Source organism: Myotis myotis, unplaced genomic scaffold (assembly GCF_014108235.1).
Source record: "Myotis myotis isolate mMyoMyo1 unplaced genomic scaffold, mMyoMyo1.p scaffold_m19_p_4, whole genome shotgun sequence".
In the NCBI taxonomy this organism is placed as follows: domain Eukaryota; kingdom Metazoa; phylum Chordata; class Mammalia; order Chiroptera; family Vespertilionidae; genus Myotis; species Myotis myotis.
Window position 1 is genome coordinate 40,535,706 of NW_023416346.1, and position 60,948 is coordinate 40,596,653.

Here is a 60,948-nt window from a genome sequence, read left to right on the forward strand (position 1 = left end):
TAGATTAGATATGTACCCATCATTATAGTATCATACAGAGTAGTTTCATGCTCTAATAATTCTTTTTCTTTTTCTCCTCATTCTCTTCTTTCTTCTGCCAACTCACCACAGGGGGTAAGGGTAAGGAGATCTTTTGTATGAAAGAGAAAAAAATAATAGCTACATATATTGAGCACTAACAACAGCCCTATAGATACAATTTTACAAATGAGGAAGCTAAAGCTCAGAGAGGTCAAGAAACAGGTTCTGAGTCAGAAGCAGAGCCAACATTCAAACCCAGACAGTCTGATTTTTAGAGCCTGTTCCCTTAGCCACTATTGTTAAGAATAGTAAAAAAGGAAGACAGGGAAAGACAAGAGGAAAGGACTATCAAGGCTCAAGACAAGACCCTTTCTCTGGCCTAGAGCAGGTCAGGAGTGAAAGAGAAACTAAATTTCTGGGGAATTGGCCTTCTCTTGTCCAGCCCCTAAACTGCCCCAAGAAAGCAGAATTGCCATGAAGAACAGGCCTCAGGGGCAGGCTTGTGGTTCCTTCTTCAGGGATCAGGACCTACCTTCCAGGCTTCACTCTTTATAAAAACAAACAAACAAACAAACAAAAAAACAAACAAAAACAAAAACAAAACTTTTTATTTGGAAAAAATTTCAAACTTAAAAGTGGTAAGAATAAAAAATACCCAGATTCATCTAATATTAATCAGTCAATATTAATCAATCAATCATTTTCTCTCTATTTTCTGAACTATTTGAAAATGCATTACATACATCATAGTCCTTTCCCTCTAAATACTTCAATGTGTATTTCCCAAAAATAAGTATATTCTCTTACATGACCATAAAAATCAACTTCAGTAAATTTAACATTTACACAATATCTTATATAATCTACCACCTGTATTCAAAATTGTTGGTTGAATTCTGAATTCAGAATTACTTGGTACTTAATGAAATTAACTTTAAAAAATATATAGTGCCTTCATATTTTTAATTTATTTATTTTATTTTTTTATTATTTGGGGGGGTGATGACAGAAATGTTCTTTTTATTTGTTTACTTATTTATCTAGATACAAATTAATTAGCCATTTACTCACAATAAACATTAATATTTCAAGAAAAACGATTTTAGATATAATAATGTTACATGCAACAAACATTAATATTTCAAGAAAAAAGGATTTTAAATATATTACTAAAACTGTAATAACATAGTATAATACCACACAAGTTGTAGAAAATATTAAAAATCTGCAAATAATAGTATTACTTGTATTATATTCTAAAATATGTTTTCCTCTGGCTCTATTTTTGTTCATCAGTTTATGTTCATTATATTCCACAAATGAGTGAGATCATGTGATATTTATCTTTCACCAACTGGCTTATTTCGCTTAGCATAATGCTCTCCAGTCCATCCATGCTGTTGTGAATGCTAAGAGTTCTTTCTTTTTTACAGCAGCGTAGTAGTCCGTTGTGTAGCTGTGCCACTGTTGTTGTTGTTTTTTATTGTCTAAAGTTTTACATGTCTCCTTTTTCCCCACTTGACATCCCCCCACCCAGGCATTCCCACCCTGGGCAAGCCCCCACTACCCCAGTGTCTGTGTCCATTGGTTATGCTAATATGCAAGTCCTTTGGTTGCTCTCTAACTGCCCCCCACCCCGCCCCTGCCATTTGTCTCTGGATCTATTCTTGTTCATCAAATTATGTTGATCATTATATACTACATGTGAGTGAGATCATGTGATATTTATCTTGCTCCAACTGACTTATTTTGCTTAGCATAATGCTCTCCAGTTCCATCCACGCTGTTGCAAATGGTAAAAGTTCTTTTTTATAACAGTACTAGGGGCCCGGTGCACGAAATTCGTGCACTGGGTGGGGGGGGGAGTGTCCCTCAGCCCAGCCTGCCCCCTCTCACATACTGGGAGCCCTCAGGGGATGTCCTATTGACAGCTTAGGCTCGCTCCCTGCTCCCCTTGGGGAGCGGGCCTAAGCCGCAGTCTGGCCTCCCTTTGTGGGATGTGACTGGGCTGATCAGGGGAAGGAACCAGCCCCATCACCCCGCTGCTGCAGCTACTGCCAGTCACTGCAGCCAGAAAGGTTTTTTCATCAACACGGACTCCAGTCCCATCACCATGAAAAAATGACAACTTTTTTTAAACATTTTCTTTTTTTTTTTTTTTTTTTTAATATATTTTATTGATTTTCTACAGAGAGGAAGGGAGAGAGATAGAGAGTTAGAAACATCGATGAGAGAGAAACATCGATCAGCTGCCTCCTGCACATCTCCTACTGGGGATGTGCCCGCAACCCAGGTACATGCCCTTGACCGGAATCGAACCCAGGACCTCTCAGTCTGCAGGCCGACGCTCTATCCACTGAGCCAAACCGGTTTCGGCTAGGCATTTTCAAGATGTGTCTTTCATATAATAATAATTTCTTTATTATTTTTTTATCCTCACCTGAGGATATGTTTCCATTGATATTTAGAGAATGTGAAAGAGAAAGGGAAAGACAGAGAGAAACATCAAAATGAGAGGAACACTTTGATTGGTTGCCACCTGCATGAGCCCTGACCTGGGCCCTGGCCAGGGAGTAGCCTGCAACCTAGGTACATGCCCTTGGTCAGAATTGAACCCAGACCCTGCCATCGGCAGGCCAAGGCATTATCCACTGAGCCAAAGTGGCTAGGGCAGGATATGACATTTCGTAGCCCTCCAGCAGCGGACCTTCGTTTTTTTCACCAGGAGTGTGGTGAAAAACCCTACATCGCCGTTTTGGATTCTTATTACCCAAGTTACTAAGAATATTACCAGTGGCATACAGGGAGCTTAACCAATGAGCGGTCAGAAAAGGTGCTTCCTCTGTAGTTCACACCAATCTGCGGCTTGGCACCCCACCCACCCCCACCCCAGGCTTGACGCCTCTGGCCCAGGCTTCAGGCCTGGGCAGGGGAACCCCATCTCCCTCCCATAGCTGGCTCCGCCCCCCGCCCAGGCCTGACGCCTCTGGCCCAGGTATCAGGCCTGAGCAGGGGACCCGCACACCCCTCCGATTGACGGCTCCATCCCCCGCCCAGGCCTGACGCCTTGGCCAAAGGCATTGACCCCCATCACCCTCCAATTGCCGGCTCCGCCCCTGGCCCAGGACTGATGCCTCTGGCCCAGGATTCAGGCCTGGGCAGGGAACCCCGCTCTCCCCCCATAACCGGTTCCACCCTCGCCCAGGCCTGATGCCTCGCCAGAGGCGTCGACCCCCATCACACTCCGATCGCCTGATCGGCCCCTTGCCCAGGCCTGACGCCTCCGCCAGAGGTGTCAGGCTTGGACAGGAGACCCCCATATCCCCCCATCACTGGCTCTGACCCCCGCTCAGGCCTGATGCCTCTGGCCCAGGCATCAGGCCTGGGCAGGGGACCCCCATCTCCCTCTGATCACTTGCTCCACCCCCCGCCCAAGCTTGATGCCTCTGACCCAGGCTTCAGGCTTGGGCAGGGGACCCCCAGCCCCCTCCGATTGCTGGCTCCACCCCCCACCGAGGCCTGATGCCTCGGCCAGAGAAGTTGACCCTCATCACCCTCCAATCACCGGATCGGCCCCTTGCCCAGGCCTGAGGCCTCCGGCAGAGGTGTCAGGCCGGGGCAGGGGACCCCCAGCTCCCACCATTTCCAGCTCCGTCCCTGCTACTCAGGATCTCTGGCACCGCCCCTGCCAAGACCTAAGGCCTCTGGTGGAGGCATTAGTCCTGAGCAGGAGACCCCCAGCTCCCCGATCTCCTGCTCTGCCCCTGCCTAGACCTAATGCCTCTGACCAAGGGTTAGGCCTGGGCAGGGGACCCCCAGCTCCCTGCGATTGCAGGCTCTGCCCCTGTCCAGGCCTAATGCCTCTGGCCAAGGCATTAGGCCTGGGCAGGGGACCCCCAGCTGCCCAGGATCGCTGACTCCGCCCCTGCTCCCTGCGATGGCTGGTTCCACCCCTGCCCAGGCCTAACGTCTTTGGCCAAGGCATTAGGCCTAGGCAAGGGACCCCTAGCTCCCTGACTGCCGGCTCTGCCCCTGCCCAGCTCCCATTTCCGGGTCCACTCCTGCTGCCCGCTATCACTGGCTGGGCGGCAAAGGTGCCGGGTTCTCTGATCACGGCTGGGGGGCAGGGCAAAGGTGGCCCCCAGGGCCGTCTTTGCCCTGCCCCCGGCTCTTAGCTCCCCCCTGGGTTTCCAATCACCGTCAGTGGCAGGGGGCTTCTTCTGTCCTTTCCCTTTCGCCTTCCAGCATTGTGCCTACATATGCAAATTAACCACCATCTTTGTTGGCGGTTAACCGCCATCTTAGTTGGCAGTTAATTTGCATATCTTGCTGATTAGTCAATGGGAAGGGTAGCAGTCGTAAGCTAATTACCATGTTTCTCCTTTATTAGATAGGATAGTATTCCATTATGTAAATGTACCAGTTTTTTTAATCCACTCATCTGCTATGGGCACTTAGGTTGTTTCCAAATCTTAGCTATTGTAAATTGTGCTGCTATGAACATAGGGGTGCATATGTCTTTTCTTATTGGTGTTTCTGATTTCTTGGGATATATTCCTAGAAGTGGGTTACTGGGTCAAATGGGAGTTCAATTTTTTATTTTTTGAGGAAACGCAATACTGTTTTCCACAGTGGCTGCACCAGTCTGAATTCCCACCAGCAGTGCATGAGGATTCCTTTTTCTCCACATCCTCGCCAGCACTTGTCATTTGTTGATTTGTTGATGATAGCCATTCTGACAGGTGTGATATGGTACCGCATTGTCATTTTGATTTGCATCTCTCGGATGATTAGTGACTTTGAGCATGTTTTCCTATGTCTCTAGGCCGTCTGTATGTCCTCTTTTGAAAAGTGTCTATTTAGGTCCTTTGCCCATTTTTTTTTTAATTCTTTATTAGTTAAGGTATTACAAATGTGTCCTCATCCCCCCCCTTTAAACCCCCATCCTCCCTCCCCCCCACTCATGCTCTCATCCCCCTGTTGTCCATGTCCATTGGTTTGGCTTATATGCATGCATAAAAGTCCTTTGGTTGATCTCTTCCCCTTGCCCCCTCCCTCCCCTACTTTCCCTCTGGGGAATAATAGTCTGATTGCTGTTTCTCTGTCTTTGGATCTGTCCCTGTTCATCAGTCTATGTTGTTCTCTATATTCCACAAATGAGTGAAATAATGAGGTATTTATCTTTCTCTGACTGGCTTATTTCACTTAGCATAATGCTCTTCAGTTCCATCCATGCTGTTGCAAAAGGCAAGAGTTCCTTCTTTTTTACAGCAGCATAGTATTCCATTGTGTAGATGTACCACTGTTTTTTAATCCATTCATCTGTTGATGGGCACTTAGGCTGTTTCCAAATTTTAGCTATGGTGAATTGTGCTGCTATGAACATAGGAGTGCATATATCTTTTCTGATTGGTGTTTCTGGCTTCTTGGGATATATTCCTAGAAGTGGGATCACTGGATCAAATGGGAGTTCCATTTTTAGTTTTTTGAGGAAACTCCACACTGTCTTCCACAGTGGCTGCACCAGTCTGCATTCCCACCAGCAGTGCAGAAGGGTTCCTTTTTCTCCACATCCTCTCCAGCACTTGTTGTTTGTTGATTTGTTGATGATAGCCATTCTGACAGGTGTGAGATGATGCCGCATTGTCGTTTTGATTTGCATCTTTTGTATAATTAGTGACTTTGAGCATGTTTTCATATGTCTTTCGGCCTTCTGTATGTCCTCTTTCGAAAAGTGTCTATCTAGGTCTGTTGCCCATTTTTTGATTGGATTGTTTATCTTCCTTTTGTTAAGTTGTATGAGTTCCCTATAAATTTTGCAGATTAAACCCTAATCAGAAGTAACATTCGCAGATATGTTCTCCCATGAAGTGGGCTCTCTTGTTGTTTTGGTGGTTTCTTTCACTGTTCACAAGCTTTTTATTTTTGATGTAGTCCCATTTATTTTCTCCTTAGTTTCCATTGTCTTAGGAGCTGAATTGGTAAAGATACTGCTACAACATATGTCTGATATTTTGCTGCCTATGGATTCTTCTAAGATTTTTATGGTTTCCCATCTTACATTTAAGTCCTTTATCCATTTTGAGCTTATTTTTGTGTATGGTGTAAGTTGGTGGTCTAGTTTGTTTTGTTTTGTTTTTTACATGTATCTGTCCAATTTTCCCAACACCATTTACTGAAGAGAATATCTTGACTCCATTGTATGCTCTTGCCTCCTTTGTCGAATATTAACTGAACATAATGGCTTGGGTCAATTTCTGGGTTCTCTGTTTTGTTCCATTGGTCTATATGTCTGTTCTTGTGTCAGTACCAGACAGTTTTGAGAATAGTGTTTTTGTAGTATAGCTTGATATCTGGGATTGTGATTCCTCCAACTTGTTCTTCTTTCTCAAGATTGCTGCAGCTATTGCTGCAGTTGTTCCAGATGAATTTTTGGAGAGTTTGTTCTAGGTCTTTGAAGTATGCCATTGGTATTTTAATGGGGATTCCACTGAATCTATAGATTGCTTTGGGTAGTATAGACATTTAATGATGTTTATTCTACCAATCCATGAACGTGGTCTGTTCTTCCATTTGTTTATATCTTCCTCTATCTCTTTTTTCAACATCCTGTAGTTTTCTGAATACACGTCTTTTACCTCCTCAGTTAAGTTTATTTCTAGGTATCTTAATTTTTTGTTGTTGTAATGGTAAATGGGATTTTTTTCATTTCTCTTTCTGTGAGTTCGCTATTGGTGTATAAAAAAGCCATAGATTTCTGGGTGTTAATTTTGTATCCTGCTACATTGCCAAATTCATTTATTAAATCTAGTAGTTTTGATGGAGTCTTTGGGGTTTTCTATGTATAATATCATGTCATCAGGGAATAATGACAGTTTTACTTCTTTTCCAATTTGGATGCCTTTTATTTCTTCTTCTTGTCTGATCACTATGGCTAGCACTTCCAGTACTACGTTGAACAGGAGTGGTGAAAGTGGGCATCCCTGTCTTCTTCGTTCTTAGGGGAAATGGTTTTAGTTTTTGCCCATTGAGTATGATGTTGGATATAGGTTTTTCATATAAGGCTTTTATTATGTTGAGGTATGATCCCTCTATTCCCACATTGCTGAGAGTTTTTATCAAGAATGGGTGTTGGATTTTGTCGAATGCTTTTTCTGCATCAATTGATATGATTATGTGATTTTTGTCTTTCAATTTGTTTATGTGATGTATCACATTTATGGATTTGTGAATATTGTACCATCCTTGCATCCCTGGAATAAATTCCAATTGATCATGGTGTATGATCTTTCTAATGTAATGCTGGATCTGATTTGCTAGAATTTTGTTGAGAATTTTAGCATCTATGTTCATCAGGGATATTGGCCTGTAATTCTCTTTTTTTGTGGTGTCTTTATCTGGTTTTGGTATTAGGGTAATGCTGGCTTCATAGAAAGAGATTGAAATTGTTCCTTCCTCTTGATTTTTTTTTAATAGTCTGAGGAGGATAGGTTTTAGTTCTTCTTTGAATGTTTAGTAAAACTCCCCCTGTGAAGCCGTCCAGACCAGGGCTTTCGTTTGCTTGAAGGTTTTTTTATTACTGCTTCAATTTCATAGGTAGGTATTGGCCTATTCAAGTTTTTTTTTATTTTTCCTGATTGAGTTTTGGGAGATTGTATTTTTCTAGGAATATGTTCATTTTGTCGAGGTTGTCCAGTTTGTTGGAGTAGTGTTGTTCATAGTATTTTTTTACAATCCTTTTTATGTCTGCAGGTCGGATGTTACTTCACCTCTTTCATTTCTAATTTTGTTTATTTGGGTCATGTACCACATCTTTATCCATCCATCTGTTGATGGACACTACGGTTGCTCCCATATCTAGGCTATTTATAATAATAAAATCATAATATGCTAATTATACCAGACCGCTGAACAATCTTCTGGACATCCTTCCAGACAACCTTCCAGATGAACCCAGGGCAGCGAGGGCCAAGGCAGGCCACCGCGGCTGCGAAGGCCGAGCCCCTTGCATAAATTTGGTGCATCAGGCCTCTAGTTGTAAACAAGCTGCAATGAACTTATGGGTGCATATGGCTTTTCTAGTTAGTGATTTGGGTTCTTTAAATAAATAGCCAGGAGTGCAATTGCTAGGTTTTTCTTTGTCCTTTGTGATAGCATTTGTTTTAGTCTATTTTGTCTGGGATAAGTATTGATACCCCGGGGTCTTCTAGTATTTCCATTTTCATTAAATATCTTTTTCCATCCCTTTACTTTCAGTTTGTGTTTATCTTTATATCTAAATGAGACTCCTATAGATGGCATATGTAAGGATCTTGTTTTGTTATCTAGTCAGTCACCACATATCTTTATTGGAGCATTTAATCCATTTTCATTTCAAATAATTGTTGATAGATATGTATTTATTGACATTTTATTATTATTCATATTTTTACCTTTTTCCTTATTCTTATAGAAGACCCTTTAAGATTTCTTTTAATATTGGTTTGGTGATGATGAATTCCTTTAGCTTTTTCTTATCTGGGGAACTCTTTATTAGTCATTTGATTATAAATTATAGCTTTGCTGGGTAGAGTAATCTTGATTGTAGGCCATTATATCACTTTGAATATTTTGTGCCAATATCTTTTGTCCTGCCTAGTTTCTGTTAAGAAATCAGCTGACAGTCTTATGGGCTCTCCCTTGTAGGCAACTAATTGCTTTTCTCTTGCTAACTTTTAAGATTTTTTTTCTTTGTCTTTAACCTTTGGTATTATAATTACATGTCTTGGTGTGGGACTTTTTGGGTTCATCTTATTTGGGACTCTCTCTAGTTCCTGGACTTGTATGTCTATTTCTTTGCCAGGTCGTGAAAATTTTCCATTATTATTTCTGCAAATAGGTTTTCAATTCCTTGTTCTCTCTCTCTTCTTCTTGTGGTATCCCTATGATATGAATGTTGGTACCCTTGATGTTGTCCCAGAGATCCCTTAAACTATCCTCATGGGGGGGGGGGTATTTTTGCTGCTCTGATTGGGTATTTTCTACTTCCTTATCTTCCAAATCACTGATTTGATCCTCTGCTTCATCTAATCTTCTGTTGATTCCCTCTGAGTTTTCATTTCAGTTATTATAGTCTTCATTTCTCACTAGTTCTTTCTATGGTTTTTATCTTCATTTTTATGTTTCCTATCTCTTTGTTGAAGTTCTTACTGAGATCATTAAATATCCTTATAACCAGTGTTTTGAGCTCTGCATCTGGTAGATTGCTGGTCTTCATTTTGTTTAGTTCTTTTTCTGGGGTTTTGTTCTGTTCTTTCATTGGGACATGTTTCTTTGTCTCATAATTTTGTCTGCCTCCCTGTGTCCTCCCTGTGTTTGTTTCTATGTATTAGGTAGAGCTCCTACATCTCCCAGTCTTGGTAGAGCAGCTTTTTGTACTGGGTGTCTGTGGGGCCCAACGACATAGTCTTCCTGGTCACCTGAGCTTGGTGCTCCAGGTGTGTCCCCTGTGTGGGTTGTGTGTGTGTCCCTTTTGTAGTTTGGCTTTGATTGCTGTTGGAGCATCAATATAAGGGACTGACCCTCAGCTTATTTGTTGTGAGGAATGGCCATGACTATAGTGGAGGAGCTATTGTGCAGGGACTCACCCTACAGAGCAGGAGTGACTTTAGCAGGGCTCTAGTGCCTGCCAAGTCTACCCTTGGGGCATATAACTTTTGGAAATGGCTGGTTGGTGCTCTGGTGTGCTCTGAAGCTGGCCACCAGGTATGTTGACTCTAGGGCCTCTTGGGCGGGCCTATAAAGTGATCTGCAGATGGTTGCCACTTGTGTTGGTCTTGGAGGTGCCTTGGAGAGCTAAACTGCAAACTGATACTGGATGCCACTAGTGCCAGGTTTGGGGCTGCTTAGCAAGAGGTATGGGGCATTCTGAGGCCTGATTCTGTTTGTTTGTGATTTTTAAAACTTTTAGAGATTTTAGGAAAGCCTGCAACATGAGCCAAGACAGGCCATTTGTATAGAAAAGCCACTGGAAGCAGCTTGGGTGGGTCCACAAATTGGGTGGGGTGGAACAAAGGGTGTTAGTTAGGTTGATAGAGATCCAGATATGTTGTCTGCCTGCCTGTGCAGCCTGGGTGAGGGGAGAGCTCAACGAAAGAACAATGGCTTGTGCCAGCACTTCTGTCTGAGAGAAAGCTGTTCCTCCAGACCTCGCCCTGAAGGCAGACAACTCATTTGTATGTCCCCTGGCACCTTTGGAGCTGCTGACCCAGTGCTGGAGCTCAGCCAGTGAGTCCACCAGGAAGTAAGGCCATTCACAGTCCCTTTGAAAGGAATAACCAAGACTTCAGATACCCTCCGTCTCACTTAGCCACAATCTCCACTGGCTATCAGAGCCAAAATTTATGGAATCCTGGGCTGGAACCTGATGTGGAGCTGGGTCCCCTCACTCCTCAGGGAGACCTCTGCACTTGAAATATCCTTCCTGATTTTTAACCACCACACATGGATGTAAGACCAGTCCATTCCATATCTCCACCCCTTCTACCAGTCTCCCCATAGCTTCTTCTTGTATCCTTAATGATTCTGTTCAACTAGACTTCAGGCAGTTCTCAATGATGGTTTTTCTTTAATTTAGTTGTAATTCTGATGTGGTTTCAGAAGAAGGTGAGTGCAGCATTTACCTACTCTGCCATCTTGACCAGAAGTTCAAAGTTCCTAAGTCATTGTGGCAAACTCTGATGCTGTTTCCAGTTCAATTTGTCCTTATTTAATTCAATTTGTCCATTTCTCTTATTTAAATGGCTGAGGGAGACTCTGGTCCTCTCAGATTCTCATATTTGGATTTTTTTGTTACCATGTAAATAGGCATAGGCCTCTAAGCAAATCTCCCTTTTGCTTTTTCTCTTATTGAATATTCCATTGTAATGGCTTCCTTGTAGCTTCTTTTTATAAGGATAAATTGATTTGGGGCTGAAAGTTTTAAGAATCTTTGATGATTTGGTTTTACTATTGGGAAAAGAGGTTCGGAATAGAATGAAGTGGTGGGGTTTTTCAAGATATACACCAATAATAGAAGAAGAGGAGAAGTGGGAGACCAGGCTGTTGAAAAATGAGGTGTTCCATCTAAACCCATCTTTATACACACCATTAGCAGGAGCTTATTAAATACACACACACACACACACACACACACACACACACACACACACAATGTTCAACTCATTAGGTTCTCTACTGGATTCTCAGAGCTTCCAACAGTACTAGGAGAGGTGAACTGACTCCAGCTGATAAGGCACTCCAGTAGCAGGAGGCTTCTTAGGCATTTTGCCTTAATAAGCAGATCATCAGCATGCTGCTACTAGTGATAATGACCTTAGAAGAGGGTTGCCAGGTAAGTTACAGGATGCAATATTTGGAATATTATACATATATTTTAAAATATATTTTTACTAGGGGCCCGGTGCACGAAATTCATGCACGGAGGGGGGAAAGAGTCCCCTCAGCCCGATGTGCACCCTCTGTCACGTTCCGGGACCCCGGCCACTCTGGACCTAGGCACGGGCCTACAGGCTCGGGGTGGCCTGGCTCCCAAGGACGCCTGTCCCGGGGACACAGGCCTTTTGGTGCTGGCACGTGCACAAGTGGCCACAGAGCAAGAACCTCTACTGGGCCCATCCACACACTCCAGTGGGACAAAAGCTTCCCCCACATTGTCATGGCGACAACCCCGGCTCCCCCTGGCTCCCTGGCGCCCACGCAACACCACCCTGACCCCGGCTCCCCGGCGCCTGTGCGCACGCGCCAGCCAGGTGGGAGCTTCCCCGGCATCCGCATGCCCCACCCCACCACAAGCTCCCCGGCACCCGTATGCGTGCAACCTCCTGCCCCAACCCGTCTCCCCAGCACCCGTGCATGCGCAAGCAGCTGCAGGGCCAGAACTTCCCCAGCATTGCCATGGTGACACGGGGGAAGTACCTGCCCCACCCCCACTCCTCATTGGCTGGTGGGTGTGGCTTGAGCATAGCAGAGGGATGGTTAATTTGCATGTTTCTCTTTTATTATATAGGATTGATTTCAGAGAGGAAGGGAGAGGGAGAGAGAGATAGAAACATCAATGATGAAAGAGAATCATTGACCGGCTGCCTCCTGCACTCCTCCCACTGGGGATCAAGCCCACAACCTGGTCATGTCCTGACCAGGAATCAAACTGTGACCTCCTGGTTCATAGGTCAATGCTTAACCACCAAGCCACGCCCGCCAAGCTACAAATATTTTTAAATTACCTGTTATTTATCTGAAACTCAAATTTAACTGGGCTTCCATATTTTTATTTGCCAAATCTACAAACTTAGGAAATTTAGCAAAATCGTATCCAGAGACCCCAAAACAGCAATGTGACTCTAAACTGCCCTTTAATAATGGGTTAAGAAATCAGGGTTTCCAAAGCTTAATGTGCCTTTTTTCAAATTGTCTAATGAGGACCAAACTCTCCTGTCTTCACCGCAGCATCCCAAACCTGCAATAACTACTCATAGCTAGTTTTTAGCTGGTTTTCCTGTGTGGAGAGCAAGTGTCTACTTCACTGGCTCCAACTCTCACTTGCTATGGGTAACCTGTTTACTGTTCTCACATAAAATGAGCTCTTCCCACATAAGCTCTACCCACAAGTTTTAGAGAAATGTGAAGAATATCTCCACAAGTGACTAGGAAAGGGGTGATGGTCACTTAGAGATCCCTGAGAATGTTCTGTGATTGCTCCCCACAAAATCAGCAGAGTTCAAAAGGAAGAAGGAGGGACATATTGTCCAGCCTGTCCCCTATGGTTTCTAAGCCCATCTCTTCAGGCCCCTGTAGCCTTCAAGCCTCCATTCTGGCTCCAGTGGCTCTACTAGTAAAGGCTACTATTTTGCTCAAAAAGACTGACTGAGAGGTCTATTAAAATAAAATAAATTTAAAAGAAGAATTTATGAATATTCAGAAAAGCAGCATCTTTTATGAAGTAAGGCATATTCACATTCCACAAGCAGGAGCCCACATATGATACTTCCCAGAATGCTTTGAGCAGTATTGGACTATTCTTCATTTACTAGCCTCCAGGTATCATTACATAAACTAGATAGGAAATGATGCTGGCTGCCATTGCAGCTTGGAAGATGTATATGACACCATCAAATTGAAAGCTGTTCCTCCCAACACCACTGTGGCCCACAAAGCACACAGGAAGCAGACAGGTAAGGTGGTAGCCAGGCAGGTTTCACTGCCTCCTCCTGAAAGGGATTTAATCTGAAAGGGACGTCAGGCCTTGGAGCTCTGGCTCTATAATTGTCAGCTGCTTATAAATTAAGCTTAAACAGAGAAATTCTATCTGGTTATAGCTCCCCAAAGTATCTAAGCCTGGAGTGTCTAACCCTGTATTCACTTAATCAACAAACATTTAATGAATTTCTACTATGTGTTAACACTGCTGATACAATAGTGGAAAAACTGATTTAATCCAAAACTCATGGAGATGAGGGTCTAATGGGAGAGACACACAAGGAAATGAGCAATTACAATGCATAATGTGGAAGTCCAAGTGCTATAGGAGCATGAAGGAGGGCACCTCACCCATTGCAAGATCGTCTGGAAAGGGACCCTGTGAAATAATAGAAAAATATATATTGATTTCTGCCCTCATTTCCTGACATAGAGCTCTCAAAACCTTTATAATTTCCTAAATGATAAGAGCACCAGGAGCCTCTTTTGTTCTAATATTCGGCCCCAACCCTAGTTCCTAACATGGAGCTCCTATATCCTATGGAATTGCTTGGGTAATAGGAGTGTCTGTTGAGCTAATGAGATGATCTTTGTGGGCTCCTGCATAGTTTCCAGATGGGAGTTGGTCACCATAAAGATCAAACCATGATTAGAATTTTGGAAGTTTCAGGCTCTTCTCCACCCCTGCCCCATCCTCTGGAAAGGGGGGAGAGGCTAGAAATTGAGTGAATGATCAATCATGCCTACATAATGAAGCCTCAATAAAAATCCCCAAAGTAGGAGGTTCAGAGAGCTTCGACATTATTTCCCAGAACTAGAAAAAATATTCCAAAAATGCATATGAAACCACAAAAGACCATGAATAGCCACACCAATCTTGAGAAAGAAAAATAAAATGGAATGTATTACACTATCTGATATCAAACTATACTACAAGGATAAAATAATCAAAACAGCATGGTACTTGTATAAAAATAGACATATATATAGACATATAGATCAATGGAATAGAACAGAGCCCAGATATAAACTCATTCCTATATGGTCAGTTAATATACAACCAAGTAGGCAAGAATATACAAGGAGGTAAAGACAGTCTATTCAATAAATGGTGTTAGGAAAATTGGACAGATACATGCAAAAAATGAAATTAGACCACCTTCTTATATACAACAATAAAGTTAAAATATATACTTAAATGTAAGTCTCAAGACCATTAAGCTCCTAGAACAAAACATAGGCAGCAATATTTTTTCTGATATATCTCCTCAGGCAAGGGAAACAAAAGGAAAAATAAACAAATAGGACTACATCAAACTAAAAAGATTTTGCACAGCTAAGGAAGCCATCAACAAAACAAAAAGACAACCTGCTGACTGGGGGAACATATTCGCCAATGATACATCTGATAAGAGGCTAATATCCAAAATTTATTAACAAGTCACACAACTCAGGCGGGGGAGGGGGGGGTAGGTGGGATGGGTAAAGGGATTAAGAAATACCAATTGGTAGTTACAATATAGTCACTCTGATGTAAAATACAGCATGGAGAATATAGTCAATAATATTGTAGTAACTGTATGGTGACAGGTGGGTACTGGAAATATCAAGGGAATCACTTTGTAAAGTATATGATTATCTAATCACCATGCTATACACCTAAAGCTAATACAAAGTAATATTAAATGTCAACTGTAATTTAAAAATAAAATTTATAAATAAGTAAATAAAGCTCCCCAGTAATCCCAAAGCTACCAATTAGGGACCCACTTTAGAGAGTTATTCCTGACTATTTCTGACTTACTGCATTCTATTCTATTGCCCTGACTTACTGCATTCTATTCTATTGCCCTTCATAACCTTTGAGGTACTAAACAAATATGAAAGTATCTTGTACTTTTATTTGATAATTCAGGCAACCCTATATAGAATGAATAAATAAACAAACTTCCTGCAGAAGAAAGCCATTAACAACAACAACAAAAGTAAAATTACACCAGCCAAGATGGATAATTATGTTTTCCCCAAGTTTCCTGCAGCTGTTTGTTGGTCATAAGACACACAAAACATCTTTTGGACCTTTCACTACCAAAGAAAAATTGCTTCCAGCTGAGAAATTAGCTATTAACAAAGGTGTTAATACATCTTTACAGTTCAGCTCAACTACACTGTTTATCACAGGGGTCCTCAAACTATGGCCCGCAGGCCACATGCAAATACAAATATTGTATTTGTTCCCGTTTTGTTTTTTTTTTACTTCAAAATAAGATATGTGCAGTATGCATAGGAATTTGTTCATAGGTTTTTTTTAAACTATAGTCCGGCCCTCCAACGGTCTGAGGGACAGTGAACTGACCCCATGTTTAAAAAGTTTGAGGACCCCTGGTTTATCATGTTGTTTTTCAACATGGTAGATCATTAAAGCTATTTTTTCATTTTACAGGGTAAGGAACTAAGGCTGGCCAGAGAGGTGATTCAACTTGCAAAAGTCATGTGGCTAGATAATAGCAGAACTGTACTAAAACCAGGCTATGAGCCTAGCACTCTTTCCACTACAAGAATTAGTTGAAATAGTATCTAAACAGGGGAAAGACTTTCAGTTGATTGGTCTCAAGTTGTCCCCATACCCTGCTGTGGAGAGCCTGTTGGGGGTTCCTTAAATGGAAATGAAGTGTTTGGGACTAGAGAAGAAATTTCAAAGACCCTTGGTTACTCAAATAAATAGACATATTTTTGAGCATGGATTACCCACTTGTTTATTCACCAAAATTTTGTTGAACCCTGTGTTAGGTGGAGATAGAGATAATCACAATCCCTGCCTTTGGAGAGCTTAGACTCCAGTAAGGAGAGGCAGACAAGTAAACAAATAAGTGTATTAAACTTCTCTAGGTACAGAGGGGGCATCAGAGAAGGGATGAAAGGCTTCAGAAAGGAGGTCATCAGCCAAAAAGGAAAGCAGGCCAGGCCAAGCATTGAATATAGAACAGAAACAAGTGTGATATGGTCAGAGTTCAGTGGAAAGAGAAGGGAGGTTATCTCTGCAGTCTTCAGGGGTGATGGAAGGCTTTTTGGAGAGGTAAGTCAAGAACTGAGTCTTGATGCCAGGTGGGTACTACAATAACTGGGGGAGTCACTTCATAAATTATATAATTATCTAACCACTATTCCATGTACCTGAAACTAATATAAAATATTGAATGACAACCTTAATTGAAAAATAAAATTAAAAATATAGGGGGATCCTGGCCTATATGGCTCAGTGGTTGAACATTGACCCATGAACCAAGAGGTCAGGGTTCAATTCCCAATCAGGGCACATTCCCTGGGTTGCAGGCTTGATTCCCAGTAGGGGGCGTGCAGGAGGCAGCCGATCAATGAAGTTTCTCTCATTGATGTTTCTATCTCTCTATCCCTCTCCCTTCCTCTTTCTAAAAATCAATAAAAACTTATTTTAAAAATAATATCGGGGGTGGGAGGAGGAGAGAGAACTAAGCTGTGAAGCATGTGCAAGAATAGTGTAACCAGAGAGGATGCTTCAGATTGGAGCAGCATGAGCAAAGGTACTGATATAAGAAGATATCTTATATACTAGAGGCCTGGTACACGAAATTCATGCATGGAGGGGGAGTTTCCTCAGCCCAGCCTGCACCCTCTTGCAATCAGGGACCGCTGGCTCCTAACCACTCACCTGCCTGCCTGCCTGATTGCCCCTAACCCCTCAGCCTGCCTGCCTGATTCCCCCTAACTGCCTCTGCCTACCTGATCACCCCTAACTGCCCTCCTCTGCTGGCCTGATCTCACTCCCAACTGCCCTCCTCTGCAGGCCTGATCTCGCCCCCAACTTCCCTCCTCTGCCAGCCAATTTGGTTCTGAATGGTCAGTTCCTATGCCAGTTAGCGTCAAAAGCTCCGCCTCCTAGGCAGCCATTGGCTCCTCACAGTTGACCCAGATTTGGTTCTGATTGGTCAGTTTCTATGCCAGTCAGCGTCTCTGGGCCTATCAGCGAGGCCTGATCAGAAAGGCAGGGCTGATCAGCAGCCCTGGTGGAGGCCTGGAGAGAAATGGAGGTGCGGCTGTTGGCCAGGCTGGGAGAGAAAGAGAGGCAAGTTCTGATCAACGGCTGCCACAGAGACTACGAATCAGACCCTGCCTCTCTCTCTGCAGCCTTCTCTCCAGGCCTGATCTGCAGCCCCCTTGGCAGTCAGTGCTGGGACCCAGCGCCTGCAGCAGCGCAGTCAGTGCTGGGTCAACAGGCCAACCCAGCACTGACTTCTGGTCTGGTCAAGCCTTCGGTCCTAATCGGTTGTTACAACCCCGGCTCTTTATTATATAAATTTGGAATATATCCCTTTGCATATCAAGTTTAAAAATTTTTAAATCACCCTTCACTTTTTGCTTCTCCAAAATAGTTTAATTTTACTTTCCTGGTCAGCGGGTAACTCTCCAGTCTCACTCTTCACTCTCACTGTACTTCTGGTAGTCTATAATACTACCATGTACAGTTGTGCATACTGTTCACTGCACAAAGATGCCCAGTTATGGAGGTTAATGGGGGCTGAAATCCAAAATGCACTGCATTCAGCAAGTCATGCTCTCTTTTCCTAATTTGATACATTGTGTGTCTGCCAGGCCATGTACCCAAAAAAAGGGGGCACTTTTTCATCAACAGATAAGTGAAAAAAATGTGGTACATATGTACAATATATGTGGAATATTACTGGGCCATAAAAAAATAAGGGAATCGTACCATTTGTAACAGTATGGAAGGACCTAGAAGGTATTGTGCTAAATGAAATGTCATTAAGAGAATGGCAAATACCCTATGATTTCCCTTACATATGGAATTTAAAGAGCAAAATAAATGGACAACAAAATATAAACAGATTCATAGGTGTAGAAAACAGACGGATGGTTTCGAGATGGGAGGGGGGTTGAGGGCTGGATGAAAAAGGTGAAGTATATGATTGTCTAACCACTTTGCTGTATATCTGAAACTAATACAAAATAATATTGAATGTAAACTATAATTGAAAAATAAAATTTTAAAAATTACTAAATTGTAAAAAGAAAAGGTGGCACTTTTTCTAGTTTACATAAAGGTACCCTTGCAGTGGCTGAAACACTAGACCAGCCCTAGATCAAATTGTAAGGTAAGTAAGATTTTGCACTGATTTCTTTTAGCCCCAAATCTTTATAGCTGAAGCCACAACCTATACACTCATTTCTTCAGCAATTCTTATACTAATCATAACAAGTAAGCCAAATTGCCAGTTACCCTTTAAGGAGCCTAGAACTGCCACTGTCCAGGATCTAGTATTACATGGCCCAGGGATGACGTAGGCCTGATGTGGCTCCCTTGCTTTCATTTCCTTATAATCCTAAACAGGATGGCTGAGTGCCACCATTTCCCGAGTCAGTTTTTTTTCTTTCCAGAGGAAAACTACATTTCTGCATGTGTCACAAACAAGTTTGTTTCTTGTCTCCCCTGCCTACTGTTCCATCAGAATCAGCATTGGAAATCAGGTGAGCACTCACCTACTTACCATACCCACCTACCATGGTGGGCTAGCCTTGTGCCAAGTCCTGACTCCCTTGTCTTCTCACCTATCCTGTGTCACCAAGAACCACTCTTTCCCATAACCTATCAACTATGGCTTTCAGACCTCCAGGATTTCCCCTCCTTTATCAGGGTTAAAAAATTATGCTGCTATAATATAAAGACTCAACATTATAGTGAGTCAAGGAACAATTAAGTTTCTCCCCACATGACAGTCCAGGGTACATAGGAGGGCTACTTAGGTCCATTCAGTCATTTGTGGATTTATATGCATTCCATCCCATCACATTTCTCCACCCTTGTCTAAGGTGGCAGTCTCATCTACCCAGTTGAAGCTGTGTTCCAGGAACATCCATGTTTCTACTCACAGAAAGAGTAAGAAAGCACAGAGGAACCCATATGTAAAGTTTAAAGGGCTGGGCATAGAATGAGCCCACATCACTTCTGCCCACATTCCACTGATCAGAGAGCAACATTTGACCGCAAGGGAGGCTGGAAAATGTAGTACCCAGCTGGACAGCTTGTCCCAGATATAATCATTATTATTGAAGATGCTATATACTCTTTCCTATCAGGAAAAGGCATCTGTTTTGTCACAATATCCTACCCTGAATGGAAACTTGACAATCAATCAACTTAAATAGAATCAAATATTAATGAATGAATAATTCTGTTAATGTGTAGAACATTGTTTCTCAAAATGTGCTCCATGGACTCTGAGCGGTCCAGGGCCACCTATTGTTCCCAAAAACCTAACAAGAGGAAAGGGAAATGAATTTTTCTTCACATGCCTTCTATGTGTTTGAGATATAAGGCTAATTATGATTTTTCACAGCAATCACATTACATTCTTAACAATCCTCATGTTCTTAGAGGTGGGGCATGAACAAGAACTGTATTTGTCTTTGCCAATACTGCCTTATTAGGGTACAGTTCTTCTTTATTAACATACTAGAGGTCCGGTGCACAAAAATTTGTGCACTCGGGGGGAAGGGGGGGTCCTTCAGCCTGGCCTGTGCCCTCTTGCAGTCTGGGACCCCTCAGGAGATAACGCCCTGCTGGCTTAGGCCTGCTCCCAGGTGGCAGAGGGCAGGCCCAATCCCTAGGTGCAGCCCCTGGTCAGGCTCAGAGCAGGGCCGATTGGGGAGTTGGAGCGCCGCCCCGTCATGCACAGAGCAGGGCGGATCGGGAGGTTGCGATGCCACCCTCAGTCACGCTCAGGGTAGGGCAGATTGGGGGGTTGAGGCACCGCCCCCTGTCACACTCAAGGCAGGGTCGATGGGGAGGTTGCGGCGCCACCCTGTCACACACAGGGCAGGGCCCATCAGGGGGGTTGGGGCTCTGTACCCTGTCACACACAGAGCAGGGCCAATCAGGGGGTTGGGGCGCTGCCCCCTGTCACGCACAGAGCAGGGCCCATCAGAGGGTTGAGGAGCTCCCCCCTGTCACTCACAGAGTAGGGCCAATAGGGGAGTTGGGGCACCGCCACTCTCACACTCAGGGCAGGGCCGATGGGGAGGTTATGGCTCTACCCTGTCACACACAGAGCAGGGCCCGTGGGGGGGGAGGGGGTTGGGGCGCCGCACCCTGTCACACACAGAGCAGGGCCGATCAGGGGGTTGGGGCTCCGCACCGTCACACACAGAGCCGCAGGGCAATCAGGGGGTTTGGGCGCTGCCCCCTGTCATGCTGATCCCGGTGCGGGGAGCCAGCCTGGATGAGGGGATGATGGCTGTTTGCAGCTGGTCACACACCCTTCACAGTGGGGGTCCCCACTGGGGTGCCTGGCCAGTCTGGTGAGGGGCTGATGGCTGTTTTCAGGCTGGCTGGTGACTGAAGCTCCCAACTGCTCCTTTTTTTCTTTTTTTCTTTTTTCTGGGCCAGCTTTAGCTCTGGCTCCAGCTCTGAGGCCTCTGCTGCTGAAAGCAGGTATCTGGTTGTTTGGGTTCTATAATCGAAACAATGTATAACTCCAGCTCTGAGATCCCGGCTCGCTGAAAGCAGGTTTCTGGGGTTTTGTTTAGCTTCTATATTTGTTACAATGTTTCAAACTGCAGGCTCAGAGGCCGGCAAAGCAGGCGGGGAACATTGGTTTCCTGGGTCACTGAAGCAAGCAAGCCTCATGTTAGTTTCAAGCTGCCTGGCTGCCGGCCGCCATCTTGGCTGGCAGTTAATTTGCATATCGCCCTGATTAGCCAATGGGAAGGGTAGCGGTCGTACGCTAATTACCATGTTTCTCTTTTATTAGATAGGATATTTGTGTCTTTCCCATGTTATTGCTTATATTTGTTAAATTTGCATCTTGTGTTATGACTATTGTGTACCATTATATCCCCCAACCAAATCAACTACTCAAACACCATTCACTGAAAAAGTGAAGAAATTAAGGACAAATTTTGCAAATGGTAAGAATTCCTTCATTTTTACTGCAGTGTAGTATTCCATTGTGCAGATGTACCACAGTTTTTTAATCCACTCATCTGCTGATGGGCACTTAGGCTGTTTCCAGATCTTAGCTATGGTGAATTGTGCTGCTATGAACATAGGGGTGCATATATCCTTTCTGATCGGTGTTTCTAGTTTCTTGGGATGTATTCCTAGAAGTAGGTTCACTGGGTCAAATGGGAGTTCCATTTTTAGTTTTTTTGAGGAAACTCCATACTGTTCTCCACAGTGGCTGCACCATTTACAACACCATGGATGGAACTGGAGAGCATTATGCTAAGTGAAATAAGCCAGTCAGAGAAAGATAAATATCACATGATCTCACTCATTTGTGGAATATAATGAGCAACATAAACTGATGAACAAAAACAGAGACAGAGAAGCATCGATCAGACCGTCAAACCTCAGAGGAAAGGTAGGGGAGGATGGGGGTAAGGAGGAGAGATCAACCAAAGGACTTGTATACATGCATATAAGCCTAACCAATGGACATAGACACCAGGGAGGTAAGGGCATGAGTGGGGGAGAGTGAGGGGTAATGGGGGGATAAGGACACATATGTAACATCTTAATCAATAAAGAAAAAATAAAAATAAAAAAACAGTCATGGTGATATAATATACAAGAAATATCTATAATAATAAAAGCACAATATGCTAATTAGACCAGATGTCCTTCCAGAAGAAGCCAGGGCTCTGAGGGAAGCCCAGGTCCCAGGTCTTGGAAGGAAGCTGGTGACGGCAGCTGGGGGAAGGGAGGCTTACTCTTGCCCGAGTTTTGTGCATTGGGCCTCTAATAATTGATAATATTGTAATAACTATGTATGGTGTCAGATGAGTAGTAGATTGGGGCAATCACTTTGTAAGTTACATAACTGTCTAATCACTATGTTGTACACCTAAAACTAATATATTGTATGCCAACTATAATTGAAAATTTTTTTAAATTTTAAAATGGTTCACTGAATATTAAAGTATTAATAAAAATAGTGAACTCAATGCTATAATGCCGGAAGCCAGTCCATCCTTGCTGCGTGACACAGTCGCTGCAGGAAAGAAACATCTGCACAGCATATGTTTCAAGGGACCTGGCGTATATAGCATACTGTTCTTAATATGTTTGCTCCCCTTAGCGCTGTGTGTTTTAACCAAGGTCACCTCTCCGAGAAAGGTTGTTTCCCCAGGTAGGAATTTTTCCCTGAAGTCAGGGAGGGGATGCCTCTCCTAGAAAGGTTGTTTCCCCAGGTAGGAATTTTTCCCTGAAGTCAGGGAGGGGATGAAACTCCTTAACTAAGTGCCAGGCGGGCAGTTAATCACTACAAACAATCATGCTTAAGCTACATAATCTTTACTCCCTGGAATGGAGATAAGAAACGCCCTAACCTTTGTAATAGAAATTGACAGGATTAAAATCAACTGGGATAAATACGGATGTAACAAGACAATAAACACCAGAACCTCTCTGGAGATCCAGACCAGAACTTGGCTGGAGATCCTGGCTGGAGATCCTGGCTAGGCTGCTGATCAACTGAACACTGTCTCCGTGTCCTTCCTTCTTCGCCGACTCCATCTACACCTTTGGGAACCCCTGGACCTGCTGGGGTTGGACCCCGGCACTATAACACAGTAAACACCAGGAATATAAATAGTGAACAAGGCTCCAGTACAAATTCAGAATGTGAATCTGTATGTGCTAGGACAAATAAATCTGTACATGTGACAATATCACACAAGTAGCCACAAATACAAATATCTGAAAAGGGAGCCCACTGTATAGCAGAACATATTTGCCAATGATACATCAGATAAGAGACTAATACCCAAAATATATAAGGAACTCACACAACTTAACAAAAGGAAGACAAACAATCCAAATAAAAAATGGGCAAAGGACCTAAATAGATACAGTGGGGCCTTGACTTACGAGTTTAATTCGTTCCGTGACGGAGCTCATAACTCAAATTACTCATATGTCAAATCAAAAAGTGAACAAGTGAGACACGTGATGCTGGGCTGATGTTGTGGTGTTCACTGTGATGTTCGCTGCGCCAACTAGCGGTGGGGTATCTGAAGCTGGCTCGTAACCCGAATTTTAGCTCGCAACTCAAAGCAAAAAATCAGCTGAGAGAAGGCTCATATCTCAAAAAACTTGTTAGTCGGGACACTCATAAGTCAAGGCCCCACTGTACTTCCACAAAAAGGAGATACCAATGGCCAAGAGACATATGAAAAAATGCTCAAACTCACTAATCATCCGAGAGATGCAAATTAAAATGACAATGAGGTATCACCTCACACCAGCCAGAATGGCTAACATCAACAAATCAACAAATGACAAGTGCTGGCAAGGACGTGAAGAAAAGGGAACCCTAGCACACTGTTGGTGGGAGTGCAGACTGGTGCAGCCACTATGGAAAACAGTATGGAGTTTCCTCAAAAAATTAAATATGGAACTGCCATTTAAGCCAGTGATCCCACTACTAGGAATATATCCTAAGGAATTCAAAACACCAATCAGAAAGAATATATGCACCCCTATGCTCATAGCTGTGTTATTTGCAGTAGCTAAGATCTGGAAATAGCCCAAGTGCCCATCAGTAGATGAGTGTATAAAAAAGCTGTGGCACATTTACACCATGGAATACTATGCAGCTGTAAAAAGGAAGGATCTCTCACCCTTTGAGACAGCATGGAGGGACATGGAGAGTATTATGTAAGCAAAATAAGCCAGTCAGAGAAAGACAGGTATCACATGATCTCACTCATATGCGAAAACTAATGAACAAAATAAACTAAGGAACAAAATAGATCCAGAGACATAGAAGTATGGAACAGACTGTGAAATCTCAGAGGGAAGGTGCGGGGAGAGGAACAGATTAACCAGGGAACTTATGTGCATACTAGAGGCCCGGTGCATGAAAGTCATGCACGGGGGGGTGGGGATCCCTCAGCCCGGCCTGCACCCTCTCCAACCCAGGACCCCTTGGGGGATGTCCAACTGCCTCTTGCAATCTGGGAGTGCTGGCTCCTAACTGCTCACCTGCCTGCCTGCCTGATCACCCCTAACTGCTCCCCTACTGGCCTGATCACCCCTAACTGCCTCTGCCTCGCCCCACACCCAGAACCTAGGATTCCCTCCTTTGGCCAGTCACCGGGTGCCGGAAGCCGGTCCATCCTTGCTGCTTGACACAGTCGCTGCAGGAAAGAAACATCTGCACAGCATATGTTTCAAGGGATCTGGCGTATATAGCATACTGTTCTTAATATGTTTGCTCCCCTTAGCGCTATGTGTTTTAACCAAGGTCACCTCTCTGAGAAAGGTTGTTTCCCCAGGTAGGGATTTTTCCCTGAAGTTAGGGAGGGGATAAAACCCCTTAACTAAGTGCCAGGCTGGTAATCACTTTAACTACAAACAATCACGCTTAAACTACATAATCTTTACTCCCTGGAATGGAGATAAGAAATGCCCTAACCTTTGCAATAGAAATTGACAGGATTAAAATCAACTGGTATAAATACAGATGTAACAAGACAACAGGACACAGAACCTAGAGACAGAACCTAGCAAGAGAACATGGCAAAAGATCCTGGACAGAACCTGGTGACCGAACATGGCTGGAGAACCTGGACAGAACCAGTCTGGAGAACCTAGCGACAGAACCTGGTGACAAAACCTGACTGGAGATCCTGGATAGAACCAGGAGAGAGAACCCAACCATGCTGGTCAACTGAACGCTACCTCCGTGTCATTCTTTCTTCGCCGACTCCGTCCACACCTTTGGGGACCCCTGGACCTGCTGGGGCAGGACCCCAGCAACCGGGACCTGGGCTTCTTTCCCTCCGGCCAGCTGCAGGCACCCAGGACCCGGGCCAGCTTCGCCTGGGCTGGACACAGCCACAAGGGACCATGGGTGGGCAGCTTTGCCCAGGCCACAGGCACCAGTGCCCAGGACCACACGGCGGGTGGCTTGTCCCTCTCCCGGGCGGCAGCCTGGCTGGACCCCATTCCTCTCTTATGAGCTCATTTGTGCCTGGCTGGTCCCCCTTCCTCTCTCACAGTGTTGAGTGTCTGAGCAGTTCCAGTGCGAGGGTGTGATGACCATTTGCATATTAGCTCTTTATTATATAGGATGTGCATAACCCATGGATATAGACAATAGTGTGGTGAAAGCCTGGGGTGGGGGTGGGGGGTGGGGGGGATCAATGGGAATAAAAAGGTGACATATGTAATACTTTCAACAAAGATAAAATTTTTTAAAAAGAAGATAAATATCTGAAAATTTGATTTTATTGGACCTGTAATCATTTGACCCTAGTCTCCAGTATGCTATTTATAATATGAAGTCATCAAGGCTTTTACAGAATTATTAAACAAAGTACAGCAGACCCTGTGGTAAACCAATTGTACTTTTTGAGAACAAGCATGAAGTAATTCTTTGTTGTAGGAAATTGATGAATATTGTAACTAAGGTGGAGAAGATACCAAAGCTATAGGGGTATCCTTCAAAGTTGTCAGACCTCTTGACAAAACAAGTATAAGTTCACTTTATGGCCAAGAAGCGTATAAAGCCAGGTACAACATTAATGACAAATGACAGAGAAAGCAGAATGAGCTATTGGCAGAATTCCTGTAACAAACAATATCACTGGACATCTATAATATCTATGGCATACAATGAAGAAGGGAAATTACTAACACATGTGGACTCCAGAAGATAATTTACTTTAGAGTCAGACAAAACCACTGATGTGCAGATTCTTGGCAAAGGAATGCTATACATACAAGGGAGGCGCTCCATGACTTTATTTGCATTTTTGACCCTGAAATCCCATGCTTTAAGAGGAAAGGGGTGTTTTTTAATTAAACTTGTGATTTTGATATAATTGTAGATTTACATGCAGTTGTAAGAAATAATTCAGAGATATGGGCCAGTGTTGCTCAGTGGTTGAACATCGACCTATGAACCAGGAGGTAACGGTTTGATTCCTGGTCAGGGCACATGCCTGGGTTGAGGGCTCCATCCCCAGTAGGGGGTGTGAAGGAGACAGCTGATCAATGATTCTCTCTCATCATTGATATTTCTATTTCTCTCTCCCTCTCTCTTTCTCTCTGAAATCAATAAAAATATATTTTTTAAATAATACAGAAAAAAAACAAGTACCATTTGCCCAGTTCTCCCATTAACAGTGTCTTGCAAAACTACAGTTCAATATCACAACCAGCATACTGACATTATACAGTCAAGATGCAAAACATTTCCATCACCCACAAGGATTTCTCATGTTGTCCTTTTATAGCCAGAGCCACTCCCCACCAACTCCATTCCCTCCTTAATCTTGGCAATCCCTAATCTGTCCTCCATTTCTATAATTTTGTCATTTCAAGGATGTGATATGTTTGGAATCATACAGCATATAGCCTTTGGGCATTGTTTTATTTTCACTCAGTACAATTCTTTATAAATCTACCCAAGATGTTGTGTGTATCAATAATTTGTTACTTTTTATTGCTGAGCAGTATTCCCTAATGTGTCCCAGTTTATTAACCATTCACCTATTGAAGAACATCTGGGTTGTTTGGGTTGTTTCTAGTTAGGGGCTATCACAAATAAAGCTGCTGGAAAAAGACAAGTATCACATGATCTCACTCATATGTGGAATCTAATTAACAAAATAAACTTATGAACAGAGTGGATCCAGAGACATGGGAGCATGGAATAGAGTGCGGAAAGTCAGAGGGAAGGCAGGGGAGGGTGGGTGAGTGGGAGGTAATTAACCAAAGACCTTGTATGCATATAGGCATAACCCAGGATGGCAGACAGTGGGGTGGTGAGGGCCTTGGGTGGGGGATGGGGGTGGACTGGAGGGGGTCGGTGGGGGGAAATGGGGAACATATGTAATACTTTCAACAATAAAGATTGGGGACAGGAGCAACTAAGATGGCGGCATAGGTAAACACCGGGAAATTATCGCCTCACACAACAATTGAAAATTACCGCAAAGGACTGAGCAAACATCATCCAGAACAACAGGAAGGCTGGCTGAGTGTAAATTCCACAACTAGAAGGAAAGAAAAGCACGCTGAGAGCCAGAGGCGCTGCGGAGGTGAAGTGCAGAGGTACGGCGGCGCGCGTGCGAGGAAAGGGGGTAGCACCTGAGGACGCGGCTGACTTTTTGAGTCACAAGCTCCTGACTGCTCTGAACTCCGGTTCTGGGAAGTCTCTGGGGACCCAGGACTCATACGGGGAGAGGCTGGTCTGTCTGGCAGCGAGCGAACTTGAGGGCGGCTTTCCCTCAGAGGTGCTTGCAGCCGTTACCGGAACACTGAGACGCGCGACTCCGGGCGGAGAATCGGCCATGGCTGCTTTCTCCGCCCTCTGACTCCCTGAGACCCCGCCCCACCCAGGCTGCGGCAGAGGCTTTTGCATGTGAATGTACCTAACTGCAGCCGAACCAGGCAGACCCTGAACTTCCAAGAGAAGGCCCAAGGCCCCGCAGCGGCTTGCATTGCTTCACAGCTGAGCGTCTTCGTGGCTCCTGCTGTGTGGCCTCAGGCAGAGGCTGAATTAGCACCTCCTTAGATCCAGGAGCCACTGTACCCAGTGGTCAGAGGGGGTCCATCCAGACTGCAACTCCTCAGATCCATAAGGGACGCACTCAGGGAGCAGACTCAGTGAGCACCAAAGCCCCACTGAAGCAAGTCTTGCCCCAGAAGGGTGTCTTCAGCACAGAAGTTCTCCCACTTTAGACACAGCTGATTCTCACAGCCAATTGGCCTGGAGGTCAATTCCTCCCAGTGATTCTACAACAACCAAGGCACCAAGAGTGCACCAAGAGTGTCCACCCCAGGTAACTGGGGAGGCTGAGCTACTGGGCCCTACAGGACACCTGGCGCACAGGGCCACTCTATCAACACAGGGAAGCTGCCAAAATGTGGAGACAAAGAAACAGGTCACAAATGGCAGAAATGGAGGAAAGCAAACGATTGGATATAGAGTTTAAGGCCACGGTTATAAGGTTTTTCAAGACTTTTATGGAAACCGCCGATAAATTTAATGAATCCCTCAATAAGTATAGGGAGACCATGGAGGACATGAAAAAGGACCAACTAGAAATTAAGCATACACTGACTGAAATAAAGAATAATTTACAGAGATCCAGCAGCAGAAAAGAGGATCCCAAGAATCAAGTCAAAGATTTGAAATACAAAGAAACAAAAAATACCCAACCGAAAAAGAAAAAAGAAAAGAGATTCCAAAAATATGAAGATAGTGTAAGGAACCTCTGGGACAACTTCAAGTGTACCAACATCAGAATTATAGGGGTACCAGAAGGAGAGAGAGGGCAAGATATTGAAAACCTTTTTGAAGAAATAATGACAGAAAACTTCCCCTACCTGGTGAAAGAAATGGACTTACAAGTCCAGGAAGCGCAGAGAACCCCAAACAAAAGGAATCCAAGGAGGACCACACCAAGACACATCATAATTAAAATGCCAAGAGCAAAAGATAAAGAGAGAATCTTAAAAGCAGCAAGAGAAAGACAGTCAGTTACCTACAAGGGAGTACCCATACGACTGTCAGCTGATTTCTCAACAGAAACCATGCAGGCCAGAAGAGACTGGCAAGAAATATTCAAAGTGATGAATAGCAAGAACCTGCAACCAAGATTACTTTATCCAGCAAAGCTATCATTCAGAATAGAAGGTCAGATAAAGAGCTTCACAGATAAGAAAAAGCTAAAGGAGTTCATCACCACCAAACCAGCATTATATGAAATGCTGAAAGGTATTCTTTAAGAAGAGGAAGAAGAAAAAGGAACTCTTACCATTTGCCACAGCAGGGATGGAACTTGAGAGCGGATAAATACCACAGGATCACACTCATTTGTGGAATATAATGAACAACATAAGCTGATGAACAAGGACTGATCCAGAGACGGAGAGGCATTGATTGGACTGTCGGGACTTGGAGGGAAGGTAGGGGAGGGTGGGGGTAAGGGGGAAAGATCAACCAAAGGACTTATATGCAAGCATATAGGCCTAATCAATGGACATGGACAACGGGGGGGTGAGGGCATGAGCGGGGGTGGGGGGGGTGGGGGGTAGAGGGTAACGTGGGGACAAGGACACATATGTAATATCTTAATCAATAAAAAAATATATTAAAAAAAAAACAATAAAGATTGGGGGAAAAAAAGAATTGAGTCCTAAAAAACAAACAAACAAAAAACACAAGTAAAGCTGCTGTGAAGCCCGGCTGGTGTGGCTCAGTGGTTGAGCATTGACCCAGGAACCAAGAGTCTCTGGTTTGATTCCCAGCCAGGGTGTGGGTTCAATTCCCAGCCTGGGTTGTGGGCTCGATACGCGGTGGGGGCAATGCAGGAGGCAGTCTATCAATGATGTTCCTCTCTTGTTGATGTTTCTATCTCTCTATCCCTCTCCTTTTATCTCTCTCTAAAAATCAATAAAAATGTCTTTTTTAAAAAGCTGCTGTGAACATTTGTGTAGAGGTTTTTCCATGAAAATATGTTTTCATTTCCCTGGGATAAATATCCCTTGCAACTGCTGGGCTATATAGTAGCTGCATGCTTAATTTTATAAGAAACTGTCCTACTCTTTTCTGGAATGGCTGTACCATTTTACATTTCCACGAGCAATGTAAGAGTGACTCAGTTTCTCCACATAAGAGGACATTTTATGAATTTAGTTAACAAGTGTTTTTTGTGAGTCACTAAGTAGATTGGAAAAGGGGTACCAATGCTCTATTCTAAGGAGCATTAGCAATGAATACATTCGAGAAATATGTTGCTATGCAAATAACAGAGATTGCATCCAAATGCCAAGGCACTCACTGCTTGATTCACTGATAATAGTTATTGATCAGCACTAAGTCCCCTGATCGTGTTGAAGAAAACCATAAAAATTGTGAATATAATTATATTGTGGCCCCTAAAGGTATGTTTTCCCAGCATGCTGTACAAAGAAACAAGCAGCAGGAAATCAAACTTCACTCTAAGCATGTCAGTTGTTAAAAGAAACCATTTTTCCATAAGGTATTGAAACAAGAAATGGGGAAGACTTTATGACAATGATAATGCCATTAAAGATCATTTCTCAGATTTTAAATTCCTAGCCCAAGAGGAGTTTCGAAGCCATCTATTCAGATGCAAGTAATTACTTCAGTGGTAAAATATTGTTATGTTGGCCTAGCTGGTTTGGCTCAGTAGATAGAGCATCAGCCTGCGGACTGAGGGGTCCCAGGTTTGATTCGGGTCAAGGGCACATGCCCAGGTTATGAGCTCAATCCTCAGTAGGGGGCATGCAGGAGGCAGCTGATCAATGATTCTCATCATTGATGTTTCTGTCTCTCTCTCCCTCTCCCTCTCTGAAATTAATACAAATATATTTAAATATATATATTGCTATGTTTAATGTTAAAAATAAAATAATCAAGATTTCTTAAAAAGACCAAACTATGGTGCAGTTTTATCACTAAGAATTTGTTTCTACCTCAACATGTTGAGATTTGTCCACTTTTCACAGAAAGAAATAGACTACACATTATCTATAATAATAAAAGCATAATATGCAAATTGACCAAACGGCTGAACAGCAGAATGACCTTTCGGACAACCATGCTATGACACCCACTGGTGCCAGGCCAGCCAAGGTGAGTGTGATGCAATTGGTCGGGGACCTGGCAATCGCCCCATGATCACTCCACAGAGAGAGGCCCAGGCCACCAACCAGCAGGCTGTGGTGGGTGGGCAGGGCCTCCCTCTGCAGGGCAATCAATCGCGGGGCTCCCGGACTGTGAGAGGGTACAGGCCAGGCTGAAGGACCTCCCCCCGCAGTGCACAAATTTTGTGCATTGGGCCTCTAGTCTATCTATACTAATAAAAGGGTAACATGCTAATTAGACTGGGTCAACTGACCATCTTCCGGACATCCAGCTTCCTTCCAGACAAAGCCATGGTGGTGGGGGCCGAGGCAGAGGCAGTGAGGGGGGAGATCAGGATGGCAGGGGGTTAGGGGCGACCAGGCCAGCAGGGGAGGGTAGTTGGGGGCATGATCAGGCCGGCAGGGGAGGGCAGTTGGGGGCACAACCAGGCCAGCAGGGGAGGGCCATTGGGGGTGACCAGTCTAGCAGGGGAGGGTAGTTGGGAGCATTAGGCAGGTGAGTGGTTAGGAGCCAGTGGTCCTGGGTTGCAAGAGGGTGCAGGCCGGGCTGAGGGACACCCCCCATGCACAAATTTTGTGCACTGGGCTTCTAGTATATATAAAAGCCCAAGTAACTGGATGACCAGATGACCGGCCAGTATCTATGATGTGCACTGACCACCAGGGGGCAGACGTTCAATGCAGGAGCTTCCCCCTGGTGGTCAGTGTGCTCCCACGGCAGGAGTGCTGCTCAGCTGACAGGCGCCAGACACCGGGCTCAAGACTGGCCAGCACAGCTGTGGCATGAGCCTCTCTCTTGGACACTCCCTCTGCATGCCCCAGCACCAGTGGCAATGGGGCCAGGATGAGCAGGAGTGGCAGTGCCCAGCCCGGGCTCAGGCTTCTCCCCAGCCGCCTGCCACTTCACGCACTACTTTATGCTGTGCAGGATCAACACCGACAGCGGGCTGGAGCCTGATGAGCTGGTGGGTAAGGACAGGCTGCAGTGGCACAGAGGTCCACTGATCCCTGCAGGCCAGGCCGAGGGACCCCACCGGTGCATGAATCCGTGCACTGGGCCTCTAGTTGGGTATATTTAAATATCACACCCAAGTCTTTCACAGTAAAACGTGCTACCACACTTTCTAGAACTGAATGCAATCAAAGAGGTGATTAGGAATTCACACCCATCTATCTCCCAAGTTGAACATTCAACCTTTCAGCCTTTGAATGTGATTTGTTCAAGGACTTTAGCATCTGAACGGATGCTTCAGTGTCAGCAGGAAACTGTCACTGTAATTTCTGGGCCCATGTTTGCTCCAAACATGCAAAACTATATAATAAAGCTCATTAAATACTTGAGGTAGTTCCAATGACCTATAATTGAATTAGGATTTTTAATGTTTTATTATGAAAAATTTTTGAAATATACACAAAAGTAGAAGGGATAGGATAATGAACCTCCACGTGCTCTCTACTCAGTAATTAATGTAATGCCCCTAGAGTTCTACATCACAACCCCTGTTCCACCTCTGATTTCAGCCAAAGTTGTAATGGACAATTCTATGCGATCTCAGACTTACATTAGCCCTACAGCATCCCACCTCAATATCATGCTTCTCTCTTTCCACTTGTGCCCCAGTGCCTTCTCCAAAACCAGCCCACATGAAATCACAGCCAGAAGTGTGAGAGTAGTAATGCCTTTGGGGAAAACCTTGACCTAGTGGGGGACAGGAGCTAGTGGATGAAAGCTACGGCCTGTCATCCATCACAGGGGTAGTTCTGAGAAATACTCAACATCCTTCTCAGGAAGTCTGACCAGAATCAATCCCTTGTTGCCCAAAGTAACAACTGCATAATGCACCTTTAAAGTTATGTTTCCACCTTCTCTAACTCTCCCTGTTATCTCACTCCTGCTTCCTGGGGCAATACCCCAATTATACCTAACTACACCCAAATTCTTGCCTTAGACTCTACTTTGAGGAACCTAACTATAGACAAATGGTTATCAAATTTTACCATTCTTATTTCATCTATCCTGGAGTATTGTAAAGTATTTTACAGTTTGGATACTTTTTTAAAAAATTTAGTAGAAACAGGAAGGAAAGAAACCAACTCAATATGGGAGCTGACCTGTGATCCAGCTGTGCATCACCAAGGCAGACCTATATGCCTTGGTGAAAAATTTCCCCTAAATGCCATCCCCCTTCCTGATGTGAAGTTATTAGAATATATTTCTTAAATATTTTAATGTGACAGTGATAAAAATGTGAAAGAGCTTCTTTTTTCTTCTTTTTGAAAGAGCTTCTTTTCAATTTACTTAAATGGTGGATCATGTGTGGACAAAGCCATTACATAGCTCTTGAAAATCAACTATGAGAAACACTGATCCCACAAAAATGAACATTGGTGCGTGAATACACATATGCATTTTTCAGATGGAAACTTTTGGCCAGTAGCTTTCACTAAATTCTAAAGCAAGTCCTTGACCCAAAAAAGGGTTAAGAATTACTGATGAAGGAATATCGGGCCTGAGTAAGTATGATTTTATTGTGTACAGGGAGCCCTTCTGTAACTCTTTAAATCATTCTACATGGCTGACCATCATCTTCAACAAACTGCACAGCTAACCTCATTATGTGAATTGATATGATTATAATGAAAGGATATTCCCTCCTCAAGGTCTAATTTATAAAGAAGATATTCTTCCCCTGCAAGGCCTAGTTTATAATAAAAGGCTTTTTCCTTCTCAGAGCCTGGGTTTTGACATCTGGATTAGATGATATGGTCCCAATTTTCTCCTCAAAGCTATCTCTCCTAGCCTCAAAGGACGTTTGGGACTTTGCCAAACAACAGGAAAATGATTTGGATTACAGTACGTGCTCTTTCCAGACTGGTCCTCGTTCTCCCAGATAGCTCTGTGCCCTGAACTGGTGCACTTCCAGGAATGTGAGATTCAGGGCCAGCTGTCAATGAAGCAATTCCTTCCACCTGCATCTTGTCCAGCCCCTAAATTACTAACTTAGAAAGGAAATTGGAAAGTTAAAGAGGCACACTTTCTCTAAAGAGCCTTAATGAGGTCTGGCATTTTGGTGTGCGTTTTTTTTTTTTTCTTTCCCTATTAACAAAGAACTATTTGTACATCATAAACATAAGTAGAGTGGGGAAATTTACATCTTAAAATCATTTCCACTTAAAAACCAAGACAAAAATGGTACAGGTGGCTTTTTAAAAAGAAGGGGGGGGGGCACTCCTCCACATAAGCCCTTTTCTTGAATAGGCTTCTAACTAGCCCTGGTGCAGCTGCAAAGCTGCATTTAATGTTCCTGTGATTTATTACTCTAAAGAGGATATTCTCAGCCATCATCTGCAGAAAAGAGCCTAGCAGGATGTAGAATGGGGGACTAAGAACACATTGGAATGGGCTGAATTTTCCATGTGGTTTTCATTTTCTTTCTGACTGTACACTGAAAATATTTTTTTTTAAATTTAGTGACCACAAATATTATAAAAACACCTAGGCTAGAACAACTTGCAGCATACCTGAACAAGGGACTGAAGCCACTAAAAAGGGGAGGAGCCCAAAACATCCTACATATTGAAAGGCGAAGCTTCCCAAAGCCACCTCTAACACCAAAAGTCCTCTCTGACTTAAAGACTTATAACTGCTACCAAGTCACAACTGTTAGGTAGAAAGAGTAGCTATCATTTATTGAGCTATGTGACAGGGAATGTTCCAGGCCATTTACAATGTTCCAGGCCATTTACATGTGTTCTTTCATGCCCATTTTACAGATAAGGATACGTCAGCTGAAAGAAGTTAAATCACTTTACCCAACGTCACAGAGACTGTGAAAGAAGAGCCAGGATCTGGTCCCTGGTTTGTATTATTCCAATAGTAGTGCTTTTACCCACTATATAGTTTTCATGACTTTTTCTTCTTGGATTCCAGCCCCCCTCACCACAAATGCTAGGCTTATACTGGATCCTGCTACCTAGGAGCTCTAACTATAGTTCCCACCTGGCCTGTCCTCAAGAATAATGCCCCATGTGTAAAATTTACCATTTTATCCAAATATATATAACCCCATGGAACTCTGGTTTTCCGATCAAATCTTTCAGAAAAATTATGGCACTTTTTTATATAATGAAAATCATTTCTGATTCTCTTTTTTGCCATCATATATGTTGTTTTAATTAATTTATTGGGGTGACATTGGTTAATATGATCATATAGGTTTCAAGTGTACATTTCTATGATACATGATCTGTACATTACATTGTGTGCCCACCACCCAAAGTCAAATCTATCTTTAAAATTTTTCTTGTGCATACCCACATACACATACATCCTCTTATTCTACTAGTTCACATATCATGTTAATTACTTCACATGAATTTTCTTATTTGATTTTCTGCAGTAACCTTATAAAGTAGCTACTATTATTACTCCTAATTTACAGATAAGAAAATTGAGGCTTAGAGAAGTTCCATCACTCATTCAAGCAATTGGAGGAGCCAGAATTTGAATTCAGATGCGTTTGACTTTAAAGTCCAACCTCTAGGCCCAGCTGGCATGGTTCAGTGGTTGAGCGTGGACCTATGAATCAGGAGATCACAGTTCGATTCCCAGTCAGGGCATATGCCCAGGTTGCAGCTCAATCCCCAGTAGGGGCGTGCAGGAGGCAGCTGATCAATGAGTCTCTCTCATCATTGATGTTTCTATCTTTCTCTCCCTGTCCCTTCCTGTGTGAAATCAATAAAAAAATTTAAAAATTTAAAATTAAATTAAAAGTCCAACCTCTAAACCACTACACTCTGCTTCCACTCTTTTTAACAGTAGTAAAAAGATAGTATGTACCTGTGATATAATGTGGTGAGAATGGCACTTCACTTCTGTGGTGCTCCTCCAAAATCCCATAACCCAAGCATAATCATGAAGGAAAAACATAAGACAAATATCAAAGATGGGGCATTCTAAAAAATTCCCCCAAAACTGTCAATAAAAAAATCCAAGTGACATCTGCAAAAATTCTGGAGTAGGGAACTCCAAAAGTCCATCCCTCCACGGGAGCAATAAACAAACTAGCAAAACACATCAGAATTAATTTTTCAGAACTCTGGATACTAATCTAAAGCTTGCAGAACAGGAGCATGTTTAATCAAGAAAAAGCAGCTGTACTTTAACAAGAGAGCTTTGTGGCATCTTACCCTGGACCCATTCCCTGCTCCCCAGCTCAGCAGAGGCCTTGAAAGACAGTAGCCCACATTCCCGGTACAAGTACCCAGTACCCAGTGCCCAGTACCAGAGGGAGCAGAACAGACCTTGTTCTCAAAGAATTGTCTGGGTCTTTTTTTGGTTTTGTTCTCTTTTTAACTTGCTTGGTGACTCCCTGAAAGACCAATTCAAAGGGCTTGCCTTTATTGAGCCTATCTCAGAACTCTTCCAGGGCTGCGGCAGCTACGGAGGGGGTGATTGTCAAACACATTTGAAAGCAAACATATTAGTTGCTGCCACCTGGGGCAAGGGATAACAGTTGAAGCAAATAATACACTAACTAAAAATCTCAGTAGGGAAGGCTGGGCAACGAGATGCTTTAGGGCAGTGGTTCTCAACCTTGGCTGCACATTAGAATCACCCCGGAATCTTTTTAAAATCCTGATTTCTGGGCCTCATCCTCCGGAAATTCTGTTTCTTTGTTACTAATGTTGTGGCCCCACCCCATAACAAAGAAAGAGAATTTCCGGAGGATGAGGCCCAGAAATCAGGATTTTAAAAAGATTCCGGGGTGATTCTAATGTGCAGCCAAGGTTGAGAACCACTGCTTTAGGGAATAAAGGCTCTGAAAGCTTCCACATATTCCTGGGAATACAGAAGGCCATACACATGCTCAAGACTAGATGCATGCTCAGAAGAGAGCTGAAAACGCCCTAAGCTCTATGTCAGCTGACAACTTATACCTTTTCTTACATAATTTAAAGAAAATGAAACAACATGAATTGTTTTATAACATGAGAAAACACAGAAATGTATTTTCATATAGTAGTCAGTATACATTTTGGCTACTTACATCCCTTATTTTCAGTATGATACTCAGACTCACAACTGTGCACTCTTAGTTTCCACCACATGGTACATACAAACCGGAAGTTGTGTACTAGAATGAGTGCCAAAGTCACTTGTTCTGTGTTCCCTTTCTATAACATCCTGTTCTAGTCTAGTGGGTTTAATATTTTCCCACTCTAAAAATGCTACATTCTCTTTGAAGCTTTCTTACGTTCTTAAACTATTTCTTGTTCTGTTGATTTGCTTCTCTTCTGCTCATTTTGTCTCTGTCTTGCATTTTGGATGCCCTTTTCAAATAACTAGTGATCCTTGGCTGCTCATTTAATTTTAAATTGAACTTCTAAATGCTGAATGGAAACTCTGTGTGGCAGCAGGTTTTGTCAATTGGTGGGCTGCATATTAGAACAAGCATATAGCCTTCTGGCATTTCTTTTCTAGGTTCCCCTAAATCAGTGGTCGGCAAACTCATTAGTCAACAGAGCCAAATATCAACAGTACAACGATTGAAATTTCTTTTGAGAGCCAAATTTTTTAAACTTAAACTATATAGGTAGGTACATTGTTATTAACTTAATTAGGGTACTCCTAAGGCTTAGGAAGAGCCACACTCAAGGGGCCAAAGAGCCGCATGTGGCTCACGAGCCGCAGTTTGAAGACCACTGCCCTAAATGTTAACATCACAGGGCTGTTCAGTTTCTCCAGAGAAAGTTTCTTTAATCAACTCCTTGTGGGGGAACTGGGTAAGCCTGGTTGCTTGCATTCTAATGTTGGGCAGGAGAAGTGGGCTGGCTAGGAATATATCAATCCAGAAGCAGATTTTCAATTATTTTTCCTGGTTTTTGGTTTCATGCATCACTGCTCTACTCTGTGCCTAGAGTGTCAGAGCTCAGAGCTTCTCTGCTCCAGTTTGCTATATTATTCTTCCCCTTGCTGGGGTCCAACCCCAGCAGGTCCAGGGGTCCCCAAAGGTGTGGACGGAGTCGGCGAAGAAGGAATGACACGGAGACAGCGTTCAGTTGATCAGCAGCCTAGCCTGGATCTCCAGCCAAGTTCTCCAGCAAAGTTCTGGTCTGGATCTCCAGGGAAGTTCTGGTTCAGGATCTCCAGCTAGGTTCTGTGTCCATGTTGTCTTGCTAGGTTCTCCAGCCAGGTTCTGTAGCCAAGTTCCCTCGCTAGGTTCTCCAGCCAGGTTCTGTCTAGGATCTCCAGCCAGGTTCAGTTACCAGGTTCTAGTCAGGTTCTCTTGCCAATTTCTGTAGTCCGGTTCAGTCCAGGATCTTTTGCCATGTTCTCTCCAGTGAAGTTCTTCTGTCTCTAGAGAATGTTCTCTGTAGGTTCTGTGCCTCCTGGTTCTCCAGGTTCTCCAGCCAGGTTCTGTAGCCATGTTCCCTCGCTAGGTTCTCCAGCCAGGTTCTGTCCAGGTTCTCCAGCCAGGTTCAGTCACCAGGTTCTATTTGCCGGGAGCCGGTCCATCCTTGCTGTTTCAAGGGACCTGGCATATATGGCATACTGTTCTTAATATGTTTGCTCACCTTCTTGGCACTATGTGTTTTAACCAAGGTCTCTGAGAAAGGTTGGTTCCCCAGGTAGGGATTTTCCCCTGAAGTTAGGGAGGGAATAAAACCTCTTAACTAAGTGCCAGGAGGGTAATTAATCACTTTAACTATGAACAATCATGCTTAAGCTACATAATCTTTACTCCCTGGAATGGAGATAGAAACGCCCTAACCTTTGTAATAGAGATTGATAGGATTGAATCAACTGGTATAAATACAGATGTAACAAGTCAGCAAGACACAGAACTTAGAACTCAGAACCTAGAGACAGAACCTACACAGAACGTTCTCTAGAGACAGAAGAACTTTGCTGGAGAGAACATGGCAAAAGTTCCTGGACAGAAACTGGCCTCAGAACCTAGAGACAGAACCTAGCGAGAGAACATGGCAAAAGATCCTGGACTGACCCTGACTACAGAAATTGGCAAGAGAACCTGACTAGAACCTGGTAACTGAACCTGGCTGGAGAACCTGGACAGAACCTGGCAAGGGAACATGGCTACAGAACCTGGCTAGAGAACCTGGAGAACCTAGCAAGAGAACATGGACACAGACCCTGGCTGGAGATCCTAACCAGAACTTCTCTGGAGATCCAGACCAGAACTTGGCTGGAGATCCTGGCTAGAGATCCTGGCTAGCCTGCTGATCAACTGAACACTGTCTCCATGTCATTTCTTCTTCGCCGACTCCGTCTACACCTTTGGGGACCCCTGGACCCACTGGGGCTGGACCCCGGCATCCCCTCTCCTGTTTGATTTGGCATCTTGACTGCATGAATGGGGATAAGAATTTGGAGCCTAACTGTTCTATAAACAGACTTTTAAGTGATCCTTTCTTATCAAACACCAGAAACAAAATGCAAAAATACACGAAGAAATGAAAAAGAAAAAAATCAGTTGATTACTTTCAGAGAATTTTAAATAAAATATATTAAAATAAACTTTAGAATATAGTTGAAAAAACAAACATGGTTATATGAACACATTACTAGAGCCACTCCATTTACTGTCAAAGTTACATGGTTCCTCCAATTCCTGAGACTACTGGGAATTTTGAAGGAGGGAACCAGCTAACTTTTCATTGGTATCTCCTTTTATGAGCATATGGAATGAGACCTTCCTCCATTCTGTTATCATTTACCAGTCTTACATATGCTTTTTTTCTCCCCATATGTTGAGGTTAAGAGTTACTAATGTAGCCTGGTTTCATCAACTATGGTGAAGAGAAAATAGAATAAAATCAGTGTACCAGTATAGAATATTCAATGTCTGACTAATAGCTGTACTAGAAAGAGATAACAGAAAAAAAGATAAAGAAAATATGGAAAAAGCAAGACAAGATTATTCCTCAAAACTGAAGGACATAAGTATCCAGATAGAAGGGCCACCTGAGTGCCCAGCACAATGAATGAGAAAATATCCCCAGTAAGGTTTATCATCACTAAATCTTGTAAAAATCAGAGGTAAAGATAAGTTACAATAAGTTTCTAGAGGGGGAATCATAAGGGGACACATACAGGGAACAAGAATACTCACTGGGCTCTAGCCGGTTTGCCTCAGTGCATAGAGCATCAGCCTGCAGACTGAAGGGTCTCAGGTTTGATTCCGGTCAAGGGCACCTACATCAGTTGCTTGATCCCCAGCCCTGGTCCAGGCACATGCTAGAGGAAACCAATGGATATGCCTCTCACCTCTCTCTCTCTCTCTCTCTCTCTCTCTCTCTCTCTCTCTCTCTCCCCAACCCTCTTTCCATCTCACCCTCTTTCCCCCACCCCCTCTCTTCTACTTTTTCTAAAAATCAATGGGAAAAAATATTCTTGGGTGGGAATTAACAAAAAAAAAGAATACTCATTGTGAATCAGAATCACATTCAATTACTCAACAGCAACACTGCAATGTGTTTTTTTTCCAACCTAGAAATAGATAGCCAGTCAAACAATACAAGGTTCTAGAGAAGAATAAAGACATTTTCAGATATTCAAATTATCAAAGAATTTACTTCCAATGCATCTTTTCTTAGGAAACTTCTTGAGCAGAACATATGAAATGCAGGAAAAGGTGATAGAAGAGATGCAAAGAGAAGTCCCCAAATGACAATTGTGCATGAGGCCAGAGCAGTGCTACTCAAAATGTGGAAATAAAGGCAATATATCATTTGAAGAAAAGTATTACAATTAGTTGACTGAAAGTTTCTTTCTTATTGAACACCAGAAACAAAATGCAGAAATTAAAAAGAAAAAATCAGCTGATTATTTTACAGGAATTTTAAAGCAATTGTATTAAAACAAACTTTAGAATAGAGCACATTACTAGAGCCATTCCCAGAGCTTTGGATGAGGCTAGTGCAAATACAAGACCCTGGAGCTCAAGCTCCATTAATGTCAAGGTAAATATATCTTTGGGATAAGCATTGATGAGGGCACCGTCAAAGAAGCTCCTTCAAATAAGCTTCTGTGACAGTTCTACCTCATTGCTTTTATAGTCATACCACATTTGTCCTAAAATGAGAAAGAAGTATGTTCATTGCACACATGATTTTATTGAACGTTTAATCTTTGCCAGGCACTGTTCTTTTACAAATATTACTGAAAATATTAATTAATTCTCACATTAACTCTCAGGGGTGGGTACTTTTATCATCTCTGTATGGGAAGTGATGTTCAGAATATAAAGCTAATGTCTAACGTCATGCAGATAAGTTGTAAAGCCAAGATTTAAAGTTAGGTGTCTCTGTGATTCCAGAACCTCACTGCACCCCAAACCCCAAAATTCTATTTACTTGAATTTTCTACTCCCCTCATCTGTCATTAAGTTTTACCAGCTGCTCTGACAATGACATTCTTCATTTGACAGCAGCCATGGCTGCCATTAACACAAACAATGCTTCCACTGCTATCACTGCTATTATCCCAGCAAAGTGGGAAGGAGATTCCCACCCCTGTAGTGTTTACAGGATTTTTCCAAGTTTCCTGACTCAGATTCCTGTATCTGTATATTCCAACTATAAGAGATGCAGTACTGTATACCAGTCATTGGATCAAGGCATATACCACATATGATATATAGCACCCAACCCTACAAGGTTTAATCCTCCTGGAATCTGAGCTGAGCCTTCAACCACCTATTCTGTTGTTCGATCAGGCATTTTGTAAGCCCTCAGACAGTGGTGCCAGTGAGAGAGAAGGCAAATCGATTCTGAGTACATAACCATTCTGCTGAGGAAGAAATTACGGCTGCCTTCAGGATAGAAGAAATTCAAGTAATTGACCTGACACTGAATAGCTGGAGGGTCTCACGGAAGAATGGTGCTGTATGGAGGACTGCTGTCAAGTTGGACACTCAGCTGTGGCAGATGCTAAATCATCTTCAGTGAAGGGAAGCCTACCAACTGGGAGTACTTCCTTCCCCACTGTCCTTCAGAGCTACTGCTGATGGGACTATAATGGGAGAGCAATCCATTTCCACATAGTGCCAACATATTGCACTGACTCATCTGTGAATCAGGACAGAAAGCTTTCTGCCTGACAATTGATAGCATCAGATCCCCACCCCAACATAAGGCAACATAGGTATGGATTGAAAGAGGGGCACTGGTATGGCAGAATCAGCTGACACCTGTTTGGACCATCTGACCTACACTGTTCATGCTGACTGGACCTGCTTGAGCCAAATCCTAAGTATACCGCTTCCATCACACAATACATCATTGATGTTCATGCCCACCCTTATAACTTGGTATGTCAAATAACACCCAATTTATTGTAAGGAGCTCATATTCATAGACACTTGGTACTTATAGTGGAAACATCCTAAGATGATCCCCACTGAGTCATATGCTTATATAATTCCCTCCCCTGAGTTTAGGTGGAAGCTGTGACTTGCTTCTAGCCAACACAATATGGCAAAAAGTGATGGGATAATCACTGTGGTGATTACATTACATTATCTAAGACTCCATCTTGGCAGACTTCAGTGAGAGCTTCTCCTGATGGCCTTTAAGAACTAAACTACATAGTGATGCTAGTTAATAATATGGTATTATGTACATAAAAGTTGCTGAGAGTAGATCTTAAGTGTTCTCACAAAAAAAGAGTTGACTATATTAAGTATGTCAGATGATGTATGTGTTATCTTGATCTTGGTAATTATTCTACAATGTATGTGTATATCAAAAAAATAAAAATAAAATCCCTAGCTAGTGTGGCTCAGTTGGTTGGGCACTGTCCCATGCACCAAAAGGTTGCTGGTTCCATTCCCAGTCAGGGCACATGCCTGGGTTGCAGTCTCTATCCCCAGTAGGGGGCATGCAGGAGGCAACCAATCAATGTTCCGCTCTCACATTGATGTTTCTCTCTCTCCTCCTCTCCTTTCCACTCTCTCTAAAAATCAATAAAAATATTTTTAAAATAAAAGAACTAAACTGCAACAATGTAAGAGGACCTGTGAGAGTGCCACATGGCAAGGAACTACAGTCAGTCTCTGAGACTAAGAGAGGTCCCTGGTCAACAACCAGCAAGGAAACAGGGACCTCAGTCCTACAACTGAAAGGAACTGGATTCTGCCAATAACCATGTGATCTTGAAAGCAGACTCTGAGCTCCAGAAAATAAAGTACCCTAGCCAATACCTTGACAGCATTCTTGTGAGACCCTGAACAGAGGACTCAGCTAAGCCAGGACCAGATTCCTGACCCATGGAAACAGATAAGAAATGTGTGGTGCTTTAATCCACTAAGTTTGGGACAATATTGTCATTCAGCCTTAGGTACCATGCCCTATGATCAGGTACTCAGACTCTACTAGCACACCAGAATAGTTCTCTGCCTCCAAGGGCATGGCCTTTCTCCAGAACCTCAGATATCTATCCTCACTGTGACTTTCCTAGGGGTTTGCCAGAGACTTATTCTAGCACTATTGGATCTGAAATATCATCACATGGTCCAGGAGGCAGATCAGCTTGTGGTCTAGCCCTGCTGCCCTCTCTTGCCCTGGTCCTCACTTGAAACTGGTCAGAGCAATACTCCCATGTATTGTATCCAAAATCCTAAAAGATCTAAGAATGCTGGACTACTTTCTTAGTGGTAGAAAGTGCAAAGTACAGTATTTTGTCCTCTACCTTAGAAAGGATGTTTTGTACCCAACTCCCAAACCTGTAGAAATTCACAATGTAAATATATTCATCAATAAGGTGGGCCAGTATGATATTCTGTGGAGTGTAAAGATGTTTAAGCTTCCTATATATTATATTATTATGGAAAGTATGAGAGTTAAAATACCTGAGGTAAGACAGTGAGCATGTCCTTGCCAAATAAAGGTGAACTCCTTGTTAACTTTTGACATATAATTTACATACAAAAAACAGAGATCTTACTTTTGACAGTTATATATACATACCCATGTAACCACCATTCAAAACAACATATGCAGCGTTTTCATCACCCCAGGATTTCCCTCCTGTCCTGTCCAGTTAATCCCTTGATGTACACCCAGAGGCAACTACTTTCTTATTTCTTTCTCCGTAGATTTGTATCGTCTGTTCCTGGAAGTCATTTAAATGGAATCATGCAATATAGATTTTGGTGTATATCTTACCTCTTGCACATAAATGGTGTTTTTGATATTGTAAACTGCTTTCAAGTCTCCCTATTAATAAGTATAAAAAATTTTTGAAGCAAGGTGTATACTTCTCTATCCAAGCTGTGCTGAGATGTGATTCTGGTTATTGACCTGGAGGTAATGAAAATGATGGAGTGCATCTTGAGAAAAAATGTCTTTTTGTAAGGCAGCTGCTTCAGGTGAAATCATGACATGCTTTCCATGAAAATGGAAGCTATTCTCCTCTGGCAAGAAAAATTCTAGCTTCTGCCAGCAAGAAAAATTCAAGGAAACTAGAGGATTTACAATACTTGGATTCATCCACCCAAAGACTCATTCCTCATCTCATTCCACTCCTCCCCTATCTGATTTTTTAAAAAATGGGCCTGAAAAGTTTGTACATTTAGTCTTTTTTTTCATCTGTGACACCCTTATTATCAGATCCTGAGCCTGATTTTTAGTACAGTCTATCCTGCAACTACAGGAGATAAGGATCTCTTTCAAATCTTCCATAGAGCCAGAATTTCCACTGCAGCCAAAAGCAACCATTCTATTTCAAGATCCTTATAAATAACATTGTATATTGATTGAGTGCCACAGCCATTTGACCTCCCCGTATCTTGCCCTGCAGCTCCATATCACACCAATACAATACCACATACCACAGATGAAAGCTCAAGTAATTGCAATGCCATTTCATGTCAGGGGTTATTTCCACACACTTAGTACCACCAACAGGGTCCTTAATGCTTATAGACAAGTGAACAATCTAACTCTAGAACCCCATCCTGACAGTCTATTTTCTAGAACCACTTCTAATATCAAATGTCTTAGCCAGGGTCTCCTAAAACAGAGCTTGAGTTAAAAATTCACATACTAACCATTTGGGAGTTGTGCAAACCTAAGGCAACAAGGATAATGAAAAAAGGTTAAGTGAGGCAAGGAAAGATATAAAACAATGTAATGCATGAATGCATTACTCCACTGGCCTTTGGCTGAATTAAACTGAAGGCCATTTGCCAGGTTTGCTCAGAATGGCTGAAAGGAAAACACAACATTTCAGAGTTGTTAAGAAAGGAAGAAATTTATCTGCCTGGCTCCCTCATGCCTCCTCATTTCCACTAAATTTCATACCCCAAGATACTGACTACTCTTTACCTCCAGGTTGCATCATTTGGTCCCTTGGCAACTTCTCACAAAGCCAGATCCCATGCCCATGGTATGGCATTTTATCTAAGTGTGGAAATGGAGTGATAACTTGGTTGTCGTGGTCATAGTTTAGGAAACATTGAGGTCATGCAGGTTCAGAGTTTCAACTCAGACTACCTTGTAGCTCTGAAAGCTCACGCAGGATGCCAAAAATGGAATGGCAGTAGCATAATATGGAAATGGGAAGCAGTTTGGAAAATAATCTGAGAAGGCACGTAAGTTTATGTCTACTTCAAATTAGTCCAAATAAGACAAAAGGATAGTTTGAACTAGAGGAGTGACAGTAGGGATGGAGAAGAGAACAGATTTAGAATATTTTGAAGATAGAGCCAGCAGAACTTTCTAATGAACTGGATGTGAGGAGTCAGAGAAAGGGAAGATTCATAGGTGACCCCTACATGTTTTCCTTGAGTAACTGGATGAAACATGATCATTTCTGATATATGGGGTATGGGGGAGCAATAGATTTAGCAGGGACGGAATCAATATTTAGTATAATGCTGTTCAACAATTTTTATCAAAAACATTTTGTGTTTGTGGTTTATTTTTGTTTGCTTGTTTGTTTGTTTTTTAAAGACAGATAAGCTGCTTTGGGTTTATTAAGTACAAGGATGTAGTTTTTTTTAACTCTCCTTTGCCTTCCTTTCTGCCCAGCTAAGATTTTTGTTTGCTCTCCTCTTACTAACCTATCTGCTCTTTGCAATGATGAGCCAAAGACCAGCACAACTGTCCCCGGAGCTGAAGGTGGATTCATCTCAGACAGCCCTCAAGAATCCTACTGAAGTGAATGACTCTGTTTCAGTCAGCTCAGGCCACTGTGGAGCAGAAAAACTAGTGTCCTTGGAGCACTGCCTTCATCCCCTTGAATTGTACCAATTGGCAGGCCTCATCCAGCCCCAGCCAGCAGTAAGCTTGGTGCTCGTGGGAGAGGTGGATCTCCATGTCATAGTCCTTCACCTCTGCCAACCAGTATATGACTGTTTTAGGCTTCTCCCTGACCATATAATTGAGCTCCCTTCTGAACCCCTCAATCATGGTCAGCTGGCTTGCTTTTAGGCCTGCTTCCTCCTGAGTCTTCTGCAGGGCTGTTTCCAATTCATTTTCTCCTGGTTTGGCATGGCCTTTAGGAGGACTCCAGTGATGAATTCCATCTGATGCCTGCAGCAGTAAAAACTCAACTGCAGTATTGTTCATCTTAGGAATGAGGCATCTTTGGAAAATGATCAAGCCACATGCTCTCAGGGCCATGGTCTGTTTGAGAACCCAAGCAGAAGGAGGAAGGAGGCCTTTGTGATTTATTTAAGACTAAATCATTAGACTTAATAACCATATCTCATAATAAGTTCATTCCATAGTTCAGCCAAAGGCCAGCCCTATATATGGATAGGACCAGTTACCACTTGTATGATGTACTTGTCAATACACGGAACAGCCTGCCCCAAAAGATTTCCTCCACCTATTGGCCAGCTGCCCATAATCTGTGTTCTGATAATCTATTGCCATGTAACAAATCACCCCAAACATAGTGGCTTAAAACAACATTGATCCTGCTCATACCAATGGGCAAGGTAGTCTGACCTTTGCATCATTGGTGTCAGCTGGGATGGCTTAACTGGAAGCTAAAAGATCTACGTCTAAGATGGCTCACTCACATTGACTGGCAAGTTGGTGCTAGCTGTCAACTGAGAGCTCAGCAAGGACTGAGGGCCAGGAGCCTCACTTCCTCTCCATAGGGGCCTCTTCATGGGCTGATGGGCCTTCCTCACAGCATATGGCTAAGTTTTAAGAGTAAACACCCCCAGAGACAGGAAATGGAAGCTGCCAGTTTCTTGAGTCATAGCCCCAGAAACTGTCATAGTGCCATTTCTGCCATATTCTATTTGTCAAGCCTTCACAGAACCCAGATTCAAAAAGAGGGGACTAGACATCACCTCTCAATATGAGTGTCAAACATTTGGAGGCCAGCCCTAGCCAGTTTGGCTCAGTGGATAGACCATTGGCCCGTGGACGGAAGGGTCCTGGGTTTGATTCCAGTCAAGAACACACTACCACGGTTGCAGGCTTGATCCCCAGTCCCAGTTGGAGTGCGTGCAGGAGGCAACCAATTGATGTGTCTCTCTCACATTGATGTTTCTCTCTCTGTCTCTCCCCTTCCCTTCCATTCTCTCTAAAAATCAATGGAAAAATATCCTTGGGTGAGGATTAACAAAAAGGGGGGGGCATATTTTAAAATGGAACAGCTTAGCCAAGCCAGTGTGGCTAAGTGGTTGAGCACCAACCCATGAATCAGGAGGCTACCATCAGATTCCTTGTCAGGGCACATGTCCGGGTTGTGGGCTCAATCCCCAGTGTGGGGTGTGCAGGAGGCAGATGATCAATGATTCCCTATCATCATTGATATTTCTATCTCTCTCCCTCTCCCTTCCTTTCTAAAAATCAATTTTAAAAAAATATTTTGCCGGGAGCTGGTCCATGCTTGCTGTTTCAAGGGACCTGGCATATATGGCATACTGTTCTTAAAATGTTTGCTCACCTTCTTGGCACTATGTTTTTTAACCAAGGTCACCTCTCCGAGAAAGGTTGTTTCCCCAGGTAGGGATTTTTCCCTGAAGTTAGGGAGGGAATAAAACCTCTTAACTAAGTGCCAGGCGGGTAATTAATCACTTTAACTAGGAACAATCATGCTTAAGCTACATAATCTTTACTCCCTGGAATGGAGATAAGAAACGCCCTAACCTTTGTAATAGAGATTGATAGGATTGAATCAACTGGTATAAATACAGATGTAACAAGACAGAACTTAGAAGACAGAACCTACACAGAACTAGAGACAGAAGAACTTCGCTGGAGAGAACATGGCAAAAGATCCTGGACTGAACCTGACTACAGAAATGGGCAAGAGAACCTGACTAGAACCTGGTGACTGAACCTGGCTGGAGAACCTGGACAGAACCTGGCTGGAGAACCTAGCGAGGGAACATGGCTACAGAACCTGGCTGGAGAACCTGGAGAACCTAGCAAGAGAACATGGACACAGAACCTGGCTGGAGATCCGAACCAGAACTTCGCTGGAGATCCAGACCAGAACTTGGCTGGAGATCCTGGCTAGAGATCCTGGCTAGGCTGCTGATCAACTGAACACTGTCTCCGTGTCCTTCCTTCTTCGCCGACTCCGTCCTCACCTATGGGGAACCCCTGGACCTGCTGGGGCTGGACCCCGGCATCTGGCGCCCGAACAGGGACCCCTAGGTAAGCGCCCTGCACTCAGGACGGATAGGACTCCACCGTAGGAAGAGGGTGGATAGTCTTCGCCGACTCCGTCCACACCTTTGGGAACCCCTGGAACAGGATTACCCTGGGTAAGCCCCCCCCCCCCCATTGAGAACCCCACACTCGGGACGGATAGGACTCCACCAGGGTACTGCAGACCCCCCTATAGAGGATAAGTAGGGTAAGAAGGTGGATAGTACAGAACTTAGATTGAGAAGATGTGCCATACTGAGTCTAAAGAAAAAAGACTCCGTATTGATCTTTTAACACATATGCTTGCTAGCAGAGGAGTTAAGGTTACTCCCAGCCAGATGGAACATTTTATACAAGAAATACGTCCATGCTTTTCTGAGGAAGGAAAGGTGCCGGAAAGGTAAATGTAAAGGCATGGGAGGAGGTAGGCCCAAGGAGCCTTATCCTTAACCCCACTGCAGCCTTTCCACCCCGGGAAAGTGCAGGATTGGCAAGCTCTCCCTGGGGTGATAGATCAGGACTCAGGTAATAGCGGAAAGTGCCAATCCTACTCTTAAAATGGATACAAGAGAGCATTTGGGGTTTTTCTTTTTAATGCCTGCTTTTAAAAAAATAAAAAAGGGGGAATTTGCCGGGAGCCGGTCCATCCTTGCTGTTTCAAGGGACCTGGCATATATGGCATACTGTTCTTAAAAAATGTTTGCTCACCTTCTTGGCACTATGTTTTTTAACCAAGGTCACCTCTCCGAGAAAGGTTGTTTCCCCAGGTAGGGATTTTTCCCTGAAGTTAGGGAGGGAATAAAACCTCTTAACTAAGTGCCAGGCGGGTAATTGATCACTTTAACTAGGAACAATCATGCTTAAGCTACATAATCTTTACTCCCTGGAATGGAGATAAGAAACGCCCTAACCTTTGTAATTGAGATTGAAAGGATTGAATCAACTGGTATAAATACAGATGTAACAAGACAGAAAGAACACAGAACTTAGAACACAGAACTTAGAAGACAGAACTTACACAGAACCTAGAGACAGAAGAACTTTGCTGGAGAGAACATGGCAAAAGATCCTGGACAGAAACTGGCAACAGAACCTAGAGGCAGAACCTAGCGAGAGAACATGGCAAAAGATCCTGGACTGAACCTGATTATAGAACATGGCAAGAGAACCTGACTAGAACCTGGTGACTGAACCTGGCTGGAGAACCTGGACAGAACCTGGCTGGAGATCCTAAGCAGAACTTCGCTGGAGATCCAGACCAGAACTTGGCTGGAGATCCTGGCTAGAGATCCTGGCTAGGCTGCTGATCAACTGAACGCTGTCTCTGTGTCATTCCTTCTTCGCCGACTCCATCCACACCTTTGGGGACCCCTGGACCTGCTGGGGTTGGACCCCGGCAATATTTAAAAAATAAATTGTCACCACTTAGAATCTATAACCTGTCATGAGTTAATGGTGCCTTTGGTCTCATGGTGGTAGAGGAAGGGACTCTTAAACCACTGAGTCTCCACTTATATGATTTTGTCCGATGAACTTTTGACACCCCTCAGGTCCCTGAGTGAATGGGAGCCAGGATGGAGAGAATAATTATATAATAACATAGCTACCACTTTTTGAGCACTTATCACATTCCAGACATTGTTCTGAGTGCTTCACATGCATGAGCTCATTGAATCCTTCCAATAACCCCTTGAGGTAACTTAATATTCTTATGCTATTTTACAGATGAGGAAATTGAGGTATAAAAGGGTTAATGATTTGCCCAAAGTTACACAGCCAGGAAGTAATTGAGCTTGGATTTCAGCCCAGATCTGTCTAACTCCAGAACCCACACTTAAAACCATTACACCATATTGGAAAGGGTAGAGAAGGACTTGTCAAAGACAGAGGGGCTGCCAGGCCACAGCCGTAAGCAGGGCCAAAGGGTTCATCAAGCCTTCACTGGTAGCAGCCTTATTGGAAGAAGTATGTGTAAAACATCAGAGCAGCTTGGATTTTTCCATCACAAAAGATTCCTGGTGTGGGAAAGCATGAAAGGAAAAAAGTATTCACTGACAAGTACTTTTTCATTTGTCAGGCATTATGCTAAGGGATTTATTGCATTAATTTCAAATAATTTCTAAACAATCATGTGGTATTATTATTATTGCCATTTTGCAGCTGAGGAAACAGAAATTAAGTAACTTACTCATGGTCACTCAGGTGGTTAGTGGCCATGCTGAGATACTAGCTCAGATCTGACTCCAAATCCATATTCTTTTTTGTTTGTTTTTTGTTAATACTCACCCAAGGATATTTTTCTATTGATTTTTAGAGAGTGGAAGGGAAGGAAGGAGGGAGAGGGGAGGGAGGGAGGGAGGGAGGGAGGAGGAGGAGGATGGGGGGGGGAGAGAGATACATCAATGTGAGAGAGACACACTGATTGGCTGTGCTCTGACAGGGACAAAGCTCTAACCACTAAGAAACACTGGCCAGGGCCCAAATCCATATTCTTTTTTTTTTTTAATATATTTTATTGATTTTTTACAGAGAGGAAGGGAGAGAGTTAGAGAGTTAGAAACATCGATGAGAGAGAAACATCGATCAGCTGCCTCCTGCACATCTCCCACTGGGGATATGCCCGCAACCCAGGTACATGCCCTTGACCGGAATCGAACCTGGGACCCCTCAGTCCGCAGGCCGACGCTCTATCCACTGAGCCAAACCGGTTTCAGCAATATTCTTAATCATTACATATGAAACTTTCTCTCTATAGTGGGGTAGCCCCAGGGTTGGGACTGCTATATAGAGGCCTCAGGAAAAGATTACTGAAAAGGCTGGGAGAAGATGCAAAATACTTTGAGTCCATCTTTCTAACCCATCATATTGCTTTTAGACAGGTATCACCTCTAGCTGGTTGCCTCCCTTTGTGTCTTTTATCTAAGATCTCATTAATAGCCAAGAATATTTGCTCCACAAGGCATAAGATAGTCTGAGCAAATCCATCTCCAATTATTCTCCTCTTTAGTCCCAGCTAATTATTGAAGAGAGATTAAAATAATTGACTTCCTGATGACACCAAACAAATTCTTACCTCTTTCACAAGTCTATCACTATACCAAAGTGGAGATTAATAGAGATGGATCCCCTCTCCATCTAATTCCCATTTTGCAACCAACTACCCAATGCAGACTTCTGACCTAAGATACTTCCCTTGGAGCAAGTTTAAATCTTGGCTCTGTCAAGTAAATATTTCCAAGCAATTAATCCATTGTTAATTGAAAAATAACTAGTTGTCTAGAAAACGGCGAAGGGATTGTGATGGAAGGTGGCCTAGATTTCAGGATGCCAGGTGGGCCACTAAAATGCTTCTTGGAAGAATGCCCAAAGAGATTAGGTTCAAGCCTACCTAGCTTCCTACCTGGCAGATTTCTAAATCCTGGTAGTCTGTTTCCTGGCCTTCAACTCTAAACTCTCTCTTGTTTGGGGCCTTAATTCCATAATAACAAAAATATGTAATTATTACAGAATGCTTTCTGTGTGTAAGGCATGTTATATGTATTATTATATCATTTAGGCTTCACAGCTATCGTAGAGATAAGTACTAGAGAACTGAATTATCTAACAGTGGTGGAGGGGTCCAAGAGTAGAAGGAAACAAGAGGATTCCGAGGCTAGAAGAGAGAAGGGCTAGATCCCCTGAGCCAGGTTACAAACAAAGGAACAGGAGGCATGTTCCGAGAGTATCTAAGATCTGCACCCCACTCAAAACCTGGAGGTGGTAGTAGAAATTTGGCTTGGGGCAGTATTTGCCTCCAGGCTTAGTGGTCCTCTCTATCTAAATTCTTGTCAACATTCTTGGTGACTTTCTATTCTAGATTCCATTTACTCCTGCCTCTACAGGGACTTAGGCCCTTCAGTTATTACCTCTGGATATCATTTAATCCTCACTGTTGATCTTTTAGCAATGTCCTCCATCTAATGAAATTTTAAAATTTATTTATGGACCTGCCAAACTCACCACTTCAACAACAGGCTCGGCACTACCTGGCGCCTGGGCCCTCCAGTGAGTCTCAGAGTGTGCAATCCTCCTGCCAAGCCTGCCGCTTCAGCGACAGGCCCTGCGTGACTCGGTGCCTGGACCCTTGAGTGAGAGCAAAAATGGGGAGATGAAGTAACCACCCCAAAGGAAAGTAAAGGAGAAATCACCAGCAAATGAATTAAATGAAATAGAGACATGCAATATGTCAGAAAAAGAATTCACAGTAAGGGTCATATAGTTCATAAATCAAATGGATGACAAAATCAACAACTTATGTAATAATAAAGAGGAAATGAAGAATGATATAGCTACAATAAAAAACACAATGGAAGGTTTAAATAGTAGACTAGAAGAAGCCAAGGACCAAATTAGCAAATTAGAAGACGGAGCAGAAAAACAAACCCAATCTAAACAGCAACAGGAGAAAAAAAAATAGAAAGCAAGAGGAGAGCCTAAGGAAGCTTTCAGACAACATCTAATGAAGTGACATGCATATAATAGGGGTGTCAGAAGGAAAAGAAGAAGAGCAAGGATTAGAAAACATATTTGAAGAAATAATGAAAAAAAAAAAAAACTTCCCTGATTTGGGGAAGAAAAAAGTCACACAAGCACAGCAAGTCCCAAACAAAATGAACCCCAAAACACCCACACCAAGACATGTTGTAATTACAATGGCAAACGTTAACGACAAAGAGAGAATCTTAAAGGTTGTAAGAGAGAGACAGAGAGTTACCTACAAGGGATCTCCCATTAGCTTATCAAAAGAATTCTTAACAGAAACACATAGGCCAGAAGGGAATGGAATGAAGTATACAAAGTGATGCAAAGCAAGGGACTTAATCCAAGAATACAATATCCAGCAAAGCCATCATTCAAAATTGAAGGGGAAAACAGGATCTTTGCAGTAAAAAAAAAAAATGCTAAGGGAGTTTATTACTACCAAGCCAGCAATGCAAGAAATGCTAAAGGGACAATTATAAAAAGAAGAAATAGAAAGGGAAGAAGGAAAACTTGCAGAAAGAATAAAAATGGCTACAAACAAGTACCTATCAATAATAACCTTAAACATAAATGGACTAAATGCTCTAATCAAAAAACAGAGTGGCTGAATGGATAAGAAAACATGACCCATATATATGCTGTCTACAAGAGACCTCCCTCAGAACAAGGGACTCACTCAGACTGAAAGTGAAGAAATGAAAAAATATTTTTCAGGCAAATGGAAATGAAAAAAAAAAAAGCTGGGGTAGCAATACTTATAGCTGACAAAATAGACCTCAAAGTGAAGGCCATAGAGATAAGGAAGTCCACTTCATAATCCTAAGGGATAGATACAACAAGAAGATATAACTCTGGTAAACATATACGCACCCAATGCAGGAGCATCCAAATACATTAAAAAAAAACTTCGAGAAGATATCAAGGAAGGGATCAACAGCAATACAATCATAGTAAGGGACTTCCATACCCCATTGACATCACTGGATAAATCTATGGGACACAGTGAAAGCAGTCCTGAGAGTGAAGTTCATAGCACTATAGGCCTACCTCAAAAAGAAAGAAAGAAAAACTGGTAATAAATTATCTAACTCTGCAATTTAAATATTTAGAAAGACAGAAACAAGAAAAGTCCAGAGTGAGCAGAAGGAATGAATAATAAAGGTCAGAGTGGAAATAAATGACATAGAGACAACAAAAAAAAAAAGAAAAAAGAAAAGAAAAAAAATACAAAAGATCAATAAAAGCAAGAGCTGGTTCTTTGAAAGAATAAGACTGATGAACCTCTAGCCAGGCTCACCAAGAAGCAAAGAGAGAGGACCCAAATCAGAAATGAAACAGACAAAATACCAACAGACCCCACAGAAATACTAAGGACTGTAAAAAAATACTATGAACAACTCTATTCCAACAAACTGGTCAGCCTAGAAGAAATGGACATATTCCTAGAAAAATACAACCTTCCAAAATTCAATCAGAAAGAATAAAAACCTGAATAGGATGATAACTATGGAGGAAATTGAAGCAGCAATCAAAAAACTTTCAGCAAACGAAAGCCCTGGGCCAAAAGGCTTCACAGGGAAGTTTTACCACACATTCAAAGAACTAAAACCTATCCTCCTCAGACTATTCCAAAAAATTCAAGAAGAAGGAACAATTCTAAGGTCTTTCTATGAAGCCAGCATTACCCTAATCACAAAACCAGATAAAGACACCACAAAGAAAGAGAATTACAGGCCAATATCCCTGATGAACATAGATGTTAAAATCCTCAACAAAATTCTAGAAAATTAGATCCAGCATTACATTAGAAAGATCATACACCATGACCAAGTGGAATTTATCCTGGGGATGCAAGGCTGGTACAATATCCATAAATCAATAAACGTGATACATCACATAAACAAATAGAGAGACAAAAATTACATAATCATATCAATTGATGCAGAAAAACCATTTGACAAAATCAAACACCATTTCTGATAAAAACTCACAGCAAAGTGAGAATAGAGAGATCATACCTCAACATAATAAAAGCTTTATGTGATACACCTACAGTCAACTTCATACTCAATGGGCAAAAACTAAAACCATTTCCCCTAAGAACAGGAAGAAGACAGGGATGCCCACTCTTACCACTCCTGTTCGACATAGTAGTGGAAGTGCTAGACATAGCGATCAGTCAAGAAGAAGAAATAAAAGGCATCCAAATTGGAAAAGAAGTAAAACTGTCATTATTCCCTGATGACATGATATTGCACATAGAAAACCCCAAAGACTCCATCAAAAAACTACTAGACTTAAGAAATGAATTTGGCAATGTAGCAGGATACAAAATTAACACCCAGAAATCTATGGCTTTTTTATACACCAATAATGAACTCACAGAAAGAGAAACGAAAAAACAATCCCCTTTACCATTGCGCGCGCGCGCGCACACACACACACACACACACACACACACACACACACATCAAGATACATAGGAATAGCCATAACCGGTTTGGCTCAGTGGATAGAGCGTCGGCCTGCAGACTGAAGAGTCCCAGGTTCGATTCCGGTCAAGGGCATGTACCTTGGTTGCAGGCACATCCCCAGTGGGGGGTGTGCAGGAGGCAGCTGATCGATGTTTCTCTCTCATCAATGTTTCTAACTCTCTGTCCCTCTTCTTTCCCCTCTGTAAAAAATCAATAAAATATATTTTTAAAAAAAGATACATAGGAATAAACTTAACTAATGATGTAAAAGACCTGTAGTCAGAAAACTACAGAACATTGAAAAAAAAAATAGAGGAAGACCTAAGTAAATGAAAGCATATACTGTATTCATGGATTGGTAGAATAAACATCATTAAAATGTACATACTACGCAAACCAATCTATAGATTCAATGGAATCCCCATTAAAATACCAACGGCATATTTCACAGACCTACAACAAACTCTCCAAAAATTCATCTGGAATAAAAAAAAAAAGACCCAGAATAGCCACAGCAATCCTGAGAAAGAAGAACAAAGTTGGAGGGATCACAATACCAGATATCAAGCTATATTGCAAAGCCACTATTCTCAAAACTGCCTGGTACTGGCACAAGAATAGACATAGACCAATGGAACAAAACACAGAACCTAGAAATCGACTCAAGACATTTCATCTTCCATTTTCTCCCACTCTTTATATTTATCCACATTATCTCCCTCACTTTCCATAGCTTTCCCTTTCTCTCCATCTCTTTCCTTTTCCCTCTCCTTCAGTCTCCATCTCTCACTCTCTCTGCTTCTCTTTATCCCTCTCTCCCTCTCCATCTTCCCTCTCTTCTTTCTATCTCCCTGTCCCTCTCTCCCCTTCTCCCCCCCATTTCTTTCTCTTTATTCCTCCTCCTCTTACTCTCTTACTCTCACTCCCCATCTCTAATGCCTTCTCCCTCTGTCTCCTTCCTTTACTCTCTCTTCCTGCTTTGTCCTCTCCCTCTCATTCCATCTTCTTGCCATCTCTGCCTCTACCTCTATCATTTTTTTTCTCTCTCTTCCCCATGATTCTCTCATTCACCATATTCCACTGTCTTTCCATTTCTCTCCCTCACTTTCCATCCCCCTTCCTCGCTCTCCCTCTCTCTTCCTTAACCCCCTTCTTTCTATCCTACTCCCTTGCCTTTTATCTTTCACTCTCTACTCACTCCCTCTCCCTCTCTTATTACCTCTTTCTACCACTGCCTCTCATTTTTTTCAATCTTCCTCCCCTCCCCTTCTTTTCTTCCCTCTAATAAATATTTCCTTCTCTCACTGTCTGTCTCCCGCGCTCTTCTACTCTCTCCCTGTCCCTCTCCCTCACTCTCTTCTTCTTCCTCTTTCTCCTTTTCCCAAACCATCCCCATCTCCCTGTTCCTCTTTCTCTCACACTGCCTCTCCCTAATCTTCATCCCCGCTGGCCTCACCCGTTTTCTCTCTCCCTAACATTTATTTCTCTCCCTTTCCCTCACTATATCCATCACTATCCCTGTCCCTTGCCCCTTTCCCCTATCTACCTCCTCTCTCCTTGATTTACTCTCTCCCCCTACACCTCACTCTCTCCATCTTTCTTTCCCTCTTTCCTTCTCCTTGTCCCTTTTTGTTTCTCTTCCTTTCTCTTTCACTCTCTACAACTCCACCTTCCAATTCCTTCACATCTCTCCATCTGCTTCCCAATCTGTCCTTTCTCACCCTGTCCCTCTTTCCCTCTCTCTCCCTCTCTCTCCCTCTCTCTTACCTTTTCTGTCCAAATCCCATTCCTTCTCTCCCTCACTTTCTTTTTGCTGCCCCTCCTCCTCTCCTCCCTCTCCATCACTTTCAATTTCTCCTCTACTCTCATATCTCTTTCATACTCTCCCCCCTCTACCTCTCCCACTCTCTGGCTCCCTTTACCACTCACTCTTCACCTCTCTTTCTTCCATTCTTTCCCTCCCTTTCTCTCTCTTCTGATATCTCCTTCTCTCTCCATCCACCTTTAGCTCAGCTGCTCACCCATCCTCTCTGTTGCTCTTTCTCATTTTCCCTCTTCTCTCTTTTTCACTTTCTCTCTCTCATCCTCTCTGGCTCCCTGTTCTTCTCCTAGTGTCCCTCTCTTTCTCTCACACTATCTCCCCTGCTCTCTTATTTTTTCTTCCTTCCTCCATCTTTCTTTATCTCTTTACCTCCCCCTATCTCCCCATCTATGTCCAGCAATCTTCCTCTCACTCTCTGTATGCCTACTTGCTTTTCTCCCTGTCCCTCTCGGTTTCTTTTTCTCTCCCTCTCTCATCCTCTCTCTCCCTCCCTTGCCTTCTTTATTCCTATTTTTCACTCTCACCCTCCCATTCCCTCTGTCTCCCTTCCAATTCCTCTCTCACCCTATACCTCCTTCTATCATCTTATCTCTCTTTCTCACATTCTCTCATCTCCTCTCCTCCCTCTCTCTCTCCCTCTCTTCCTCTCACTCTCCCTCTTTCCCTCTCCCTCTCCCTTTAAGTCTCTATTTCTCCCCTGTTTCTTTCTCTCATTTCCTCTCTTATCTCTCTCTGCCTCTTTCTCCCTCTCTACCTTGAGCCCTAGCTCTCCCTCTATCACTCCCTTTTGCCTCCCACTAACTCTCCCTATTTCCCTCTGTCTCTCACTATTTCCCTTTCTCTTCCCTCTGCCTCATTTCTCTCCCACTTACTCCCTTTCCCTTTCTCTCCCACTAATTCCCTTACTTTTCCTTATTCTTAGTCTCCTTCTCCCTCTTCCCTTTCCTCTGCCTCTCCCCTTCATTCTCTCTCTCACCCTCTTACTCTCTGTCATTTTATCTCCCTCTCCCCTGTCTTTCCTTATTCTCCTTTCCCCTCTCCCTCTCTCCCTCTTTCCCTCCCTCTCCTGCTCCTTTTCCCTTTCTCTTCCACTCACTCCTTTTCCACCTACCTTTCCCTCTCCCCCTCTGTATCCCACTGCCTTTCTTCCTCTCCCTCTCCCTTACTCTCCCATTCTCAATATTTTCTGCCTCCCTTTTTTTTCTTTCTCCCTCTTCCTTTCTCTCTCATCCTCTTCCTCTCTCTATTTCTTGCTCTCCCTCTCCAGGGTGCCATCTTCGATTCACGCCAGCGCGCCTTGAGCGGCGGAGAGAATCCGGAGGCCCGTCGCTTCTCCCGATCGAACTCCCCTTCCCCCTCCGCCTTTTAATACTCCCTTCGCTCTCTCTCTCTCTCTCTCTCTCTCTCTCTCTCTCTCTCTCTTTCTCCCTCCCTCCCTCCCTCCCTCCCTCCCTCCCTCTCCCTGGTCTTCTTCCTCTTGACCTTCTTCTCCTTTCCCTCTCCATCTCTCTTTTTCTCTCCCTCCTTCTCCCTCTCTCACTCTCCTTCTTGCTATACCTCTCCTCAATTTCTCCCTCTCTCTCTATCCCTCTCTCCCACTCCTCTCTCTGTCTCTCTTTCTGTTCCTCTCCCTCTGCTTCTCCCTCTCCCTCCCTCCCTCTTTTTCTTCCTTTACCTCTCCCTCCCTCATCTCCCACCCTGTCTCCCTCCCACTTTCCTTCTCTCCCTTCCTCTCCCTCTCACTTCTTTTCCCTCTCTCCCTCTCCCTTTCCCTCTCTTCCTTTCTCCCTCTATCCATCTCACTCTCTTCCTCTCTTTCCCTTTCCCTCTCCTTAAACATCAGATAAAACATATTTTGTTAAACCTGTGCTCATGAATTTCACCATTGCTTCTTTCCTTTTTTTGGGGGGGGGGAGGGGTAGGGGGCATCTGCCCTATCCTGACATTCATTTCTCTGTCTATCAGGCTTTATTTGCACTAGGTGCTTCTCAAGTTCTAAGCTATTTCCATCTGGTATTCCCACACATATTCACTCTGAACTATATCTCCACTTTATTTTGCTTGGGTTGCTCCATCTCCAGGTTCCTGCTACTGGGCCTTCCAAGTATAACCTATTCACAAATGACCACTAGCTAAAGCCTTAAATCTCTGCCGGCAACCATTTTTTGCCTATCTCCTTATCTGGCCCTTAATAGCTAGTAGCACAGAATGATAAGCAGAATGGTCTAGTTAGGGAAGCAGTGGGAGATGAAACTGGGCCTGATTAAGTTAGGTTCAGGTTGCAAGAGTCCTTAAAATAAGGTTGATAAGGTATCCTTCCTCCCATGGGAAAAAGGAGAACCACTGGAGATTTTAAAATTGGGAAAGTGGCATGATTAAAATGATGTTTTATTGCAGCATTTTTAAAAGTATTGTATATAATATTAATTCATGTTACATGAAAAAGAAGTTCTGTGGTCAGTTAAGTTTAGGAAATACTGGGTTAAAGAAAGTAAAAGATATTTCTTTTATTTTTTCAGTAACTTTATTTTTATCATTTTTCTCGTTGTTAATCCTCACCTGAGGATATTATTTCCACTGATTTTCAGGAAAAAAAATGGGAGGGAGGAAGAGATAGAAAAACATAGATGTGAGAGAGACACATCAGCTGGTTGCCACCAGCACAAGCCCTGATTGGGGCAAGCCCACAACTGAGGTACATGCCCAGAATTGAACCCAGGACCCTTCAACCCACAGGCCAGTGCTCTATCTACTGAGCCAAACTGGCTAAGGCAAAGATGTTTCTTTATTGCAGGACTTCTCCAACTCTTAGTATGCTAACATGTACATTGTGAATCTTCAGAAGGAATCTGAATGGCCCCTGTTTCCTAAACTTGCATTAGCACAGAACCCTCTTTTTAACAGGGGACATATAACAGGGCTAATGTTCCCCAAAGTACAATTTGGGATACACGACTTTATGAAGATTAATCTGGGTATACAAGAAAGGTTGAAATGAGATGAATGCAGGCCAGGAGACTATGGGCAGCTTAAGCAGGTGGGATAGCAGCCCACACTATCACCTCAGCAGTGAGAACTGAGTGAAACATGCATTTCAAGAGACTTTGTGAAGAAGACTACGAGGACTGGGGTTAAGCCTCTGGTGGAAACTGGGTCTTATTCTTCTTCTATCTCTTAAACTGTGTCATCTATCAGAGAACTTTGCATATGACAGAAATATACATATTTGTTGACCATTATTATATTATCAGCATCAGGGACTTTAAAAATTACTTTTTATGTTTCCCCTTAAATGTAGTTTACCTGGTGTTTTGTATATAATTGGCACAATTTGCAAAACTAGTTCACATTGCAACTGAAGGGGCGATTGGGAGCTATCAAAATAGATTTTGTCTTTACTTGCAAGGTAGATTATGTACTTTAGTGAGAACATTGGACTGTGAGTTTTTATATTAAAGAAAAGAGGAGAGGATTCAGGAAGATGGCGGCGGTATAGGCAGACGCGTCCCAGGTCGTGTCCCTGAGCAAATGGAGTGAGCAGCTGA

At 43.1% G+C, this 60,948-nt stretch overlaps 1 protein-coding gene across 1 annotated transcript; it reads right to left on the bottom strand.

Annotated features, from left to right (window-relative positions):
• Positions 1-46,174: 46,174 nt before the first annotated feature.
• Positions 46,175-46,591, bottom strand: LOC118653338 (bis(5'-nucleosyl)-tetraphosphatase [asymmetrical]-like). The gene has a single exon (XM_036304067.1). The coding sequence runs from the start codon at positions 46,589-46,591 to the stop codon at positions 46,175-46,177; it is 417 nt and encodes a 138-aa protein (XP_036159960.1).
• Between the last annotated feature and the right edge of the window lie 14,357 nt (positions 46,592-60,948).

Excerpts from the sequence above, each read along its gene's own strand:
- LOC118653338 (XM_036304067.1), bottom strand. The coding sequence starts at position 46,591 with ATGGCCCTGAGAGCATGTGGCTTGATCATTTTCCAAAGATGCCTCATT.